The sequence below is a fragment of the Sylvia atricapilla genome, chromosome Z, assembly GCF_009819655.1.
Source record: "Sylvia atricapilla isolate bSylAtr1 chromosome Z, bSylAtr1.pri, whole genome shotgun sequence".
Classification (NCBI taxonomy): Eukaryota; Metazoa; Chordata; class Aves; order Passeriformes; family Sylviidae; genus Sylvia; species Sylvia atricapilla.
In genome coordinates this window covers 46,638,131-46,710,219 of record NC_089174.1, presented here as the reverse complement: position 1 = coordinate 46,710,219, position 72,089 = coordinate 46,638,131, and positions in this window count along the sequence as shown.

Genomic DNA, 72,089 nt, shown 5'->3' with positions numbered 1-72,089 from the left:
GTGCCTGAATTTTTTTATAAATTAGGTTAGGTTAAGTTAGGTTAGGTTAGGTTAGGTTAGGTTAAGTTAGGTTAGGTTAGGTTAGGATGTGTACTTGAACTTTATTACACAGGCAACATGAGTTTGCAGCAAGAAGAGGTCATGACACATCAAGACCTAAGCTTCTGTTTAGCATATAGTTCTGTCTGACATTTCCCTCTTCACACACTGGTCAGTTCTATATGGAAACTATAGTCTTAAAGCCCAGTTAGTTGATGTCTAAGTAACTAAAATCAACCAAAATGCTAAGTCACATCAAAGGCACTAGTGCCAATTTTTTTCAAGAAGATGTCATTCTGACCTGAAGCTGGTGAGTAGTTAACTTGACTTTTTTCCACTGGAATAAAGGTGTCAGCAGGTATCTGAAGTGTGACCTGGGCCTGGGGAAATTCCTAGAAGCTCCTGGATTATCTCTCTTCCATTTTCCTTGATCTATTCAAGGTTCATGCAAACACAGCCCCAAACTGGAGTCAGGGCAAAACACTGCTCATCAGTGATCTATAATCAGGAGAAAGGAGAACTCATCAGGGACATGGTTTGTTTGTTGAGGGGATGACTCATTTACCTCAATCTACTAGCACAGATGCTTTTAGCATACCTATCACCCCTTAGGTGATCCATCTACCTCAAGGCCTTAGCTGCCTGAAACTTCATTTCTGTGATTTGTGGTTTTCTTGAAAATACGCTTGGAAGAAAAACCACATTAAAAAGAAATATATAAAATGTCTGCATCCCCACAGAAGTAATTTCTCAAATATAGTGTTTTCATGGCCATTTATTATGAACAACCATGATAAAAGTACATGGACACTGGACACTAGCATATCAATAGCAAAGGAGGGGACGTGATATACATACGTGTTTTTTTAATTAAAGTTTCTTCTCATGTCAGTAATTATTTAAAGAAAGGTATTGCTAGCTGGTTTTCATTCCTTCAGCTCACAAAAGATTTTAAGTGTTTTATTATAGTGGACCATTAAATCTAACCACAAGTAGTGAAATGAAAGGTGTTGCGGTTGAGAGCGGCCCTTATACTAAAAGAAACATGGAAATGCTGTAGTTAGTATAATTTTTTTTCCTGATGTGGGTGAGAATGATACACCGTAATGTAGATAATGAAGCCTTTGTCAGACTGAAGGGGAAGCAACCTGATGTCATTGCAGAACTTGCCACAAGTCTCTAAAAACTTGGAAATGAGTGGCTCAAATGTTCAATAAATATTTATCCAATACTTTTGAGAATTCATGTGCTTGGATAAATGTGGACTTTCAAATTTTATTAATTTTAAGCAATCTTGACCAAATTAATTTACATCTCATTTTAAGATGGTGTTGAGGAAAACTGAGTATTTTATGAGATGTTTTGAAACCAAAAGTAAAACTTCAGTTGTTGTCAGGCTCAGTTAGAATTCAGAGGGAAGCAGCACAGGAAAGAATTCTTCTCCTGTAATACTGCTGGAGATTTCAGAATTCCTGTGGGAAAGCTCAGTAAAGACTTCAAGATTATTTTTGTTTGCAGGATTTTAAACCCTATCTATTTTGAGATTCATTCCTTTGCAGAAGAAAAAAGGCTTTGTGACTCCAAGGCCAAGGGCAGTGCTGCATGCAAACAGGCATATCAAACCTTTCATTCTAAAGCATATCAATACCTGCTTTTGGAAAAAATGTGCACAACTGTAAACTTATCAGATGCACATCCACATGAGTTAAAGCACTATGTAGAAATGGTTTGTTGCCATCCACATGAGTTAAAGCACTATGTAGAAATTCAAGTAAAGTATGTGAATCACTAATTTTTAATAGTCTGTTCAATCATCTTTCTGTTCAAAGGTGTCAAAGATTGCTTTACAGATATCAAAACTGGACTTCTGAGCATTGGACAGATAGAAAGAATCTGATCTTTTAGTAATTCCAAACTACTTCTTTTGGGATGACAAATGACTAATTTAGGATGCACTCTGTCAATTTCTTTTCTCCAGAAGTCGGACATAGCTTATTGAAGATCCTGATTCTGAGATATCAGAATTTCCAGTATAGAAGGTCTTGGAAAAATCAGTCAAGATTAGGATCTCTTGAACCAAGGTATTCTTCACCAGAGAAATACACGGTGATATTTTTAACAATCCTGCCAAAATATTAAATTTATTTGCTTGTTCATAGTGCAACGTATGTAGTTCAAGAAATGGAAACTTGTATAAAAGTACATAAATGCCACTTTAAGCAGTCCCAAGTGACGAGGCTTTGTATTTCAAAAATGAACATAAATTCCAGTTGTCCTAAGAAAAACTAGAATATTTTAAGCCATATTTTAATACCAACAAAATATGATGAAAAATATGTTCATTGACAGTAAAAACCTTGTCTTGTAGATCAAGTAGTTCACATTTTCCTTGAGCTTAAGGTATACAAGAAACCCAGAGATAAGACTTTTTTCTATTAAAAAAAGGTAGAAAGCTAAATATAAATGCCCATATGAAAAGAGATTAGTCTTTCCAAGAAGGCAGCATGGGCTATATTAGCATGAACAGACAAATAATTGGAAGCTCTCCAGAAGGCTTGCCAAACATAATAAGAAAATCATGACATCTTTCTCACTCCCAGTATTTCATTTGATGGAGGTCATGTTTATATGACCTTTCACTTCAGTCCAACATAAAACAATTCTTTATAAAGCATCATGGAATAAAAGCTCCAGTTTTTCCCCTCTACCGATTTTCATTACTCTTCCTTTTTTTTTTTTTTTTTTAACTATTTATTTCTATTAGGTACTTTCTATGTTAAAATGACAAATATTATTTGCAGATGCTATTTAACATATGCTCACATGGTAATTCTCAGTTGCAAAATTGTTTTTTGCAATATCTGCCTATGCATAATTTTTTTATTTTATCTATCTTAATTGACATTATATTGACCAAACCTATTTATATCAGGAAAGGAGAAAATAAATTTGAAACTATTCCCCAATGTAGGGAATAACCTTTCATGTTCCTGAGGTTTGGGAAGTTCACAATGCAATTAACTATGATAAAATATTTCTACTGACATTCTCAGCTGAAAATTAAACATTAGTTAGTTTCCTACATGCAAATAAACTGTGTTTTCTTCCATCCCTCTCTACAGGATTAATTAAAAACTTTTACAAAAAAATTGTATTCTCCACACTTAACATGTCTAACAGTCCTTCCAAAGTCTGACAGCATTTAAAATACTCTGGCCTTCAAAGAGCAAACACACAAATTTGAAGTGAATGGCTGGGGAAGTGAGCAGGCAGGAGCAGCAGACAGACAATGGCAGAGAGGAAGAGGGAAGGATTTGAAAGGAAATGTGGAAAACATTCTCTTTTATTGCCCAAGTAGGGGGATGAAAAAAACCACTGGTAGTGAATCAATGGTTCAAAACACAAACATATCAAGTGTCATACCTGTTTGAAGTAGATACTTAAAAGAGAAGGTCCTATTCTGCAGAATATAGAGAAAGAATTAAGCTGAGGCTAAGAAGAAGAAAACTTGCTCAATCACTACAAATACTAATGATGAGTCTTTATCTTGCTGAGCCAAAGTCTTCATACTGTTTCTTATGACTAGGATGTGTGTATTGAAACAGGATTTAGACATTTTTGACTAGGTGTAGAAGCACTTACTTGGGGTTTTAAGGCAATTTAACATGCCAGTTTGGATCAGCACAAAGTAACTTTGTTAAAAATCCCTTACAGTGACAACTTTTGCAAATCTAAACAAAGTATTCTATTTTCTATTTATAAGCTGAAATAAAAGTGTGTCTGGCACTTTGCTAAAACCAAAAAATCTTATATTAATCTTTTATGTGTTCACAACCAGGAAGTGTGTTCAATGCCCACTTGGGAATCTCCCCACTTCTTTGCAGTATAGACACATTGTTGGAACACCACTCATTTTTTAATGAGCTCACTGGCTTTGAAGCAATCTTCTCTGCTGCTGGAATTTAATTTATAACAAAGATCTCATCTGATAGAAGAAATTTTTAACTGAAGCCAGATAGCACAGTGAACCTACCTACAGGCAATGAAAAATGCAGACACACAGAAAGCCACACAAACAAACACTCCCATGCCAATATATACACCTATAGATTTCAGTCCTGAAATACATACCATAAGCAGGTTTATGCTTGGTTGAAATTCACAGTCTTGTGCCTTAGAGTGTAGTGATCTAAAATCTAAAGGGTGCTAGAATAATGCAGAGATCACTTACTTTTATTGTTAGTTTGTTTTCTTTAAAAACACCAACAAAGCAAAACAAAAAAATACCTACCAACGTATCAACAAAAAATCAAATTGCCAACCAACGTTTCAGTGTTGGAAGAACATGAAGAACATTAGGACATTTGGATAACATTGAGGAAGCCATTCACAATGAGCCTGAGAGAAGCAAACCAGTACCTTTGGAAGTTTTGCAGTATGTACTTCCAGACCAAATGCTCTACAGATTCAGAGCTCTAAGGCAGGATATATATAGGCCACATATAAAAAAGGCAACAATTAGCCAGAAGAAGATAATAGACAAACAGCATGGTCTAGGATACAGAAGGATTGAAAAAAAAATAACAATAGTGTAATTTTAAAGCTACCTATTTTAGGACTATCTTTACAGCACTATTCAAAACTATTTATACAACTATCTGTGCTTAGAAAAAGAAAAAAAATAAGTAAAGGAGTATCTGCACTATTACATGTCTTTAACTGCAATTAGTGAACTTTGATAAAAATTTATTGCTTTTATTTCCCTCTCAGTATTCTTCTTCTCAATCGCTGCACAAGAAATCCTCCACTACTTTTAGTTTCTTAGTTTCTTTGCACTCAGATAACAAAGGAGGGATTTACCAAGGATTTGGAGAATTTTCCTGGAAAAAAATAATGTGAAAACTGGGGCCCTAGCACTTATTAGTATTTTGGAATAAGGTTGATGCTACAAACAACCCAAGCAAAAGTTTCCTGAAGATGAAACAGAGGGAAAAATAGTAACTGCTGGTACCATCCTGTGATTGTTTTATATCCTGGCAGAAAGGCAAGAACTGACTCATAAAAAAAGTGATTGCAAATTAAGTGCCTTTGCAGAAAGGGCTGGTGACATGGGCACTAAGGGATTCCTCACAATGAAGAGCTGTTTGTTTTTGCAGGTCTTCTTAGTGGTAGAGAAGGATTTGTATACTCAGACATGTTCACTGAAAAAAGAGTCCTTAGCTTACATTTGTCAGCTCTATGCAGCATTCTTCAGAGAGAGATTAAAGTCTGCTGACCTAAGCACCATGAATGATTACTCTGTTCCAAAATACATGAATGTAGACATCAAAACAGAATCATCAGGAGAAGATGATGTACCACCATCTGCAGGGAAATCTGAAAGGCAATCAGAACAACATAAGTAAAAAGAGATAAAGTTGGATTGGGAATAGCTATATACTGAGAAGTCTAAAAAATGAAGCAGAGTGATACAAAATAGATATAAAATAGAAGCTCAATATGTTGCTTCAACATTAAAGGATAATTTATTTTTGCTACAGGACAGTATAAAATTTACAGATTACTTGTTTTATACATAGATATAAAACTGGAACACTTCTCCATTTTTTCCCTTTGTTGCTCCCCAGTTTGAATCACAGAATCAGAGATTTAGAGATTAATTTATGTGGAATAGGACCTCTGGGCTTCTACTCTGAGTCATTACTATGGTAACTACAATCATATCAGATGTTTCAGGGCCTTCCTGAGTTGATTCTTGGTTGTCACTAGGGTAGGAGACTCCACAGCCACTCTGTTTGGCCAGTCTCATTGAAAAAAAGCCTTTTCCCTATATTTTATTGGAAATTCCCATGTCATAACCTGAGTCCATTGTTTTTACCTTATCATTATGCCTCTCATTGGAGTGAAATAACCATGTGCCTTTTTAGATGAGGAGACTACACCATCAGAACAAAGTCTCTGTAGGGACTCTGTTGCTGACCCTGTTTTACTGTAGAAAGTAAAAGGGTTTTTTGTTTTACTTTGCTTTTTTTTTTTTTTTTTTTTTTTTTTTTTTTTTTTTTTTTTTTTAACCCCAAACACGGAAGGATGGCATTAAAAGGAGGGCATGAATTTTCTAGATTAGATGCATTTCTTCTTTGAACTTTGAGTCCTATGTGACTGCCGGAAGATGTCTTCAGTGGTTGTCTCTACTTCTATACATCTATGAATTGGTGTATAAGGAAAACCGCTTATTGCTAATCTTGATAATGATACTACAAGGATTTCACTAAGACCATGGAGCTTATGATTCAACAGTGATACCAGTTTAAAAATTCTGATTTGATTAAAATACAGGAAAATGCCATATGAAAGGATGTGTGTACTTTTTGTTCCTAACAGGTTCTCTACAGCAGACATGTTGACTGGCAATTTAATCCTGATAAATATGTTTACACAGCAAACCACTACAGCTTAAACACCTCATTTTACAGACTGTGTTTGGAATCATGTAGGATGCATATAAGTGGTTTTAATAAAATTACAAAACCAAAAAATAAACTGTCAACACAAATGCAATTTCAGAGGAGCAGTTTATCTCCTGGATTTGTGTTTTTCCACATGCAAAGCAAAAGAGATAAAGCTTGCTGATATTGATTTCAAGGCCTGATCATAAAAAATTAAAAGTAATCTGTCAGAAAAGAAAAAAATGTTTTCCATTTTGCTTAGAGAGCTCTTGAGTGCTTGTGTGAATTCAATTTACAGCATTAATAAAATCCTCTTGCAAATATTATTTTATTTTTATTGTATTTCTTTCTTCTGATTAAATAAAACACTCTGTAGTGCTTGGTTGACTTTTTTGCCCTTAGTTGGTCTGGATTATCTTACCTTAAGTTTGCATATGTGTGTCACTAAGTCCAGGACACCAGTATCCCAACAGGTTTGAGGCTATAAGAAAGTAGACTCCATCGAAGTTTTACCTTTTCTTCACAGGCTATTGAATCAGGTGAAAGGGGAAATAACTCTCCATAAGTGTGGTGACTGGGACCAGGGCAGGTGTCTGAGGAGGCAACTGAGGTTAAAAGGATTTACTTATCTGAGGTTTTTTTTAACATTTCAGTTTGAGAAATGTCCATTTTAAAGAAAGGTTTCTTTGCATATGGTGAAGACAGCTGCCCAGAAGATGATGCTGTTTCCAAGGAAAACAGGGAAATATTCCTTGATTTTCAGGAGGTTTATCCCTGTACTTTATGTCATATGATCCATGATAACCAACTCAGAACCCACTGACACTGAAGTCAGAAAAAAACTTTAACAAATTAATGATTGTAAAATAGTCTTTTTTAGGACTGCAGGGAGGTTTCAAATACCTTCAGGGAAGGTTCACAAGAAGCTCTCACTTCCATACACAGTATAGATAAACACATCACTTACAAAAGGCATACAAACAGACCAAGAAGGTAGATCAATACTTTGTGAAAGAAAGAATTCTGATACTACATTGACAGATATGTAAACACAGCTTACAAGGTGTGCAAATATGAGCTCCTTGGGAAACTCTCATCCCTCAAAAGCCTACTCTGACCTCAAATATCTACCCTTCTTTTCAGTGTCATTCAAGGGTGGTACAGTGTATATCCTCTTCGAGGGTAATTTGAAAAGCAGAGCTTTTAAAATTGCTCTGCTTCTTTTGCTTCCCATTCTGGGCTTACATGACAACAACTTTCTCTCCTGTGCATTCTGTTATTTCCTCCCTCTCCAGTAAAATATTTCCAAGGTAGCTTAAAAAGTCAATGTCTCTCAATGTTCCGTGAGATATTGTCACATATATTTAATAAGGATCAGTTGTCTCTCTGCCTCTGCAATAGAACTGCCTCCAGAAATTTTACTCTAATGGCAATACTACCCATCCCTCTGAATCTAGAAACTGTTCGTAATCCTTGTTGGTGATGTTTTATTTCAGAAATATGATTTAAATTTTTATTTATTCATCAGAGTACTGAAATTTATTGCTAATCTCTAGAAAATTTTGTAACTGTAAATGTTCACATTGCTGAAGGGGTGATGTGCAGACCATGTAAAAGTAAGTCAGATCTACAGCTGTAGGTAGAAGTTGAAAATTGGTTATAGGTAGAGATTGGAAGCCTTTGAGAGAAATAGAAAAGTGTCTGCAGTGTAGAACTGATGGCTGGATGAGAATGTATGTCAGACATTGGTGTAAATGCATTTCTACACCTGACACATCACACAACCAACACATAATTACAATTGCAGCACAGGGAATGGACCCTGCAAATATTGGGGAGCCTGTTAGACACTGTAATTTGCTCTAATGAGCTTTAAAAACTGCCTGAGAGTTCCTACTCTGACTCAGGGAGTGCTCGTGCCACCACGAGCATTAACGAGTCATGTTGGCTGTGCTGAGTTGTTCAGACCAGTTGTTCAGACCAGCCTGTTGCAGATGCAAAGCAGCCTTACTGCTATGCTCATGTAGTGTCTCAGTGACCATGCTCTAACTTCTCCAGGCAGGGTAATTTGTTCCAGGTAGTTTTGCTTTTTCAGACTCCCAAAATTATCTTATTTTTTTAAATTCAATAAAACATAGCTTTGCTAAGTGATAAATTTGTGAAATACTTCCTTTGGCTGCCAATATATAGCAGACGGTGTAGAAATCCAGCTGATTTAAGCTTTCTGGGGAGACAGCTTTTTTAAAGTAGGTTACAATGCCATTGTGATCTCCAACATTGATTAAAATTTGACCTATGGTGTGATAGGCTCAAATAATCAGCTGATGTAAACTTGTTGGGGAGTTCTTGATATGCAATCTGATGAATGACAGGTGAATATTGTAGACCAAATAATCAAACATGATGGCATAGCCTGGATGTTATTTCAATGCATTTAAGACAACGCCATTTAGGCCTAAGAGCCTTTTACTTACTTTGCATCTACGTAATAATTTACATTACAATTTTTGTTGTCTTTTCACAGTTTACGTAATGGTTCACCTGTTTTGGGGTTTTTTATTAAATAATTTATTAAAGCAAAAAGGGTAGTATATTAAAAACCTAGATATGTATTACTGCTTTAGAAATTTATCACCGAAGTCTTATTACAGAATACACATATAAACCACTGCACAGTTCAAGATGAAGTTCTAAAAACCCACAAACTGGCATCTCAGTTGGTTGGCAATTTTCAGCTAACCTGATCCGCTCGTGACTGTTTGTGACAGTATCATCCATATTCTCCAGCGTGGTTATTTGAACAAGATCTAGTCTAATTTGTCAGACATTCACAACTATTTAGCAAAGCCACAGAAAAGCTGTAAAAAGTGGTCTAAGTCAGCATTCAGATTCACCAGCTTGGGGCACAAAGAAGATTGTAATCACAGAAGCTATTAGATCATTGTTGCAATTTTGTTTTTGCAAAGAACCAAATATAGCTCCGTGGCCACTACTTAGGAACAGTGTTGATGATCCATGTTTGTATTTTATGTGTACAGGTACAGAGTTTTATTGTTATGGTAAAATACTTTCATAAATTCAGCACCACAGAAACTTGAAAGAAAGCTCACACAATGTGCTTAAAACTAGTAGAACACCAACTTTTATTGTATTTAAAGTCTGGACATCTGTATTATGTACATAAACATTGAGACAGATTGCTTTACGGGAAAAAGGACTATTCAGTCATTCCGTGGAAATTGAATACAGCTCAGAGATTTACTTTGAATGGAGGAATTTTGGTGGCTGTTCATGACATCCTCATGAGACTTGTAGTGGCAGTGGGTGGGACACATGTGCTACCCTGGAAACCAGAGGCCCATGCAGTTTGTTCCAAGAATATCCCCAGAATAGCTGTGCTTCATTAGCTGAAAGCTACCACCATGAAGTCCCCATGTCTTTGTCACCTTAACCTCCTGTAGTAACTTCTGGACTACTGGCAAACTTTTGACACTGGGGATCAGCCATAATATGCTCCACTAAAAAAGCGAAATTTGTTTTGCTAACTTCTCTTTCCATGCTAGCATTGTAGTTAACCAGCTTCCCTTGAAACTGTGCCAAGCTAGTGTCTTCAAAATGCTATAAACATAGACCTTTAATATCCAGTAGGCATCCAGCCAGACTAATTTGAATTTCAGATGGATTATTAACTGAGAGCCACAGTAAATCAATTCTTATTTTTTCTCTTATGATACACTCATCCTGAGTCCATATGACTTGATGCAATATCTGTTTGGGTTTCCTGTGTTTTCTCTTGTATCCCATTGTTGGGAAAGATGGGACAGGAAGGGCTTATTGATTGTCTGGTAAGAAATACTGGAGATATAAAATCTATGAGTGAAATAGAAATGAAGGCCAGCTTTGAGATGTAAGCATGGCAGTAGGAAGACAGTGATTAGCTGGAGATAAGTTGAAGGACAGAAAACAAATGGACCCAAGAATGCAGCCCCTCTCCACCCTGCCAAGGCATCAAGGATAAAGTAGATAAGAAGTCTTTAGAGTTTAGAATATAAGATGATATGGTAATTTAGTAGTTCTCATAGGCTGCATGCAAAGTTTGTAGGTTTTGTATCTTGCACCAGTTGGTCACTGTAATTTAGAATATTCAACACAAAAGGAGATATATTGTGTTGGAACAAGGTCCTCACTGTCTTACCTCTTTCCTCTTAGCTCTTATCTTCTCCTCTTACCTCTTGCTCCTTCCCCTCTCACCGCTCTCTTTTTCCCTGCTCTTCTCCCTGAGCTCTTACCTCCTACTCTCTTACCTGTTACCGCTTACGTCTTCGCCTCTTCTTGCCCCTTTTTCCTCTCTTGCCCGCTCTCTCCCTCTGCTTCTTCTACCTCACTCTCTCCTCCCGCCCTGACCTCAGCACTCTTCTTACCTCCCTTACCTCATACTCCCTCTCTCTTCGGGGCTGGTGGCTGAAAGCAGCCCTCTTTACCCACGACCCTTGCAATAAAACCACATGTTTCTAGAATATCTCAGGTCTGCAGAGTTCCTTCTCCCTGCCATCCATGGATGCCCTTACACCCCATTGCTACCTGGAAAAAACTGTCCGCTTGGAGCAGTCTTGATGTGTTTTTGGTGGTAACTGTGGAAAAATAAGAAAGAATTTCAGTGACAAAATAATTCATTCTTTTGCTTGCTCCTTGTTACAAAACTTATGTGCTCAAGGGCACCCTTAGGCTATTTGTCTACTGGGGCTTGTTTAAGAACCAGCAAGATCAGAGTTTTTACCCTGACTGCTCAGCTCACACTCTCACTCAAGTTTCTGCCTCAAATATGCAAATACACACAAAAATCTGCTTCCAGTCAGCATTCACTACTTAACATTTTTTATTTGTTGTAGTTGTTTTGCCTAGAACAGTTGATTTTGTTTGCATCACAGTGGCTTTTGCTTGCATCATGCAGTAAACTTTATAAATCCCATTCAGAGTAGGGTAGGACAGCTCTTAATGGTGTCTTATTCTTTCCCCTCAAGAATGTGGGATGTAAATGCACATATTAGAGGGCTGGGAAAAAAAGAGTATCTGAGGAAGAGATTTACTGGGATGTGCTTGAACTGACATACAATGTATGTGTTTAACAGGAACTTAAAACCATTTCTCATTTCAACAACTGGTTTACCTACAAGCAGCTTATCTGCTGTGTTCCTACACTCACAGTGAAGCTCACATTATATATGAATGCCTTTTCAATTGCCACCTAAATTCCTGAGGCCCACAAATAGGATCATATGTATAAAAATTACTACCATGATAGACATTGAGTAATTTGCCTTTCAAATTGTTTCTGCTGTGTTTCTTCTTGTCAGGTGAAGAAGTATCACAGTTTAAACCACAGTTACAGTCAAAATTTCCCAGTTCAAAACATTGTATTAGACTCTCAGAAAAGTAATGGGAGTTGACTAAGTTAGAATGTTCCCCAAATTTAGCTATTCCCCATCATCAGCAGTAGTCACTCCTGAATGCTAGTAGTTTGGAAAAGACTTTGCAGAATGTAGAGCATACAGGGACATAGCATAGACTTACAGTTAAAATTAATACAAAGAATTTTTCTCCCCTGTATTTCAAGTTTCCTGAGTAACCTCAGGCAAGTCAAAAATTTTAGGTAGTTGACTTTTTAGCATATGCAACTGAAAGAAAAAATATATGCCTACAAACTTCTTGTCTAAAAGCATCGATACGCATGCAAAATAATCATCCACAAATTCACTCAGCAATACAGCTGCCTGGTCTGGACAAAACTGGTTGCATCTTTGGTTTAATGACTCCCAAGACGACTGTATTTTAATAGAAAGGGTTCTTTTGAGAAAAGCCCACAGTGTCTCAACATTTGTAAGTCTTTCCCGGCCTCTTAAACTCACTTGGAGATCACATGTCCCTCCTTGTTACACAGCTAAGTAGAACCCACATGTCCTATAGCATATGAAAAGCACTAATTTTCAGAGTCTGTTTTGAGGGGCTCATTTTCTGACAGTGACAGCAAAGCCAAATAACACAGAGACTGTGTAAAAAGGATCTCTCAAATGGCCTGCTCACACTTTACTATGAAGTAAAAATGAGAGTAACTATGCAAAATGTGATTTTTTCCTTCTGTATAGTACATTTTTTCTGCCATACCTATGAAGTCTCCTTGTAACAGACAGATTACCTATGCGAAACAAACAAATTACTTGAGTCCTAGAGACCTCTGTCTTAACCTGAGAGATATTTGGGGCCAGGAAGCTGATTATACTGCAGTGACAGGAGTATTTTTCATCTGTCAGACCACAGGCTGTAGAGAAAAATGACATCAGTACCTTGTACACGACTAACATGTTTCCCCACAGAGTCATGGTTAGGATAGTTTGGTTAAAGACTGTCTGCTTACTGAGAAGGACTAGCTCTCCTGATTATCACATGTAGCATATGTCCCAGTACCCAAAACATCCCAACACTTTATCAAATTTAATATAATTATTTCACAATTACAATGATCTGGAGAATTCAAATCTTGAATGGAGAAGGTAAGTTCAGTCTGCAGAGTTCGTTTGAATATTAGGTTCCAGGCAAGTGCCCAGTACATCAGCTGCTCATTGCAAAAAGAGCTGCAGCTTCCAAGCTTCTTTTACAAATAGTCATGACCATTTTACAGAATAGACAGTTGAGTAAAATATATCTTCCTTCAAAGAGGTCTACCAGTTCAGGTCTCTTTTTAACTTCTTTCACAAAGACATACATTGGCTTTTTTTTCATCCTACTGGTTGGAAAGATGTCAATCTATTTCATTTACAAAATCTTGCTCTCTATTTCTGTGTCAATTTTTTTAGGATGCAATAACAGTACAGAATAATTAAGTTTCTGACAATGTCCATATTTTCCATTGGATTGTAAATACCAATTGCCATTAGGATAAAATTTTACTGCGGTATTCCTATAGCATTTGGATGACAATCCGGATTTCCAAACCCATTTGTCAGAAACTGTCTTGGTCACTGCTCACATAGAAACTGTAGAGGAGAAGTACAAATTTTACATTTCTTGTCTTTCCTGTTTTCTGTACAGGATTTAAATAATTATTTTTTTTTCTACACAGCAAGTTCTGAATAACAATCTACCAATTAATAACCTTTGTAGAATTACAAGACATAGGCTAAAAAAGATATTATAACAATTTTGGTTGCAGCATATCTCTCAAGTCCTGCAATGAATGACTGTTACGGAAGTGTATGGTGAATACATTTTACATTGTGTTCCATTGCATTAGACGAAATTATCTTTCACTATAGTATAAAAATAAAAGCTGGCATACATACTTTCTCCAGGTTTGGAAAAGACTTTTCCACAGTGTCTGTGTGGCCCGGCTCGGCCAGCCCTGGCACCACGACAGCACTGGTGGTTCTTGGCTGACCAAGAGCAGGGACGTGGCGAAGGCAGGAGATAAAAGGCGGGACTCTTCAGAGACAGGGCTACAGAGTTTATTGGATCAGGGGGATCCTCACTCCAGGGCTCTGTGTCAGAAGAGACACTGAGAATGTGAGGGGAGGGAAACTTATAAAGGGGGGTAGGTCTCAGGGATGGGTACAGCAACAAACCAGTAACAGAAAAGTAAGGAGTGACTCTTGGGATGACATACAGGTGTGATATCAAATCATAACGAAATGAGAGGGGACCCCCTTGATTCTGCCTAATCACTTGACGCCTCTCTTGGAATTTTCTGGATGCAGGGAGAGGCCCCAGAGTGACTGACAGGACCAGAGGGTTATGTAAATAATGATTGACACTTAACGAATATCTGACCAACAACTTGGGGATGAACAAAGGGAGAGGAACAGGAGGGGGGTACAAAGAACAAACCATTTTACATTAAACTTTCTGGAAAAAACTCCTATAACAGAACAAGCAAAGTAAAATCCAAAATATGCATCACCACAGGACTTAAAGTAAAAACAGAACTTTTAAAACTGCATGTTTTAAAAATACTACATTGAGTCTTGGACTAGTCTGTTAAAGACTTAAAACTAGTCTTACCAAAATGGAATAAACTCTTACTTACACAAGACAATACAAAATCTAGCTTCCTTATGATGAACTATAAAATACATTTTCTGCCTGGACATTGACACTTTTATCTTGTCAACATGATTTGAATGAAAAGAAGTGTAATAACAGACGCTTCTATTATGCAACATCACTTTAGCACAGAATCAAAACAAATCTGGGTTTGAAGAAATTGCAACACTTCTTAATGTAACATGATGCATCAAAACTAAGAAAGGAATGGTGGTTGAGCTGAGGATGATAATAAATGCTTGAAATCTGGGATGCTCCATTGATCAGATAGTTCATCCATGTGTTTGAAAGAGCTAGACAGAAGTTTGGGGGTTCACACATGTGGATACACAATGTTTGTTGTGTGATGGTGCTCTGCATTCACTACAGAACTGCTCTATTAAGACTATGAGTCTTTGTAACAGAAGAGGAAAAAAAAATGAGAAATACCTTCCTAATTTTCCTAGAAGAGCGTAATTTGACTATAAATAGTAAATTAGACTAGTGCAACTTAGTGATAAACACATAAAGGAAAACCTAAGTGTCAGGTGGCATAATGCTCAAGAAATCCCAAAGGTAAAGATGTGAAAGAACAGAGTTGAGTGGAGAGCATTTTGGCTCAGTAGAAGGAACAAAGGGAAAAAAGTGGAAAAAATGCCATGGGCAGGCCTGAAGCAGTTTTGCATGAATTGTATCTGAAAAGTATTTCTTTGAGAAAGACTTTTAAAGTGTGAAGTCCAGGTTTTCAGTTATAATAATGTCTCTCTAGGCCATTTCACCCTGTTTTAAATTCCCTTGAGGTAAGAGATTGAGCTAGTGTAAGATAAAATTTGCCCTCTAGGACCTGGGGAGCAAAGGTCAGAACCTAGGAATGCAGAAGTCAGTCAAGGGATCATTTTAACCTTGAAGTGTTATTCTCCAACTCTTTACCCTACCAGCACATCAACACAGTTTTCCTTCAGCAGGTCAGTGAAGAGTTTGGACCAGTCTTTAATGAATAGTGTTAATTCTTCTTCAAAACTGTCCTTGGAAAATTTAGTCTGCAAGGATTAAACGGAACACAAAAAAAAGTTTCAGGAACTATATGACATATGAACCTTTTTTAAACTGACACAAAGTTTAATTTGAAAATTGTAATGGAGATAGTATAGGAGAGTTCATAGAATTATAGAAAGGTTTGATTTGGAAGAGACCATAAACACAGACTTACAGAATCATAGAAAATTACGTATTTGAAAGGATCTTATAGATCATCCAACTCCAACCTTCCTGCCAACGGCAGAGACACCTTCTACTACATCAAAGTCCTCAGAGCTCCATCCAACCTGGCCTTGAACACCTCCAGGGATGGGACATCCACAGGTTCTCTGGGCACTCTGTGCTAGGGCCTTACCAGTCTCACAGTAAAGAAATTCTTCGTAATATCTAATCTAAACCTACTGTCTTTCAGTTCTAAGTCATTCTCGCTTGCCCAGTCACTATCTGCCCTTTTAAAAAATTCATCTCCATCTTTCTTGTAGGTTCCCTTCAAGTACTGGAAGGCCTCAAACAGATCACCCTCAAGCCTTCTTTAGTGCTTCCTAAACATGAGTGAATCCACCCAGCAGCTGGACTTAGATATGTTTATCCTGTAGCAACCCCCTGACCTTAGTCTTGATAGATCTCAGGCCCAAATAATGGAGCTGAAACTGGTTGACACCCAGAAAATCTACTCTCTCCTCTTAGTTCATATTTTGTGTTACTGGTAGCTGTTATGCTCCACCGTAGGTGTGCAAAAAGCTTTTATCACATAATCTAATAAGTGTGCCATATTCAAAATGATGTATCATTCACGTCTAAAATAAGTGAAAATTTGGTTCGGGTTTGGTTTTTTTGTCTCCCCAACAAGAAACACAGGCAGCAGTTTCAGAATGAAGCCATAGAAACTGCAGTTTGTTTTCTGTTGTTGCTGAATTGCTCCATTTTGATTAAACCTTTGGGTTGGCTTGCAAAATTAGCTATGTGCTATCTAGTGATTGGGAATGCATTTTTAAAGTGAATAAGGTGAGATGGATTGCAAAAGCTTAGTTGTCCAGAGAGTGATTATAATCTCTTGTGCAACAAGTGCTACTCCAAAGCTATTCCAGAATGATAACGGCTGATAGCAAGTCAATCAAAGCCCTCTGTGATAAAAAAATGGAAGTCTCACTCTGTTTCTTGGCAGAAATCTACCTCAGCAGTTGCCCAGCACTAGCAGAGCTTGCTGGCACCTGTGTGGCTCACAGACGTGATCAGCCTCTTGTTTCTGCAGACAGAGGAGTCTCTGTGGGTGTTCACAAGCCTTGAAAAGAAGCAGTCTTGCTATAAATGACTGGAGCTCTCCAGGCTGTCATTACTGTGCCCAGCACATTCACACTCGTAAAAACTGAAAATGCAGCAGAGTAAAAGCAGCAGCACAAGTGCACTATTTGCTAAGCTCTGAAAGCATACTTGTGGCTTGGTAGATAAAACAGCAAAAGGAGCTGACTGTTCATGTATTTGTGGAAAAAAACAAGGATGAAATTCTACGCAAATGAAGTTCTGGGAATGAAAGGAGAGTGATGTCACTGTACTGGGGACTGAATAATGGAAATAATGAATTCTTTGATTGTTCAAATATCTGAATTGTCAGAAAATACTTTCTGAATTACAAAATTATACAAAATTAGACTGCAAAAGCCACCTTTCATCATGGCACAACATAGGTAGGTGTTGTTGTGCATTCTCAGGCTGATCTTCCCTAACTTAAGAAAAAGTGTAGTAGTTTGGAACATTCAAACTTTTGCATGTGTCTCTTAACCAATAGTGCCATAATTGTACTCAGTTATCAAAACAGCTGAGAAAAACCTGACCTGTGCATAATAGCATGAAAGATTCTTTGGGCATATTTTTTCAGTTTATCATTTTTAGGGTAACTGTAAAGCAGATGTCATTTAGCAGTAACTAATTCAAATAGCTGGTAGCTACCAGGGGGAATCAGCCTTTGAATTAGTCATTCTAATGGATTTAGCACAAAGGAACATAAATTGGAATTTTCTTCATCAGCCAGCTGTTCAGGTGAGCTTTCAGAAAAAATATTTTTATTATCATTTTTCTGGTTTGGGCTGAAGAACATTTAATTTCTCCTATAGCTACTATAGAGCTATGTTTGAATTTGGACTAAGAAAGGTGAGGATAATATAGAGATGTTTATGTTACTGCTGAGCTGCACATAATGGACATCAAGGTCTTTGCTGTTTATCCTGCTGCCCTGCCAGTGGGGAGGCTGGAGCTACACCAGGAGCTGGGCAGAGACCAAGCTGGAGCTCATCTAAGGGACATCCCACACAGCACAGCATCATGCTCAGAACATAAATCTGGGAGGATAAGAAGGAATGCTGGACATTTGGAGTGATGGCGTTTGTCTTCCCAAGTCACCATTATGTGTGATGGAAACCTACTCTTCTGGAGATTGAGACAGGTTGAATACCTGCTTGCCCACTGGCAGCAGTGAATTAATTCTTTGTTGTCCTTTGCTTGTGTGTGAGGTGTTTACCCATTAAACTGTCTTTATCTCAGCCTATGAGATTTTTCACTTTTACTTTTCAAGTTTCCCCCCAGTGCTGCTGGTGGGGACAGGAGCAAGTGGCTGTGGGGTGCTCCATTGCCAGCTGGTATTAAACTACATCACAGATAATAGCAGCTTTGAACTGCTTACCACATCTCCTCGTGCAATTAAAGCAACATTGGTAAAAAAATTTTGTTCCAAACAAACCAGGGAAGGACATACAGTTTCTGTGTAGTTATGCAAGTTCAAAAGAAGGTGAAATTATCAAGATACTGCTTTGGGGTGTCAGGAGCTTGGCCACCTGCACCAGTTGCTTCAGCTGCTCCAGCCTAGGTGTCCACTGACCAGATGTTGAAGTCCAGCCCAGTGCTCTAGGGACATGGGCTGCTGCTTTCTTGGTTGTAGGCTCAAATGGCAGCAAAGATGCATAGTAGATTGTCAGGTTGCCAGACTAGCAAGCACACACGTCCCCTGTCTGTGTCTCTATATATTTTGTCTCCATCTTCCTCCTTCTTATTGACCATTGTTGCATTTAAAATGAGGTTTGCCCAGATAACCTTTAAGGAATAGGAATTGTCCTCCCACATGCTTCTCCTCCCTCCAGCTTCGTCCTAAAAGGGGAAAAAGTAAAGATGTACTTCGTTTTCTGGAGAATTTTTTTCACTATGTGAAAAATCACTTTATTTTGCTTCTGTAATTCTTCAAAGTATATCCTTAGCACTGATAATGCCCCCTTTTCTCTGTCAGCTCTAGCCTTTACCTATCAAAAACCAGCAAACCCATGTGACAGAACTTCTTTTAAGCTAAATAACCATGAAAACTATCAGTTATTACAGCCTGAAATGTGAAGGCAGAATAGACATAAAAAGTCTACCTTTGTTTGGAGACTGGGGATAAGGGGCAGGCAAGGTAGTCTTCCAACATGGTCTTTGCAATTATATAAATGACCACTTTACAGGTTGTAACTGCAGATGGGTATTTGGTTTTAACTACTACTCTTTTTGCTCAAGTAAGCATGTCCTTTCTTTCTGTTTTTTTCCTTGCTGACACAGAGTATTGTTTTGGTTTGTTTCCATCACTTGAAGGTACGATGGCAAATAAAGTAAAATCAAAAAATAAAAAGAGGAGCTTTATGCTAATCAAATCTGATGCTTTTTTAGCTGGAGTTGTCATCATGCTGTGTCTTGCTTTGGCAAGACAGGTATCTGCCAGGGAAAGCTGGCGTTTCCCTTGGAATGGAGAATGTAACCCCTCCCTTTCCAAATTACTGTAATTTTGCAAATAAAGGTTTTTCAGGCAGAGATTTGGGAATAGGAATAACAGTTCCTTTACTAGAAATATTAAGAACACAAATGTAGTAGTACAAAAAAAAAGCAAACAAAACTAATAGCAAATCCTAGAAACTCTGACAGTCAGAAATACAGCCCAACACCTTGTTGGTCAGGGTGTTGGAAACATAGAATCACAGAATCACAGAATGGGTAGGTTGGAAGAGACCTTCAAGACCATCAAGTCCAACCCCGCCCTAACACCTCTATATGGCACTGAGTGTCACATCCAGTCTCTTTTTAAATACATCCAAGGATGGTGACTCCACCACCTCCCGAGGTAGACTAGACTATTCAATATTTAATCACTCTTTCAGTGAAAAATTTCTTCCTGATATCCAGCCTATATTTCCCTTGATGCAGCCTGAGATTGTGTCCTCTCGTTCTGTCAGTTGCTGCCTGGAGAAAGAGACCAACTCCCCAGTAGTCTACAGCCACATTTCAGGAAGTTGTAGAGAGTGATAAGGTCACCTCTGAGTCTCCTTTTCTCTGGGCTAAACAGCCCCAGATCCTTCAGTCGTTCTCCATATGGCTTGTTTTTCAAGCCCTTCACCAGCTTTGTGGCCTCCTCTGGACACGCTCAAGCATCTCAATGTCCTTCCTAAACTGAGGGGCCCAGAACTGGACACAGCACTCGAGTTCAAAGTAAGGCCTCCTGGAGTCGCAGATGCGGTCCTGTTGGTGTAGAGATGGTTTGTAGAAAAAAGGGTCCAGTGATGGTCCAGTCTTCTTTCAGGAATCCAGTGGAAAACCAGATGCTTGGTGTCCCTAGGTCTCATTTTTTATCTGAGGAACGTGTAGGAACGGTTTGGCTCGCTGCCCTGGGTGGAGCATCTCCCAAGGGGGTGATGTGTCATCTCACTGGTGAGCCTTAATGGCCCATTACTAGAAGATATTCCCTTGGAGGGTGGAAAGAGATAAGGAAAAATGCCTCACCCAGTTCTAACACCTGGCCCGTTATCAGAAGGCAGCTGTCCTCCTCCTCCCTGGAGTTTCAAGAGATAGGAAGAGATACTTCCCCTGCAGTTATACCTCCCCAACCAATTTCAACAAAAGGAATAGAATAAACATTTTTGGGTTACATAACCCTAAGACATGCTGCCACACAAGTATAGTTTTCTCCCAGTCTTAGTGATCTAACACCAGGTGGAGAACTTCTGTCTTCTCCCTTACATTATCCAAAAAACATCTGCAGAACTACACATAAAAGTTCACACATGGAGTCGAAAAATTTATAAAGTTGTGAAATAATGAAAATAAGGTTTCTCCCCGTCACACAAAGTAAATATTTTCATTATGGAGCAAGTCTAGTGTTTTTTATTTCTAGTTTTGCAAGTCTACCCACTGGATCAGGGCAGAAATATTAAGAGAGGTTGCTTATTTCTGGAATAAAGAGATGGGGGGAATAACAAAAACATACTTTAACATAGTTAACATAGTTAACTTACTGTTACATAGTTAACATAGTTAAACTAGTTAACATACTTTAACATAGTTAACATACTGATGTAATTTCCATAAATTACCTACTACACCTTCATCTCTCTCCAATTAGCAAACTGAGAGTGAAAATACGTGAAGATCACATCTGCTTCCATTAAAAAAAAAAAAAAAAAAAAAAAAGACTTTGTCCCAGCTAAAGCTTAGAAGCTTATTGACAACTACAAAAGTCAAAATTTTCATGGAAATAATTAAATTAATGTGCTCTATGATATTTCTTTCATTCAGAAGTACTTGCTACTACATAGCAAATAGCTATATTCAAAAAATCAAATTTAAAAGAGTTTTAGATTCAAGTCAGTAAGTCCTTTATCACATCTGGCAGGAATAAGTCTTAAATCCTTGGGTTTTTTAACACAACACATAGATGCAGAACAACACAAACTGCCTCAGAAGTCAAAACAAACTTGGTATAATCCTGTCCTAGCATGGTAGTTGCACCTAAAATATTCTAGACAATATGAAAGAGAGTTTGTCAAGAGAAATAATAAACCAATTTCAATAGCTGATGAATTAATTAATAATTAACTAGTGATCTCTAAGAATAGGATCTTTTAAGGAGTAATTGACCATATAGCTGCATAAGGCAGAGAGAAGCAGTTCTGCTGGTAGATGAACCTTAACTACAGCAAGGCATTTACATCCCAAAGTATCCCCTCTATGGGAACCAGCTGTGATACTTAAAAATTCATATCCTAGCTTATGTCTCACAAACACACCCATGCAGATAAGCCCTGAGGTTACTTTAACAAATGCGAAGTAAATTCTCTGTTTAGAAAATGGCCTAAAGCCTACAAAAGACCAGATTTTTAAGTATCCAGCTGCTCTTGTTATAAAAACACAAATGCTGTTTTTTTAAATCCAGCCAATGACAATTTCTAAGACTCACAATTACTTTGTGTTCTCTAAGCAGCATCTGGTGTCATCTGATCCACATTAATCTCAACAAATACATCCTTTTTACTTGCCTGTAAAGCATGTAGTTACAATTTATGTAAAATGTCCACCGGCCATGTATGTATGAAAACTGAATGGTAGTAATCATATTAAGGAAAAATACATCTTTTTGTAATAAAAATGTAGGAAATACAAATAGTCTTGAACATTAAACAGAAAATACTTCATTTTTAATGCATCTACTTAACCTAGCAGATTACAGCTATGATGGTTATATTTGACATTGTAGAAGACAGCTGCTTAGAGCAGATTGAAATACTGGGAATGAAAATCGGAGATTAGAAAATCATCCTGTGATGGGGTTTTTTTCAAAGTTTGTTCATGTTTTTGCTATCAATAGAACCTCAGAAAAAATATCAAAAGCCTTATAAAAAAGTACCTACGTCTATTTGCACTCCCACAAAAAATAGAAGTGCAGTGCAAAAAGATGGATAGAGGAAACTTGGTGGAAAACTTTTAAGAAAATTCTCATGAATGAAAGAAGTGCTTAGTTTCCAGGAATAAATAGTAACCTTACACAGTGAAAAATGGCTCTGATTTTCTCTAAATAGGAGACTGAAAAAGTCAGAGCAGATGTCAATGGCCTTGGTTGTTTGAAACTGTCTAACAAGAACCTTATAACAGCAAATGTTTCATTGCTCCCAAAATGAGAAATTTTGATACAATATTTTTGCTTCAGATATCAAGTTTCAGCTCATCTATCTAGTAGAACATTTATTCAAGGCAATGTGCATGTGCTTGAGGTCACTAATGCCCTGAGTAGCCACAGATTTACCTGTCCATAAGCACTTCTCTCAGTCAGATCATCTCTGGCCTTTGACTGATAAAGTCATTTCTGGCTTCCCTATTCTTACTGCTTCAGTAGAAGTGAACCCACAGATCTTGCTGTGTGCTTCAAAACCCTTAACTTTATTTCATCACTTGAGTCATAATTTAATCCCATTCTACTTGATATTTTTGTTACATATATGATTGAATATTAATTATAACAATCTAACATCTCAAGTCTAAAAAAAATCCAACTGCTAGAGAACGTTAAATCTCTAATAGTAAGGTTACCAAGCAAATAAAAAGCAAGCACAGCACATGAATTAAAGGAGTTATTTAAATTGTGGTTCTTTGTGTGTAATTATCTGCAGAGAAATTGAAGTGCAGGACAAGAGAATTCAATTATTTCAAAACAAATGTGGTTTCTAGTACAACTCTAATGTCACCCCATGACACCATTGCTTCTTGACAGCACATTCTGACAGCATCATATACTCACCACTTCATGCTAATGAAGAAGTGTTTACAGACAATGTCCTATGGAAGTGTTCTTATTAAGTGCAATGTCTAATAGAAAATTAAGATTTCACTGAACAAAAGAGAATTTAATGAAGATATCTATTTGTCCTGAAGTAGACACCAGAGCAAACTATTCTAATGTTATCTATTTTATTCTAGTCTAGGGCAAATTATAAACAATTATATTCTAAACAGTGTGGAGATTCTGACATCTTTTTCTCTTTTTTTAGGGGGGTGGGGACAAGGTTGGAGGGGTTTTTTTAAGAAATTAAGAAGTCTAGAGTTTCTGATACTGATAAAATAATGCGCTCTTCAGTACTTTACTTCTGAAATGCAAACTAGTGAACATTAATGGAATAGTTCCAGAAAAATTTTCTTCTTGCATGATATAAGTCCGAAAAGGAGCCGCAGAAGAAAGAATTTCAGAACATTGTATTACCAGTACTTCAAATCTTTCTAGTACTTGTACCATGTAACACTGCAATATATTGACTGTTTATATAATCTGCAACAATAACATATTTTAGATAGTTTTACATTTGCTCTTTTATGACTATAAATTGTCACCATATAAATGAAAAAGCAGGACTTAAACTTTAATCCCAAACTAAATAATTTTGTCTTTCTAAATTGCAGCACTCCACCCTACACCACTGTTTCCAAAAACTGATTGTGTTGGGAAAACCCATTTTTCTCCGTAATCACATAAACTGCCACTGCACAGAGAATATACTTTTCCTCATTAAAAACATGATCTTCCTTTATGATATTTACTGCTGCAGAATGACAAGATTGAAGGCATAATTTAAAGGTGATCTAGCCTATCTCTTTCCATAGGGCAAAATCAAAAATACTGATTTGATTCCTAAGTGATGTTTGTCCAAGTTACAGTTAGAAGAAACTCCATGTCATCCTCAGACAATGTATTTGAGTGCTTTGTTATCAGCCACTAGGAACACGTAATTTAAATGCATAATTTAAAGCTGTCTGTTTTTTCCTATGGCTGATAAATTTTCATTTGTCCCCTAAGTGTATAGAAGACAAACCATTTGGTTTTCTACTTGAGGTGATTTTTCTGGCACTGAAATATCTGTGTTTCCACAGTTCTTTAGATACAAAGCAAAATGTTCAGATTCTCATAGGTCATATTTACTGTACTTCTGAAAATTATTCTTATTTTCTAATTTGGTTTACTTCTGTCTTGGAGAACAATGCCTACAACTGAGTGCTTTTTATCATACAGCAGTTTGCTAGTTCAGCTGCTTTTGGAGTAAGTATTGGACCCTAAGGAATGAATACTCTAGAAAAGGAAAAATTTAGTGGTAGTCAAAAAGTCTCACTGTGAGTGGAAGCACTTATATTCTGAAGAATGATATTGCACAACAATACTGCCCACTAGGTTCAAAGAAAATCAGAGAAAAATTTCTATTTGCCTTATAGTTTTCTGCCTGTAATTTTGCTAAGAGTATCCATGGTTGGGGTGAAAGGAGCGGGAATGTGTAGAGGATTCCATTATTGCACTTAAAATAACAGTTACAGGGAAAGTGCCAAATGTTTCAAATAATCTCCTAATCTTCTCAACATCAAGCAGTAACTCATATGAACATAATTTGTTTCATTTTCTTTGCCTACAGAAAAAATGCTCATTTTAATACATGTATTGCAAAATGGACTGTTTTATTTTGACATCTAAAATACATTATACTAAAATATTTTTAAATAATTCAGGCTATAAAATAGGTATTCATTGACATTTTACTTTGTTCTTTAGCTGTTTAAAGGAAATTTAGAAAATAGTAAAATAAAAAAAGATAAGACAAAATTAAAATTCCTACTCAGTTTTTCCCCACCAGTATCAGGAAGCTCAGCTGAGGTTAGAATAATAAAAAAAGAATGCAGTGGGAGATCCTAGACATTGTTTTCTTGTCATTAATAGAGAGCTCACATGAAATATACTGACTGTTAGCTGTTTAAAAACTGAGAGGCTTGCCCACAGAAATCAAGAGTGATGGCTAGTGAGTGATGGAAGAGTATTTATTTAAATTTTTTCAGCATTGCAAGGTTCATATAGAGGTAATAGAACTGGAAGATCCTCAGTCCTGATATTAATAGAACTCATGCTCAACAGGGCATTTTGGGTTCTTTTACTCAAATATGAATTTGGAATAAATCAGAAAATTATGAATCCTGACAGAAAGCATCTTCTATACTTATCTATTTATTTTCTATTATTTCTTAGACCATGAAGGCATTTAAGATTCTATTCAGGGATTTCTCTGTATTTATTTTTTGCTACTTTAGCATACAGAGGCACTGATACTAGAATTAAGAATGCTTCAGAAAATCATTTCTGCACTCCATCTGACAAGAAACATCAATTAATTATTTTTTCACTTGTCTGAATGCAAACACACATACAAACCCATATTTCAATAAAGCACAGTGATACTTCACATAGAGATTTTTGAGTCAGCTGTCCTGTAGCAGGTGATGTTGATGTAGAGAAGTCTGTGGTGGATGCCTTCCTAGTAGCAGAAGCATCTAAGGATGAGTGGACAGTACAATTCTGTTTTGTCACTATTAAAAGGACATCCTCAAAATAGTCTCTAATCCTCATCATCGCCCAATAACTTGACCATTATTAACTTAAAGCTGCCTAATAGTTGTTCACAGTGTGCTTTGTATCTGCTGTCGCTGTTTTTGTGCTTCTGCAGTGGGATTTGTAAGGCTTGGGGGAAGAAATTAAACCCTTTCAGCAGCAGTCAAGAAGTGATCATCATCTGCTGTCCCCAGTCAACAGCAGAAAGCACTCTTGCATGTGATGATGAGAAAATGCCTATCAAGGAGATAATTTCTCACAGATACATTATCCAGTGCTAACATGTATAATTCATGCATGTAAATCAGATGCTTTTTAAAATTTAGACATGAAAACCAACCTAAAGATGCCTAAGTTTTTTCCACTTTGGTAGGACATGGAAGAGTTTAGCTCCATACACAATTTTAAGCACTTGCTTGTACAGGATGTCAATAATGTATTTAAGACTGTCTAGCTTTTGCAGTCGTTAGCTGCACAACCAGACATGAAAATGGGGATAGCTTTATGCTTTCTAAACGGAAAGCACCATATATATTAACTTAATTGAGTTTAGTCTCTGATGTGCTTGCAAGGGAAAGAGAGAAAGAGAAATAACACTCTAGTTGATGGCTAACTTAGCCATCCAAATAGAAAATTAAGGAAACATTGAATTTGTTTATGTTTAAGTCCATCTGTGTAGTGCTCAATTAATTTTCCTAAGTAAAAGTAAGACTTGACAGTCCCTGGCATCATTGCAATGGATGGCCACTATAGAATTGTTCTGAATTCTTCTCCGATATTAGTTCCAGGTCTCTTATTTAAAAAAAAAAAAAAAATCACAGTGTCTCAGACAAAATTCAAAGGAATAATTCCATATAATTCTATTTCCAGGCATAATTTTGGTCAATATGACCTTCAAGAGTTAAAATATTAGGCAAATTTGGAACAAGCACACAAAATAACTTTATATAACCTATGGCTTTCTCCTCTCTACTCTCACTCTTTTCTGCTAATCACAGGAGCTGCTCTGCTAAGCAACAGTACAGTAAAGCATTACCTTTAGATGTCAAATGCACCTCTGAGAAATTATTCAACCCCACTGTTCATGCATTCTTCAGGAAATAGTTCAGTGAATCACAGCAAAACTGTGATTTCATTAAACAAACTCTGCTATTATGATATGGTGTAAATCAGTTTGTTAAAATTCTGCCACACTCTCTCCCTATCGTAAAATAGCTTCTTAGCTTTATCAGTAAAATCAAATGTATTTTTAAATCATTATAATAATTTTATTAATTTTGGAATTAATATTATTTAAATAATAGTTATTAATTTATTCCCTCTAATTTAAGATTTTTGAAAATCTGAAGTACAAATGTTACAAAACTGAAATGACTTTCTTATCAGCTAAAACCCTACCAATATCACTGAAAGCCCAATGACATCAAGACACTTCTACACATTTAACGGAATACCAGAATTAGAACATGTTAGGCATCTGAATTAGAGGGGAAAGTGACAAAAGTTAGCAAAAGAGCAAAACAGTAACAGGGTAATGTACTGAAAGAAAGAACTTAGGCACAAAAACCGTACAGCACTCTTGGTGTTTTTAAAAAGAGTTGAGCTCTTGAAGTATTCTTCTGATAGGCAGCCTAGAATGTGCCTGCAGAGATAGCCTACAAGGGAAATGGAATTATAGCTCAGATCTCAAAAGCTTACTGTCGTATGCTTTTACATGGGTATTTCTTAGTCTTAATGGAATACAGCCAATTAAACTTTATTGTCTCATAAACCTCCAAGCCTATCTACTTTTTATGAGTTCCTTATACTGCTTTCACAGCTATTGCAAGTAATTTATAGTGACCTATGACAAGGAAATTCAAACAGAGTATTGCCTTATGTAGCTAAGCAATTACTCAATTATTGATTAATCAGCTAATTTTACTAGGAAAAATCCTTCTTTTTTTTATAAGAGATTTAGCCCGATGGTGCTATTTAGCCCGTTCACTGAGGAAATATGCAGGTTATACCTACATGTTTTAATTACTTCCTTCCAATCCTGATGCCACCTGAGAGTAAATATTTAATTCTAGGAATATTTACCAAGATAAAACTGTCTTTATTTCCATTAGTTAGTAAGAAAAACAGTCCTTGTCACTTTACCTTCTTCTAGGTAATTTTTGCATTTTTGTTCTGCATGGAGCTTTATCTTGAAGAGCCCACTCAACTGATTTCAGTATTTCTCTTCATTTAAATTTTACACTATGACTTAGTATCAAATTGAGCAGTGTTGTCTAAAAAGCAAAATCTGGCCCACCATTATTTATTTCCTGATATCTCCAAAAGGTTTATTATATGTGGATATTTTGGGTTATCTGCATTTATTCAAGATACTCCAAGTACTTTTCCAACAAAGGCTCTCACAGATGCCCTACTCTACAGTTATTCTATTACATTTAGTGCAATTATTGAGTCTCCCCATGGGCAGGTGAGTCATTGCTTTTTCCTACCCTGCCTCACCAATACATGTCCATATTTCCACTTGAGTTATGGTTTAAGTTAATTATTCCAGCCAACAACATGTCGAAGATATGATGTTCCACCTGATCTGTACATAACTCTTGATGCCATCCAAAGCCTGTGATCGTTAGACACTTGGCTGCTAAGGCAATTAACTATTTAAATAGATGGAAGCTTTTAATGAGTCTGAAATAAAGATCAAGTTTGCAGCATTGAGCTTGAGCTAATGTTTTCATTTTTTTCACAAAAATTAACTTAGGAGATGTAATTTTATCTCTTCAAATACCTCATTTTTATGTTACATAAAATGTTGGAGGTTGGAATTCATTTATTTTGTAAAGATTAGCAGAACTGTAATTTTCATGTGCTTTTTATTATTCATGAAATTAACTATCAAACAGCTGTGTAAAGAAAGAACAATGCAATGCTTATAATTCTGAGAAAGTAACTGCTGCAAGTCACAGTTGCTAGAAAAAAACTACAGTTTTTTATGAGCGAGATAATCCAGATTCAGACCCAACACAAAATATTCTTAACTTCTGCTGTTGTCGAGAAACCAATGAACTCAAAAAACTCAATTGCTACAAAATTCCGGAGCTCTGTGTGCTGTACAATCATGCTTTTGTCCTTCAAAAGTAACAAAGTTCCAGATGCTGCCTGTAGCTATTGCAAACTAGAAAAATCTATTGCAACTAGAAAGCTTCGGTAAATCTTCTTAATAATTAGTGAGACGATTTCCTCTTTAGGATGCTGAGATATTTACAGAGTAAAGCCCAGATACATGGCATATATGGATTTTACAAGACAGTCCTGTAAATTCATTGTTTCGACAAAAAAAATGACGTATGCAAATATGGATAGATCTCAGGACTCAGAAAAATTCCAGTGATTGAAACATATTTTAAGAGATTATATGTCTTAGTTCACATACCACTGTTTAAAACATACCATTCTGAAACTGCCAATGCAGTTTCCCTTTCCATACTGCTTCAAAAGGGATGTGCTGTAATATCACAAGCATTTTGGCATTTTTACATAAATAAGCAAAATGCCTCAAAGCAGATTGCATCTGAAGTACCCCAGCAGAAAACTTATTTAGATGAAACAAGACAAATAGTCCTGAAGTTGGGCTGAATCCAATGACATGAAGTTGAACAAAACCAAGTGACAGGTCCTGCACTTTGATCACAACGACCCCCTGCAGCACTACAGGCTGGAGATGGTGTGGCTGGACAGTGTCCAGGCAGAAAGGAACCTGGGGGTTCTGGTGACAGCAGCTGAACATGAGCCAGTAGTGTGCCGAGGTGGCCAAGAGGGCCAATGGCATCCTGGCTGTATAAAGAATGTATCCAGGACCAGGAAAGCATCTTCTTCTGCTTGTATTTGGCTCTTAAGGCCACACTTCTCCCAGTTCTGGCCTGCTCAGTTTAGGATGAACATTGTACTGGACACTCAGTCCAGTCCACTAGTCTGGACAAGTACTCAGACTTGTCCAGAGGAGGGCAACAAGGATAGTGAATCATCCGGGACACATGTCTTATGAGGAGCAGCTGAGGGACCTGGGGTTGTTTAGCTCAGAAAAGAGAAGGCTCAGAGTTGATCTTACCAACCTCTAGAACTCCCTGAAAGGTGGTATAGCCCTGTGGGGGTCAGTCTCTTCTCCCAGGCAACTGGCAACAGAAGAGGACAGTCTTAAGCTGTACCAGGGGAGGTTGGGGCTGGACATTAAGAACATTCTTCCCAGGAAGGGTGATTTTGGGCATTGGAATAGGCTTCCCAGGGTGGTGGTGGAATCACATGGAGGCCTTTAAGCAAAGAGAGTACATGGCTCTTAATGCTGTGGTCTAGTTGACAAGGTGGTGCTCAGTCATAGGTTCGACTCAATGATCTCAAACGTCTTTTCCAGCCTAGTGAATTCTGTGATTCTGTGGAACTTCTTCTGTTGTCTCATGATTTAAACCTATTTTGTAGGCTGCAAATGAATAGCACACATTACGTCAATATATGACTTGGTGAAAATTAGAGCTTATATCAATATTGTAAGAATAAGTGTAGGTTTTGCCACAGATGATCAAAATAAAGACTACAAATACTTACACACAGGGAGAAATTTCAGGTTATATAAAGTCAACATTTCAGTGCTGTTTCAGTCTCAGACAGACTACTTTCATTCCAGTTAAAACAGAGCCAATAAGAAATTATTTCAAAACAGTATCTCATTGTGAGTGGAAGCAATTGTATTGCTAAGAATGATGTTGCACAACAATACTGTCCACTAGTTTCATGGAAAATCAGAGAAAATTTCCTATTATTTCAATGCCATATAGTTTTCTCCCTGAAATTTTCCTTAGGCATCAAATTTTGCTTAGTATCAAATTTACAGTCACAGTAAGCTATTGAGGCCAAAAAAAAATCACAAAAATTCAGTGTCTCTTTCAAGTGATTGACCTCAGGTTATATCCCACACAAGCAGTTCCAAAAGCATTGATGCCACTGAATTTTCCAACTTGTTGAAACTGGTTGGATCCACTTTAACGTCCTATCTGCTTCTGTATTCATGAGCAAGGTCCCAACCTAGGTGTTTTTTGAACACCTTTTTGGTGTTCTTTCCCCAGCAGCATGAGTGTTAGTTATAGTTATAGACTAGCTAATATTATCTCTCTTTTTGGCCCTCTCTTTACAGGACCAAATTAGTTTTATTACATTTGATCGAAGAAATGCATCTCACAGCACAAGAAATGATGTAGAAATAACCACTTTTTTCACATATCTCTCTCTTTTGTGAACAATCAACCTGTTTATAATCATTGCCCACAAAGTTTCACTACTGATCAAGCTGCCTTGAATTCAGGTTTTATGGGAAGTTTGGGTATATGTAACATCGAAGATCACTTTGATTGTGTGTCATTAGGACTGATCTGTGACATAACAAGTCTGCTGTACATTTGCAGTAAGTTTGGTAGGCAAGCCAGACTATTTTCATGTGACATGTTGACAGATATGAAAACTTTCACTTGTTGTCAGTTTATACGTGAATTGTCTCGATTATCTCAAAAGACAGGGCTTTTTTTGAGTTTGCATCTTGGTTTTTTGAAGGTTTCTAAAATGACAAGATGATGCAACAAGGAACAGAAAACCAATAGTCCCAGGTTGTATAAACAAACACATTTAGATCACACAAGCAGTACAGTTCTGCCATCTGTATCAACACAGTGTTTGTCAATTGCCAAAGGGTAAAACAGATTATGAAGACACTTATTCATGCTGGTGTAGTAGACATAAAGTTTCACAGTGCATTACAAATTCACACAATGTTGCTCTTGCATTTGGACTTCTGATTGATCTGAGCAGTATGAAAAGTCCATCAGCATTTAACCAAAGATATCCTGAGCAAATACAGAGCTACAGATGCTGAAGAACACTAATTATTCCATCTGAGACTGGCATTAAGCTATATTCAATCTTTTACTCCTCATTGACTCTTTTCCTCAAAGCAAAATATGCCAGAACTTTGTATATTTATTGGATTGCTAATGTCAGGTCTCAAAGCAGCTAAGAATCCTTGAATATAAATGCTTACCTACAAAAACCAGAAACTTGGCCCAAATATAGATGAGTGCATGGGGATCTTTGTATTAGCTTCAATCATCTATGAATCACACAAAATAGGTTCTCTGAACATCAGGATAGAGTAGAACAAAGATCTAAAATGTTTTAAAAAAGAACCAAAAAGAACTAAAAAAATAAATTCAAAAAACCCTAAACACCTATGTATGCAGGTATAATCTATAGCAAGTGAAAGTCCTGAGCCACTGCTCTATTTTTATTAGAAAAAATTTAAGAATCAAAAGGTTTTACTTCGTGGTCTTATTTCTTTTTACAGTGTTGACATAAAATTAGGTGCTTTATTTTATTACCTGTCTACAGACATTTGATAACCTATTTCTGCACAGCTGCTCTTAGAGTTTTGAGACAGGTGCTAGTCTTTCTCACCAAAATCAATAGTGATTTTAACATAAATAATTCTTAAGCTATGCAAAGTCGGAAGTGTTTTAAGACAATTTTATTATGCATTAAAATATCTCTTTCATCCTCAGCATCTTACAGTGACAGTGTAGTGATCATCTATCTTACCATTCTGTTTTAAGAACTGGAGTTCTAGGTTTTGATTACTTGAGCTTTTTAACACCTTTATTTTTATTCAAGTACTCAGAGAAATATGCCTTTCTGTAAATGCCCTGACCAGCTTCCACTGAGGCAAGCTGGAATCTGTTCAGTGAATTTGTTTACATTTGGAGCACATCCTGAGGACTTTTTAAAACATTTCACAAGACCTCTAACTTAGTGTATAATGAGCACAGCAGTTCTGTTTCTCAGTAGAGTTTACTAAGATTATAAAAAAAGAAACAAAATATAAATTATTCTTTAATATAGTTCTGAAGATTCTTCAGCCACAGATCCCTATTAAAATCTACAAGAAAACAAGCAAGTATGCATGTGGTAGAACTCACTTTTAAGATCATGTATTATCTACCTGTTTCTGTGCAGATAAATTATCCTATATTAATTTCACTGGAAAGCAAGATAAATAAGCATCTGATGTCCAGAGTATTATGGAAATAATTAAAATCATTAAGAACAGGCTTTGTATTTTAACATAAACCACAACCTGATATCAAATAGGTTATGGCTAGGTAAAAGAAGTTCCTCAAAAATTTCCACACACTTGCCACACACGTCACTAACAGTAACATGTAGCAGTGAAAAGGCAAGCTGAAGACAGTCCATGAGCAGTAATAGGAAAGAAAAAGCTAAGAAAAGAGGTCAAGAGACTCCTATAAAAAGATACATAGGTGACTGCTAAACCAGATATCTGTCACAATCAGAAGCAAAACACATCTCAAGGGATCTACTTCTAGATTAACCATGCCTCCTTATGCTTTGAGAGTAATCTTAAAAAAGATATTTCATAAATTAAGTCTACTGTTTTGTTTTTTCATTCAGCATAGAGACATTTCATTTTGCTTAGCAGAGTGGAATATATTATTGAAAAATCTCAATGTATCTTTCACATCTACTATTGCTTTTGTTAAGAAAGTTCCAAGAATCCTGCAGCTGTTCATGAATAAGAAAAATATTTGAATCATTGTTCAGGTGTTCTGGAAATTGTGTCTCATTTCTATTGTCACAGTAACATCCCTGCAGTGCAAAGGATTCTCTATGCCAAAAAAGTTAACATTTACCAGTATGAAAGATAGGTTTCACAAGTCAAGAAGAAAAAAAATCCAAGGGTTTTTTCATAGAAAGATCAAAGCAAAACAAACCCAACAACAAGGTTTTTAAAGCAAAAGAAATGCTAATAGTTCACAAATTATAATGCCGCATTTCCACAGAGATGGCAAATTAGCAGATGAACTTCTATTCAAAGATTCATTTTCACTTGCCAAAATTTGCATTGTGAAAACATTCTGAAACAGTCTCAGCCTATTAAATTTTTTTCAATGTGTTCATTTTTATGTACTTCTAGTAAAATTGAAGGAGAAAGAGAGTTTGATTCACTTCTCACAAAGAAGATACAGCAGTTTTTTAAAGGAATGTTTATTGAAACCTGAGGAGAGGTGGGTGCTGGTAAGCACTGCACCTCTCAGAATGTTCTCTGGATATGAGGTTATCATTATATTCGCCACAAAGCAATAGAACACTGAAATGAGAGATGAGAAGTGTGAAGGTCTGAATGTGGAGAAGACGACTTTTACGGCATGCAACCTGTAAGTGACGAGATGTAAATGGGCTCCAGGGATCTTGACTGAGAAAATTAAACTGCTTATTTCTTATCCTTGGGGAATGCTGGCAACTTTCATGATTCATTTTTCCAACCTTAAAACAAGAACATACTGCTTATGTTTTTATTATTTCCAAGAGAGTTAGTAATTTTTCTTTTTCTAGCCAAATATATTCAGAAGATTTGCAAATCCCTTCAGATGCTTTAGAAATGTTGATTCCTTTGATAAATAGAAAATTATTTCATAGGAGCAATAAAACGAACCCCCGCAGCCCCCCACGGCTAGCTCAGTTCCTTGGGAGGGTTTGGGGGAATATTTCAAGGACAAGACAGAAGATACAAAAGAGATTCTTACCCCTGGGCTGGTCCAAGATGTTTTATTCTTGAGTGATTCCAGGGGTGCAAGAGGGGGAAAGAGGGGAAAAGAGAAAGAAAAGGAAGAACAGGGCCTTATCTAGACTCCGGCTTGGGGGAGATAGCTGGAACTCAGTCAATTGGATCAAGAAAGGAAGAAAGGAAGGGTCAAACTACATAATTACAGGCTTCAGGGGTCCTGAGGAAAAACCATTCCCCAGAGAAACACAACAAAGCAGGAGGAGTTAGATAAGACAAATCCTTGTGTATTGTCTTACAGCTGCTCACTAGAAATATTTGAGCACATATTTAATGTGATTGATTCCATTTATGCCAACAGAATTATATGCTGTAGAAAGGTTGAGCACTGAGTGAATAAACATGGGACTAAACCCAAAAATTGCCAGAGAAAGTATTCTTCTGCAGTAGGAAACTTGGATGGCATTCCATAAAACATTGGGAGCAAAAGAGCAAGGAGAACTCAATTCATTTCTTAATCTTTGAAAACTTACCATTTTTGTGGGATTTTCCTCAAAAGTGTTCCTACTCACTCCAATCTGCATTGAGAAACCTCCAATCATTCTGTGGGGATGGATGAAGAAGTTTGTGGGTGAATTACATATCTCCTTAAAAAGCCATTTCTCATGTAAAGCCGTACAGGCACCTGACTAGCTTATTTGCCTCATGAGTGTGTAATTTTGAATCAATGGTGAATGGCAAATCTCCTCTAGCTGCAGGAGATATATTCATTCATCATAAGACTATAACTGAATTACATGTGTGCTGGTTACCTGGGTACTTTTAACAGCATTCATTTTCTTCCTCTAGCACTGGAAGTAGGTGGTACATTAAAAGGGTGTGACCTGATACCTGTAGTATCAGTGTAGAAGGACAGAAAAGAAAGTACCTAAAATAAACAATGATCTCATATTGACATCAACCCGTACCAGATATGGAAGCTACTAGATCACTCATTACATCTAGGGGTATTGAGGTAGCAGATACAAATATATGGTTTTCTGGATGTATACAACTAAGATCATGAACAAATTTCATGGAGTTGAAGAAAAAAAGCTGCAACCAAGAGATAAGGACCGTTTTAATGTGATATTACCTACCCACGCACTACAGTGTGGCAAAATTTTTATGAGATTATTAAAAACAATCAGTCATCAGCAATGGCTTCATATATACTCTGGTACCTTAAGAGGCACCCTTGCCAGATCCAGCTTATAAGGAGAAGAACAGGCCTTATTTTCTGTTGAAGCACTGTGAAGATAGGCAGATATAAAACAGAAGCATGTAAAAGGCAAAATATATCTCAGCTGGTTGAAGTACAGCTTTGGAACTGACACAGGGACTGACGCATTCCTGTTTACTCTCTCAATTCAGTCATCACTAGTCTTCTCCATTCTAAACCACAAAATCACTCAAATGTCGAAAGCTTTGTGATCTCTGATATTTTGCCATTTCCTAAAAAAGACAATTGCCATACTCAAACAAGAAACAAAGGACATCTTCCAGACTACTGAAGAAAAATAAGTACCTGGATTGCAAGTGTACATACTATCTGTGCCTCTATAGCTCCAAACATTGTCCAGAAATTTTAACAAGGAGCAATATTAGCATTGAATGAACAGTAGTTGGATTTACTTATTTAGGCCCCTTTTACAGTCCAGACAAGGCAAAAAGCATACAGAGGCAAAACATTATTACCAACATTGTGATACAGCTTAAACACTCAGGTTTTGGGGTTTGGCTTGACCGTTCCTATAGCAAAATCATTTAATCTAAAGAAAAAAGATATTCACACTCCCTCAATATGCCCCAATGTGCCACTCAGCATTACACTCCATATATTCTAAGGTGATTTTTTTTACAAGATTTGAATACTGTGCTTTTAAAATATTGCCTAAAATGCACAGTAATATGTGAAGAATACATTACAAAAGTTTTTGCTCTTAACCTGAATCTTTCAGAGGTAGTTATATAAAAAGCCTGTATTAAGAGAGTCTGTCATGAACTGAAGATGAAAGACAAACTTCAATACAAGGTCCAGGAAGGAGAAAATTACTTGGACAAGGACAGATTTGTCTGTAAAGAGTTAATAATTTCAGGTTGTACCTGAATGTTAAGCCTTTGATGATGGTGTCAAAATCAGTGCAAATTCATGTTGCCACATATCCTGTCGCAGCCGTTACACAATGGACAATAGTGATTTCTGAGATTACTGTCCATAATGCATTTATTTTTCCATTAATTTTCAAATACCTAGCCTGGCCTAGCCTGGGATAAAGCCAAAGCTATGGGCTTTGTCACAACATCAGCCCTGATTCAGCTAGTGGGTCTGATCCAAACCCAAGAATTTTCCAGGTAACAGCTGAACAATGAAGAAGCTGAATGACATATCTGCCAAGAAACTAAGGTCTGAATCAAGATTTCTTGGTACTCAGATGAAGTCTATTGAGTCTCTGAACAGCTGAGAGATTAAATACTCTGCATTTTTCTGCTCTTTAGGGGGAAATAATACAAATAAGGAGCCCTTATGACAACTTTGTTTTCTGGGTCTTTTTAAGCCATTTTTGATGCTGGCTGCATAGCAAGGCACACGTCTCCATGACAACCCATGGTAGCCCACACTGCAATCTTCCTCCCACTCCTCCCATGTATTTCTGGGTTCTTGGAACAGTATACAGAGTTCGTCTGTCTAAGAAGTAGTGTCCAACATCATGTAAAAACCTTTTATCTTGACCTGATTCAATTCAGGGTAAGTTCTTTTCTGTGGAGATCTTTCATCCTACTTTGCAGATAGGAGAACAAACTTCAAAAGTTGGAACCTGAATAAAGAACAAATCTGCATCTGCCTTCCTAAATTACTTTAGGCTGACCTCAGCACACATGAACTCAGAAAAGTCAATCATTCTGTTCCATTTTGTCTAAAATCTGACCTCTCCTATCCTCAGTGGCCAGAGTCCTGACAGTTCTTTCTATAGACTTCCACTGGGTATTTGTTACAGGGCAAAGAAGAGTGAAGGATGTGGTTCTGAAAAATGGCAAGATTCCCACAAAGGATGTAACATTTCTGTCTAATCTGACTGATGTAAACAGGACCTTAAGTTTCAGTCAGATTATTCACACTGACAACTTCAGCACTTAGAAGCAAAACCACTTCCTGTTACATCTATCCATAGGTTTATTACCACTGAAAGTCATCCAGTCATTAATTTTGACCAGTTGGAGTTTACGAAACACTGGAAACAAGCTTTGTTTCTCTTCTCATTGCTGAAGAACTGACCTAATGTTGAAGAGTCTCTCTGAAAAAGTTATGCATACCAGCCTCACTTAGGAGGAACTAAAAATTGCTGTCTGCTGGAAAGTGGAGTAAATTACTTAGGGCAAACATTTGCAAGCTATTTGCGGAATGTTGGGGCAGTTGTAACCGTAAATGGCAGCAATATGCACAGAGACAGATGGCAACGAGGGTGGCTTGGAAGGGAGGCAGTTAGAGTTTAGGTGTAAAAAATTAGGAAGTCATTGATAGAAAACCTCAAAAGTGGGTAAGGGATTAATGGTTGCTTTTATAAACCATATAAGGAAATCTTGAATATCAGCATGCAGAAAGTAGCATGAGAAATAAGTGTATATGAAGAGTCAGAAACAGAAAAATGTTAGCAAATAAAAAGCCAAAGCTTTTTTAAAAACCCTAGCATTACAGAAAAGCTGTCTGCATTGTACAGAAAAAAAAAAAGTGTTAAAATCACAGCAAGCTACAAAGAATCTCTATTTTATCCCCCTCCATGCATTTCTTATCATTCTCTATATTCTTCACAGGTGATGTGTTTCGGAAATAAAATAGTTTCATGGGTAGCTTGTTTTGAAATAACCAAAAGAAGTATTTGAATGTGACAGTAAATTTTTAAAATGGAGAGGGGGAAGATATTCATCATTTGGTACATAATATCATCTTTATTTTAGAGATGAAAACACAAAGGCATAGAGAAATAAAAATGAGTATCTGCAATCCCATATTGAGTCCATGTATAAATTGGAAAAATTATGATGTCTTAAATTTTTTGAAGGCACATGGGGTGGCTGAACAAAATTACCGAAGCTGACCAGAAGTAGATATGTTTTCAGATTTAGTATTGCTTAAGACATACAGTGTTAAATAGTTTCTCCATTAATTCATTTTCACACCCATTTGGAGTCACTTTCTGGAATAAAGGAACCTTAGCAACCAGAAGAGTCTGTCTGCTTTGTAAAAGCTTTTTCCAAGTTAAGAAACTAAGGCTTTGCATCTGGGTACTTACTTTAAAAGCTGACACTGAAAAGATAATTTAAGCCTGCCCAGTTCTCCCCTTTAAAAAGTTCTATTATTTGACACACATCAAATAGCATGTACATTTGAGGTTATAATGTCCTTAACCACAGCTTCCTGCAGTTTACACTGAACCATTATTCTGTACACAATGAGACATAACATTAAAAATGCATCACATACCTTGCCTAAATTATCTTATTTTTCTGCCATGACAAAAAACATGAAGCATGCATTTGGAGAGTAACTGTGTTCTTTCTGTTATAGGTAGCCTTAACTCCTTTGCAAACTAGTTTGTTTGAAGTAAGTGTATTTCTTCAGAAGAGCATAACAGTATTCTGGATGCACATAAAGAGTCTTTGTTGAGACTTGAACTCATTTTTTCTGTCCCTATAAGAAAATCCTTTGTTTTGCATCCCCATATTCTACTAGATATTTTAAACAAACAAACAAACAAACAAACAAAAAACTGAATATACCACCATAAATTATGGCCAGGTGATGAATTGCTTTTTGAATGTAGAGAATGGAGCTAGTATCCCAATCCTACTGAAAGTCAATGAGCACTGAGAGTCAAATTCGAGTCTGAGTACTTTCTCAAAATCACACACAGTTACCACTTCCTAGGCTTTTTTACAGGGCTGGAGTAAAATATCAGCATCATTTTTTCCCTCCCAAGATAGACTTGTTTGTGTTTTCCTAGAATCTCATTTAATCTTCCATTCAGATATCTTATGTTATTAGGTTGTCTTATTACTTCTTCATCCTTATAGACGTTCACATGTTTTCCCCATTTACCATGTCCTGTGGGTTTCATTAGCATGTAGTTTGCCCCAAGTGAGAAAATAAGCTTGTGTAAATGAATGGTATTTCTCTCCTTTTTTCAGCCCAGCTATGCTGATCCACACCAGTGGAGACTCTATCTGACTGTCCCTAGAAGATAGTTAACTGAAACCAGAAGTAAGAAATTGACTGCATTATCTGGTGGACAGAATCCCTACAATTATACCCTGATCATAATCTCTCAAATCCAGCTCCCAATCCCCATTAAAGGCTCATGCACTGTCTCCTGAGAATTATAGTGAATTAGTATTTTCTGCAAGAAATTCTTCTGGAATAAATTGATACAATTGTAATACATTTCAGTGAAGCTGTATCAGAAGCCAGTTCAGCTTGGTCAATCTATTCTAAACTGTATATATCAGTGAATCACATCAAAGGGATCATTTGTTTTAATACTATAAATCTTTTGATGTACAGCAGAATAGAATTGTAGGATAAAAATGAAGTTTATTTTGCACATTAAATAAATGCATAGCTGAATCTGGATTGAAAGTAATATTTGGTTCTTAAAACATTTTCCATCTAGGTCCTAAGTTATGTTCCCTTAAAATGTCAAAGAATTCAAAAAAAGGAAGAAAAAAAAGTAAAACTTCTGATCTTAATAGCGATTAAGACAAATATTCTTGTCTCTGGATCACAAAGGGTAAACAAGCTGTCATATGAACAGTTTTAGGTTCCACAGCTTGGAATTCACAAGATGAAACCCGTTTACTCCATCAAGTAGCCACAGTGAACAAAAAAGCTACAACAAAACAGAAGGCTTTTATTTCATTTCATATGAAATAAAACAAACAAACAATACCAACCATACTAAAAAAAACCTCTAGATGTTAAACCTACTTAGAGTGACTAAGATGCCGTAAGTCGAGCCAGCACATTTTCCGTTTCAGTAACTGCCATAAGGACTGCCAAAACTGCCCTCAGAATCACACCTTGTGAAGCATTCCATCTGATTCTTCAAAGCTTGTTTTATTTAGTTTCCTCACAATCAATAAGGTTACCCCCAGAAGCAAAACACTTGATGCCAAGTTCAAATACATATTTTACATATAGGAAGAAGACTGTGGGACATTAAAATCAACACTTTTCAGAGGGCAATCATCTGTCACAGGCATTTCTAGGCGAGGTTATCTATTCTTTAAAAGCAAATTAAACAACATGCAATGAGATAATAATGATAATTTTCAGATAGAGAAGAAATTGATGTGGAAGATCTCAAACAGCTTCAAAACAGCTACTTTTGAGACTGCAGTTTTCTCTCTGTCAAATCTAAGGAATCAAGTGGGTAGGAAGGCATATGGCAATCATGCCCTACAACAAAAAATGAGGAGTGCTTGAAAAAAGAAGATGATCACAAAGAAATGTTTTTTGTGAATGCTGGTTGGATCCCTTTTGTTTTTTCAGCCTTCAGAGAGCCTCATTGACTTCCTTGGTCTCAATGTATCAATCAATTCTTAAAATACTTCCAGACGGAAAAAAAAGAATTCTCTAGACTGCTGGTGTTGGAGTCACTTACTGCTGTGGGTTAGTTTTGGACAATGAAAGGTCTGAGCACCAAGATACATTAATGCGCCCAGTCTCAAGGAGCAGTAATCAGTAGGGATTGTATTTAGGGTTGTTCTGTCCCTGGTGCAGAATCCTGTACTTTTCCTTGTTAAACTTCATAGGGTTGGCAATTGTCCAGCTCTCTAGCTGGTTGAGGTCTCTCGGCAGGACCTTTCTGCCGTCAAGGGAGTAAACAGCTCCTCCCAGTTTTGTATCATGTGTGAACTTGCTCAGCATCCATTCTAGTCCTCTGTCCAAATTCATGAAGGTACTGAAGAGCACAGGGCTGAGGATGGAGCCTCACTAGGGTGTCAGTCTAATATCACTGTAACCCTTTGAGCCTAATCCATGAACCAGTGCATCATGCTCACCCATGACATGATGCATTTATCCAGGTGCAGGCTGGACATTTTGTGCAGATGGATTCTCTTAAGGATGTAGCAAGTTTCCTCTGTCTTGTTTGCTAGACATCTTTCAAGTCCAGAAAGAGCAATGCAAGCTCATGCGCATCTTCTTAATTTCCTTCATTGTTCGATAATTTTTCTATTCAATCAAGATTTTCTTCAACACAATCTTCTCAACTTTACAATTGCGATAACATTTTTTCAAAGCAACCAAAATAGATTTAAATATTATATTTGAAGTATGAGCAGAGAAGAATATCTTGCCTCACTTTGTCCGCACTGAGTCAACCCAAGTCCATATAACTATTGCTAACTTGACATTGGATCCCAGCTAAGCCTGTGAGTTACTTTGACACTTTGCACCACATAACTGTAAATACTCCAGCATATGAGAACTGTGAGTATACATCTTCCTGCAAAAGTGTAGACACACTCTGCCAAAGAAAAAGAAAAAAGAAAATTAAACTGCACTTGATCTCTCTTGGTGTGAAAAATCACAACTTCCCATGAGATTAATAAGTCCCAGTGCAAAGCTTTATTCCTAAAAGGAAGAAAGAATGTAAAATAAAAAAAGGAAAGATATTTTTTGGGAAGGACGTGTGGTCAAAGGGCGGAAAGAAGAATAAAATTAAGTTATGACACTTGAGAAACATGGTGTCCTGAGAGCCTGAGGGAAAAAAAGGAGCAAAGAGGGAAACTCTTTGTGCAGAACTATTCTACTAGGGGAAGGCCAGAAGTGCTCAGAGGCTGGGGAACAGATTAGCTTTTCTTGGTCTATTGTTTCTGCTGATAAATAATTACTGTGCTTACGAAATTGGTCAAGAAAAAACAGCAGGGTTCATGTTTGCTATTCTCAGCATGAAGATTAGGAATATCATTGTCACTTGCCAAGGTCAGGTTTATGTCTTCCTCCTTCAGTCCTCATGAAGGGTAGCTGTCTTCCCTTGTGCTTCCCCTCAGTATTTTGGGAGTTTGGTTGAATACACCAGGCTGCAGCAAGATGCAGACAGTAAAAGAGAAAAGGGTCATCCCCCAATGACACCAACATTTATTTCAGTTCTTAGCAACAATGGGAATAGGGATCTGGCATTTGTCAAGGTTTTGTTTCTCTATTAATCTATTTTAAACCGTAACTTCTGCTGTGGCCTAACCAGAAGTTGCTAGTTCTTACTTCATACAGATTTTTACTTCATCATCTGTGCTTTACCATATTTGCTCTTCTGGCCAAAGGATGAATCCAAGGACAAATGCAAATCATCAAGAAACCCTGCTGTTTATGTAGGAATTATGGAGATATGCAGAGACTGTGGGTCCTTTTTCCACACAAAGTTTTTTAAATTCCTTTGAAGTAAATAACAGTACACACAAATGAATGAATAAAAACTTATTTTTTATTAGTGCCTTTTTCACAGATTAAATCCTACAGTTTGAAAAACAGGTGTCTGCCAGGAAAAGCTGGAGCTTCCTCTGGAATGGAGAATGTACACCTGCTCCCTCCAAATTATTATAATTCTGAGTCTAAGGGGCTTTCAGGCAAAGATATGGGAATAGGAATAACAGTTCTTTACTAAGAATATTACAAATAAATATGCAGTAGTACAAAAAAGCAAACAAATAGAAAAGAAAATACTGACAGAGTCAAAATAGAACCTGACACCGTGTCGGTCAGGGTGTTGATAGCAGTCCAATTGAATCCTCCTGGAGTGACAGATGTGGTTCTGTTGGAGCAGATATGAAGGGTGTAGTTTTCTCTGAAGGTCCAGTGCTGGTGAGATTGGTCTGGTCCTGGAAACAGGCTCTCCTGGTATTCTGAATCTGAAGTTATATCCAGGCTGGGATGCTTGGCTGGGTGGAGCATCTCACAATGGGATGATACAATTTTATCAGTCATGCAGTGAGCCTTCATAGCCCACTAATAGCAGATATCCCCCTGAGGGGAGGATGGGTGGTGGAAGAGATAAGGAACACTGCCCCACCTGGTTTAAACAGCTGGCCCATTAACACTAGACACTCGCCCTCTCCCCCCAGAGTTATGAGGAATGGGTCATGGAAGAGATAAAGAAAAACACCTCCCCAGCTGGTTTAAATAGATGGCAATACTTCTTGGTTACAATACTAACCAATACTTCTTGGTTACATCTTGCACTGCAACCCAAGAAATACATGTATAAAAATGGTGGGATTTCTTTCCCTCATATGATTCCCTAGACTAGCAGAGTTTTATACTTATGCATGAATACATAATGAAGTACAGCACTAATATGGGCTACAGGAAAAAGAAGCTGAGGAACAGCAAAGATTTTCATTTAGGTAAATACAACAGACTACTATATAACCTGTGTGTAATATAATAAGATGTAGAGATATACAAAAAATAGTATGAAGCTCTTTAGGATTCAGAGACCATGAAAGACCAACATTATTACAGACACTTATTTTTATCAGCTGAGATTAACCTCTAGATATATGTGGGTATAGGGAAAAATTCGTTCCAAGAGAAACTTTTAGTAATAATCATATTTTGAAACAATTGGTATTTTCTTTTGTTTTTAATTAACACATCAGATTTCCATTGTAGCTGATCATGCATCTGAAGTAGAGGAAAAAATATATATATATGTATGTATTTGTATTAGATATATTTCCCTAACAGTAAAATAGTTCATGTTAGAGATGTGATAATTATGAATGTAGAAGTAGTAGGTTTTTGAGTATTCTTGCTGTTAAAATTTACCAATATTATTGGTGACTGAAATATGAAATATTTTACATTCATTTAGGACAAAACAACATAGGAAAAAAAATTAAGTAAGTGAATCCATTTTCCAGTAGTCTTTACTAAAATAAACATGAAAAAAGATATATTTCTTTACAGCTCTGAAGTACTGGCATGAATAAATTTGTTGTTTGAAAACAAGTCACTTTTTCACAGCTAAATTTGAGTTTTATTTAGAAGGGACTTACTAGCTTTCAAATACAGAGGAGAAAATTCTTTTCATCAGGGATTTCCATAATACACATAGGATGAGTATGTTTACAAATGGAATTTTGCAATGCAGTGTAGAAACTGTGGCAAAGGGTTAGCCTGTATAGGCCAAGGAACAGCCCTTTCTGCTTTCTCCACTTGAAAGAACCTTAATTTCTTCTGATCAAAAACTATTTCCATTTTGCACATAATCCTACCAAAGTTTATGTCACCATGCAGTGGGGAAATAGAAATTAAAACATCAGTTTTACAAGTAGGAGTGCATTTTTTGAGATACAAGCCCATCCACAAAAGTTCTGTCTAGTTTACCCTGCATCCACAATAAAGTCAACTAAATTTCTCAGCTAAACAGTAGCCACTCTTCCCAACAGGAAATTTATTGTGGAGCCTGGACATTGTTACAAAAAAATAAGTATTTCCACATATAAATATAGCAGGTATGGCAATTTGTGGTACAATATGAATAAAAGCTGAAATAGAAGAAAGCTGACAAATTATAACCCAAGTATTATATGGAGCTAAACCCCACTTCTCAGAAAGATTAAATTGCCATTCATTTTAGGAAGAGTTGTGGTGGTTCACAGTCCTTGTTACAAAAATTACAAAGCTAAATCTGTTGGATTTTCCAACTGAATTAAGGGCTCTGAATTTAGTCTTATTTAATGACAATTATTTTTGTGAGATGATTTGAAGTGTGAAGTTAGTGAAGAGATCAAGTGAGAGCTTCCTAACTGAAATGGCAGAACTAAACAGATGAACTTAAACCAAACCTCACCTAATGAAGTCAGCTCAGAAAAGATTTTCTGACTTAGTAAGTTATAGCACTAGGGTTGCCACTGTCAATAAGATATAATGGTAATGCTTTGTTAGGAAATGCACAAAGCTGTATCAAAATTTCAGTACCATCTCTTTGTCAATATCCTGACCAAAAAGCTTTATAGTGGCTTGTCCATTGCAGCTGTGTCATTGCAAATTACAGCATGAGATAGTGCTCAGTTACTGATCAGCCAGCTGAAAAGCACTAGTGTTTTACTGTCTGTCAGCAGATTAGAAGGATTCAGTTACTTAGGCAGCTTTTTAAGCAATACAGTTCTCAAATAACTCATCTGGTTTTATTCCCTTGCAGTATTGTGCTGAATTAATTTGCCTTCTAGTTTTTGCTCAACATGTTTGCAGTATTATAGCACGCACATCATACAGTATTCGGGCCACTGCCTGTGAGGCAATGCTTTTGGATATAAAAGACAAAATTCAGAACCAAGTGAAGCAGCGCTTTTGCAGTAAAACTGTCACTAATTAAGTTATAGATCTCAGTAGCAATCATATTGTCTAACCATCTCTCTCATAGTGTAAGACAGAGAAATTTACTGTTAACAGTTACACAATTACTGCTGGGTCTGCATATGCAGATGTAAGCGACTGGTGAGAGTTCACAATGAGATGGAAAAATTAGGATTTTTATATAAAGAGAGAAGCAAAATTTAAGTAGAGACAGACTGAAAAAACAAATCATGTGAAAGGCTGAGTTGTGCAATGAAAGTTTTCAAATTATCATGGGTTTGTCAGTGCTTTTCAGGCAAGAATAAGCCATCTGACTAAAATTACCGATGGTTGCTCCTACGCTTTGGGCAACCAAGAGAGAGAGAATTTCAACAGCAGAAAACATAATAAAAAAGAAAAAAAGAAAAACCCAAACAAAACAAAATAAAACAAGACAAAACAAAAGGACCCAAAGAAACAAAACTCAAAAACTCAAAAACAAAACAAAACAAAACAAAAGAATAAGAAATAATTTTTTTAAAAAATCAACCTGAATAAACAACCAAACCAACCAGGCAAACACCAGATTTTTATAGCTTCTTTCAGCTTCACTGAACACAAGTAGCTAACACTGCAAGAAAGTGTAAGGCTCCTAAATATACATAGAAGAAGCACTTAAGTAGTGTACAAATAAGGTCTGCATGTGCTTCCTTTTATAATGCCCTTTTACAATATATCAAAAAGTTCTCTGAAGTATATGTTCTCTAATTTTACTGAATTAGTATAAAATTCAAGTGTTATGAGACTTTACAACTTTCTCTAAACATGATTGCATCACTGCTGTAGGCCTTGATTTTGAATTAAATGGAAACCAATGAAATAATTTGTCTAGGGATTAGTGAATATACTTTCTATATGAGAGCAAACAAGCATCAAGAAAACGCAATCTTCCTTTAATAGAAAAGGACACAGGAAATCATTCCCACAGGACTATGTCACTTTGTGACTGCTAGACTAATTGCCATCTATACAAGCCAATCAGTCATTTATACAAGCATCTTAATCCCTTCCAAAGTAGAAGGTATTTTATTTAGTAGATACAGCCGTTTATGTTCTTGTCTTCTTGCTGAATCTCTCTCCAGTCATCACCCTTTTTCCTTAGATTCCAAAAAATCAAGACTTGCTTTCTTGAGAATTCAGTAATGGCACCTTAAGTCTATAAGAGATCACTAAAGTCACTTTCTAAATTTAACCCATAGTTGTTATGGGTTCAAGTCCTTTACATGGACTTCATAGTCCATCTTGCACATTGATTCCTCTCTTATCTGAAACACTGGAATGTGAGAAGCTTAAGAAAATGGACATCAAATCCAGCAGAGCATAGATTTGGGAAAAACAGATTCTTATTTCCTTCAGTCTCCAAAATGTGACATTCCTAAAGTCAAATTTGACCATATATTGGTTTTTGTACTGTATCCTCCAAAAGCTGTCATGGAAGATGTGTCATTAGCTCATTGTTATAGTAAAATACATAATTAAAAATAGGAAAAAGAAAGAATTGGAGAATGAACCACAACTCCTAAACCCAAATCTTCAACCTTGTGAATCACAAGTAGTTACCTGAAGAACAGCACTCCTTGTCTTATTTAAATTATGCTCTCATTAAAGAAATTTTCTGAATCAAATCCCTAACACAAACCAATATGTCATCTTGAAACTAGAAACAAAAATCAAAGTAACTGTTTTTCAGTCTTTTTTCATACTCTCTTAAGGTACTGAAAAAATTATGTTGCAAAATATGATTGTAATGCAATCTTGCATGGTGCTACAGAAGTTTTGTAACACTGACTTTTTTAACAGTTTGAAATATTCAGAGAAAACTTTTGATACTTTTGTCTTAGTTGTCATCCTAAGTTTAGGAGTTAACATTCTCAAATTAACTGGCAGCAATGATCATCAAACACAAACCACAGAGCAACTGCCTGAAGCATTATCTGGGACTTAGACTCACCTGTTCCTTTATCCCAAAGTTATTCATTGTTTCCCCTCATCTGTCATGTATCAGAGAAATCTTTGCTTTTTTTGAACAAAACAGTAAAAATTATTTCCAGGTACCTGGAAAGTACAGGGTTTTCTGTTTGACTTGTAATAATTAACCAATACATTTTCTTCAGCTTTTAATAACATCCATTGATTTCAAATTTTAAAATCTGAATTGAGAGATGTAGAAAAACAGATTAACTTTTGTGACAGGGGTCTTTGATAACTTTTGTGCTGGGTGTTTGATTCATGTCAAAGGGAGACTCAGGTGGGGGTGAGTCTTTCCTGCCTGAATGTTAGTCCCTGGTGGAAGGGAGGCTGTGGTTGTCAAGCAAGACAAGAGCTGAGAAGTCAATCCTAGGACAGCACAAGGTACACCTTTCTTGGATAGCTTATAATGTCCTAAAACAGCTGAACTCCTACAATTCAAGACAGTCAAGATGCAGTCAGTCTATGATGGGATCCTGAAAACGAGACTGTTTAACCTTACATAAGATTACTTTTTTAAGGGACAGAGGCAGTTATTTGGATAGTTACGTAAGCTGAAGTAATATAAGATAATGTCCACTATGCCTTTCACTTGTGCCATAGTTGGCTCAGAGCAAAGTCAATATTATCGCTGAAAATCCCACTATTCTTAGCTAAGGCAAACACAGGTAAAAAAATCTTCCTGTTAGAATGAAATGACCAAGACAGCAAAGACAGAGGCAGAATGCCTTTGGTCAGATTGCTCTTAGAGAAATTTGGATGTAGGAAATTCAAGCTACAGAAAAAGTGCAGCTCACAGTGGTCATGCCATGCAATCTAGTAGGAAGAAAAGAGAAGCATTACCACTAGTATCCCAAGGACATCTCCAGTACTGTGGAGATACTTCAAGAAGCACTTGACACAGAAATGACAACTCCTCTCCTACAGCAACAGTCCTTTGCTGTCATTAATACTGACTAATTCTCAAACTAGAAATGGGTTCAGTACAAAACAAAAAGTCAGGGCAGCATTTAGCCTACTGTCAGGCCTGTATTTTATCAGGCACTGTAAATTAATCTGAAAGTGGCACTGAAGTTCAAAAGGAATAGTTAATCTGAAATAATTTGTCTGTAATGACCCACCCCTACCAAAAAGCTCTTATATTTAGGCAGCCAAGTGATGAATCACCAGAAACTGAGAGACTTATTCCCTTGATTATTTTTTCTTTTCTTTACTTAATACTTTAAAATGTTATGAGCTAGTGCCAGCTTTCAGCGCAGTGATTTTTTACCATAGATTACATTATTTTGTTTAATTAATTTAGAAACTATAATTGTTACATGTTCAGAAAGAGGTTAGAGCAGTCGATTTAACTAAAGGTTCAAAAAAAAGAAAAAAGTCCTGGATAAATATAAAGTTAAGAAGATATGAAAGGCACAAATTCTGTTTATTAGCAGAATAAAGTCATCACTATTTTAGCAACAAATGGTTTTTGCCTAATCAAAATATATAATCTCAGAATAATTAAACAAATAATGCTTAACATGTCTTACATTCACATAGTTAAGGTAAAATAAATGATTTGGCTTACAAAGTGTAGCTTCATTTATTGCTTAAGTAATGTTCTGTCATACATAATAATCTTAGCCTGTGTAGTATATTCAGTTCTTTGTGATCTTTCTATATTTTATTTCAATGTGTTAGTAAATATAAGATTTTCAGTTCTTCTGTTTGATACTGGATCTGATCAGAAGAGAACACTGAAAGGCCAGATGATGTAATAATTATGAACAAAATCAGAAGTAAATAATTATATCAATTTTAAAAGGGTGGTCTGGTTGCAAATAAAGTGGCTCCATGTGTTCTGCCCTCTAAACAATACAAAAGTAGCATGAATAAATATTATGAGCTACCTAGATAATAAATACAAACTGCCTTCTACTCTACTGTATGTCACTTTACTCTGATAAAGCTCAAGGGTTTGCACACAAATTTCTCATCCACCTGACAAACATAAGGAAAAACAAACAAATAAACAAACAAACAAAATACCAGAAACCCAAATCTTTTGATAAATGTCATTGGAGAATGTGAGGCTATGTCACCAAATATTAAATCTGGAGTAGCAATGATCATGCAAAAATATTGTGAACATCCAAGACAAGAAGCTATGCTGTTCCTGGGTCTTGTAGGAGGCCATAAAAGTCAAAACTTCAGCTTCTTTTTCCTACTTTCTTTTAATTTAATAAGGTGAGTAATAGAAGCTGTGAATTGTCCCCAAATATCCATCACTCACAGCTCTGACTCAAATAGAAAGATCAAATAATGGTAATAAATATAAACAAAATAGTAATGTAATATTCACAGTCAGGTCCACCAATATCTGGTTTACTGTTTACATAGAGTAATGCAGACTCACCTGCAATGGTATTTGAAACTGCAGCAGTAGTTTGCAGGTGTTAATGATGTATACAGGTATCTCTAGGCTGGAGAGGCAGGCTTTTCCACATGGATTTGATAGCCACAGATGGAGAAAAGGGCTTTTGCTGCTTACCTTTGTATTTGGTTTCCTACTTCAAGCCAATATATTTCTTAGGATAACAGGTCATATAAATTATTTCAGCTTGGACATCCATATCAGGTGTATTTGACACAAATCTACAGTTTTCTCAATCCATTTTGAAAGTATCATTCCAGTCACTTTTTACAAAGAGACAATATCTTTTAGAAAGGATAATATAGTACATGGATTTTCTTATGCCATGTAGACATCTAATATCTGTTTCTTGCATTCTTGAGTCAAAATCCTTTATTTACTAAGATTTATGCTGCTGAGAATAATAATTTCTTGTAATTATGTATTTTTTCTTTTGATCTTCTGAAGAGAGTTGAAATATATATGCATTGCTCTGTATATGTATGTCAAAGAATTAGAAAGGGAAAGGCAGAATATTTTGCAGTCCCCATGTTAAAGTGATGAATGAAAAGCTTTCTTTATTTTTGCTTAAAGCATTATTTTGACATCTGCACTAATTATATCTCAATCCTTTTTAAAAACAACCTTTTCTAAAAAAAAGTAAATAGGCTGTCTTTCTGATATACATTGATTTCAAACTTATTGCTATTGCATTGCTAGGTTTCTGCAAGGAAAAATTATGACAGATAAAAATAGTTTCAAGTACTCATGGCTAGAAGAAAAAAAATCTGATTGTTCTGTTGTAATATCATTTCTATTTGAAAGGAAAATATTTGTTTTGAGGAGGCAAGTTTCTTTCATTTTTAGCTTCTCACAACTCTTATTTTCTTTGGGTCTACTTTCTTTCCAACCTACATACAGGATACTATTTCATATAGAAACTTTGTTGACATACACTCCTTGCTATTTATCCACCTGGAATCTGGAATGTCCAAGACAACGATTGTCAGGAACTAATATGAAAATTAACTGAATGCCATCAGTGACAATCTTTGTAATGCAGCCTTTCCAGTACATTGTATGGGTCTCTTTATGTTTCTGAACAAAATTTACCGGTTTCTCTTAAATTGTATCAGCTAAGCAACACCATGTCATGGTTCTGCATTCTAGGAACAGAAATAAGCCAATCTGATGGATCTTGAAGGAAATAGTTACTTAAAGGTACACATCAAAACCCAAAATTTAAACCTTATTGGTAGATTTTGCATAAAAATTTTGCATGTCAGAAAAGGAGCATGAGCTAGACAGAAGAGTGGTGAGTGAGTGGGTAAAACTTGCATCATCTCTATCTCCTTTTTGTTTTACTGCCTTAGGGTAAGTTACACTGTACAATTCGGTTTTGAAGAAGATCTTGTAATGTTAAACATTTCTGGTGGTGGGATTGTGGTAACTCCAAAACAATAGCTGATTTTTGACAATTAAGAACAAAATCAGGTTTTATTGTAATGCCTGAGGGGAACAGCAGTTCTTGTCAGCAGTATAAGTCGCCCAATTGAGCCACATAAAAACTGCATTTGTAAACACATGTAGGAGTTTGCAACTATTGCCTCTATCAAAAACTAATTACCATGTGCATCACACTAAAAATAAGAAAAAAAATACTGTTTTCTTTTCATTTTAGATGTAATTCCTAAGCTGTTGTTAAAATGACAGGTCTGTGTTCCCTTGTTAAATCACCCACTAGGTAAACAACTGTTAAATCCTGCACCTGGGGAGGCACAAACCCACGCACCAGCATATGGAGTAGGGGCCACTCAGCTGTAAAGCAGCTTTGTAAAAGAGATGGGGTTCCTGATGCACAGAAATTAAAATATGAGCCAGCAACGTGTCCCTGTTGCAAAGACAGTTAACATTATTCTGGGATGTATCAGGAGGCATGCATCGTGATATGCAGCCAGCAGCTTGAGGCAGGTGACCTTTCTCCTCTGCCAAGTCCTGGTGAGGCCACACCTGGAGTGATGGGTCTAGTTCTGATCTCCTCAGCTCAACAGAGACATGAACATCCTGGTCCAGTGAAGCTCTACAAAGATGCTGAAGGGACTAGAGCCTCTCTCACAGGAGGAGAGGCTGAGAGAGATGGGACTGTTCACCTAGAGAACAGAAAGTTCAGGATTATCTAGTCCACTGGTATAAATACCTGATGAGATAATGCAAAGAACATGAAATCACACTTTCTTCTCAATGATGTGCCCATTGATAGGACAGAAAGCAATGGCCATGAATGGGAAAATGGTAAATTCTTTTAAAGGCAAGAAAACCAGAGTTTTTTTACTTTCTGACCAAACTCTGAAGCAGACAGCCCTACAAGACTGGGGAGTCTACAGCCTCCATAACCTGATAGGACATTGTCCCAAGCACAAGATTTGGATGATAATATTTTTGAAAACCACATGAATTTACCAGGAAAGAGTACAAGTTTCAGACTGCTCTGCCAAGCACTTAGCAGTCTAAGAACCCAGGCTGTAGCCAAGAATCCTTAAATAAGGTTTTAAAATAAAGTTCTTAAAATTATGCAAAAACCACCCTATTCTGAGGTGGCAGTCTGCTTTGTGGCTTCTACAGAGTGAACAAATGTGTTTTACCAAGCACAGACGCATTATAAGAGGGGCAATATGCCCTTATACCGCCTTCTTCCAGCCTGGTTTGCAGAGCTGTACAACTATTGTGAGCTTCTTCTACCCTGGTAAAAGTAAACCTTCAGACTCCAAAGGAAACATGGTGTACTTCCTACTAATTTTACTTTACGCTGCCAGAAAACCTTATTTGATATATGTTTGCGACATGATGTATATAGCACTACTAATCTCTCTGGTCCCTGGGTGTAAATGGAAACATTAAAGCATTGCTTTACATAAATATATATGAAGTCGCAACTCTTTTCTACATTCAAAACATGCACTTTTTTCTATAAAAATATCTAGTTTATTCTATGTAAAGGCACTAAGAGGATATTTTCTATGTTAGATTGCATTAGACTAACACATAGTGACAGAAAATATATAAAGTCCGTTGATGTGAAGTACATATTGAAGGCATTTTTGTCACTCAGTAACACAGAAAAGTTGGGAAAAGTTGTGCTAAAAAAAGTTCGCATTTTATGAATAGTTTGTTATTAGCTTCCAAAACAAGACATCAGTTCTCGTGAAAGAGACTAAAACATCATTTGTTTCACTATGCCTCAGGTAAAAGTAGATGTAATCTGCCACATGCCTTGCAGGCTTGTGATACAGACAAAGACATTTTGTTTTGTTGGGGGTAATTTTTCTGGTTTGGAGTTGCTTTTTTTCCCAGAGAAAAAATGAGGCAAAGCACAGCTAATGGAAATTTTCAGCTATAGATTTAGAAATTGATAGAGCTAGATTTCATAGACACCAAGTGAAAACTTGCGTATCTTGGTCAGGTTTTCACAAAGCATAAAGGGACATACATTACTATGGATTATAGGTAAAGATTTTGCAACCCAGCTGCTAAGAGCCAGCTCCTAGTCCAGTTCAGACTTACAGAGGTTTCAAGTAGCAGCTCTCGTTTTCTGCATGGCCAATGCATTTTTAAAACAGATTTGGGGTTTTATCCCCTGCATAAGTATCTGACAATCTCACTTTAAGGGCTGAAGAAGGTGAGATTAGGACAATTTTTCTTTTCCCCTCACAGAGAGGAAATAAAATTTCACGTAGGTGAGGAAAAATTGGTCTGTTGGAACAGGATTACCCTCTATTGGTATTTTGGCCATGGATTTTCATGTGATTCTCTGAAGTTTCTCAACTATAGCTGGAATATCTAGGAATGTTTTGTTGCTCCAAATTTGTCAAACTACAAATATTTGTAGAGGTGGACTCATACTATCCCAGAATAGTTGGAAGTTATTTTAAAAGGTCATCTTATCAAACACCCTAACAGGGTTGTGTACAGTTACTTGCCTAGATTAACTTCCAGTTGGTTTTTGAGTACTTCCAAGGATGGACAATCCACAACACCTCTGGACAACCTGACACGTTGAAAGTATTTTATAATGAGCTTGCAGATCAATGGTGTCTGAAAGTAGAAGAAATTCTAAGTATATCATACATAGTGTCTTTTCATCCACTACAATGGGTGTTGGACTAAAATGTTGTTCAGTTATGAAGTCTAAATGAAGAAATATAGTCAGTCTGTCAGCTGTCATTGAACAGGGAAAATTGTCAACTATTAAAAATGTTCTCCCTGCACCCTCTATGACTCTCTGCCACTAGAAGCTGAAAGTTCTGCAAAACCAGATTTTTTCAAGGATGGATACCCTGGAGAAGATGCATGAAAACTGTTCCTCAAAGAATTTTGTAAGCTGCTTTTTATACACACTTGACCATAGTATGTCAAATACACTACATATAACTAAATTCCTTTAGATTCTTGAGGTGGTCTCTAATTCCTTTTTTTTTTTTCTCTCATAAAGAGAAACATCTAAAAAATCATGCTATAGATTTATTATTATAATTTTCCTGTCTTCGTTTCCACTGATTAAATAAAGTATTAACTGTACAACCAAGACATCTCAAATAGAAAAAAATCTGTCATCGCTCCAGAGGGTAACCTTTGTGTACAACCTAAACATCAGTTGAGCTCTATGAAATCCTTTCAGTGATGACTATGTGGACAAAATCATGTTTGGGTATTTTTTGTGAGAAAAACAATCAAATAGCCAAGAAACATTTGGGTTCTTTGAAAATATTCTTCCCTTTCTTGGGAGAAAGAAAAAATATTTGCTTCATTTTTTTCTTTCAATTCTTCTTTTTTCTTTGAATTCTGAGGCCAGACTTTTGCTTAGAAATATTCTTCACTGTAGTTCTAGAGGTGAGAGGCGTAAGTTTCACCAGTGCAAGAAATGGTTTGACTTAGAAGATAATTTAGGCTACACTTTCATATCCTGTCTCGTTACTCATGGTTTGTTTTTCCTGGGAGGCTGCATCATGTTAGGGAATGGTTTCTTTGAGAATGGTTTCTGATTTTATCATAGACAAATTCTCATTGAAGAGAAGTGATTGCAAATCCATCCTCTCTTTCTTGTTCAACTGGCTGATGCTTAACTCAAGTAGTTTTTCTGAAGGTAAGCAAAATTTATGAAGCAGCAAACATAGAAGTCCACTTTGCCTGCAAAGCTTTTATTCATAGTAGGGAAATACATGTCAAGAACATGTTTCTGGTCAGTCTCCCAAAATCAGAAGATATTTTAATGACCAAAATCATAAGGATATCTTTAATATCCTTAGATAAGAAATTAATATCTCTTCAGAAGTCTTGCATACCCCAAACCACACAACCTCACATTTTGTGCAAAAGGTGTAGGGACTTCCTCCTTAACTGTGGTTTACTTCAGAGGAACTAAAAGTCTAGCAGAAAGTATATTAACCAATTTAATGTATTACCCCTCTAAAATATATGTTTCTTCAGGTTGAAGAGCTACATTATTCTTCGCTTAAGAAAATGACATATCTGCAATATCAAAACTTTGATATATTTTGGATTCTGTCTTTAGGTGTCAGCAACAAAAGAAAACAATTATAAAATCAGTAAAGAATAAGCAGATTTTCCCCTCATAGGACTTCACATTCATCAAGGTCTACCAGGACAGCAAAGTAATTGCTGCAGTTTTCTACCACTCCTTCATCAGCAGTGGGGCCTTTAGAACTATCCAGCTTACACTGCAGGTTGAAGTTTTCAGGTATTTTAGTGTGTGATGGGATGGGTGTTTTTAAAACAAAAATTAAAATATGAGCCTACAATCTCAGAAGAAACTGCAGGTTAAAAAGAGGTCCTTACACTCTGTACAGTTGGGTTTGGATGGCTGTTCACAGCTAACCGATTCCAATCACTCAGCAAAACTAGAGGACTCAAGGGAAAGATGTCTTTACGGTAGAAAAGCATCAGGTAATATGCCATGGTAGTAGATGAGAAACAATTACTGAAACTGTTGTTAAGTATGATTTTTGTGCTGAAACCACGAGGAAAGCAGATGTCAATGGTTTTTTCTGTTTTTTTCTTTTCTTTGGGTTTTGGTTTCTCAGGGTTTTTTGGTGGCTTGTTGGGTTTTGTGTTGTTTTTCGGTTTTTTGGGTTTTTTTTTTTTCCTTGTCCAACCATCTCCATACCTGTGTGAAATACAAAATGCAACCTGTGCCTTTTTGAAATGAGCAATTGTTATCAGGAATGTATAATCATACAAGATTACAAAGTTCTAGTTACTGTACACTGGTTTGGATTTCAATAGGTTCTTCACTGCTGATCATGGCGAGCCCCTGTAAACTTAAAAAATGCTGATAACTCTGCCCACTGCAGCATAGCTTCTCATATAAGTCTGAGTTTAGCACCCCAGAGCAAAACAGAACCTTCATATATTTTAGAATGCAAGATACTCTTGGCAGGAATCTCAGAGGGAAGCAACCGAATCAGTTATGCTTTCCAGTGCTTCACTGGATCTCCAGCGTCACACTAGATTAATCTGAATTATATAACATTTATATCTCAATACATTACAGCCATTTTCCATTTATGATCATGTAGTGAAATTTTATTACTGCTGATTTTACTATAGGAAGGCTGAACTGAGTTCAGATTAATGCTCCTATTTATCTGCAAAAATATGAGTGTCCTACAATTATTACCAATAAGAAATACTGAAGATTCAAAATGAAATTCAAATTCCTATGTAAGAAGCCTCTCTTCTTCATACAAAACATCCAAAAAAATAGTGGGTTTTGCTTTGATAGCTGACACTTACAAATGATGGAACAGGAGATAATGAAATGTAGTTCACCTAAAAAAGTGTCATAACTCTTCCTGCTTCATGATGCTTTGGCAGATATGAAGCTTGTCTCTTTTATTGTGTATAAAGTAAAGAAAGGAATATTGCACAATCTTTCCTTATGTTAAAATCTTAATGAATTCAGTATACTCAGTGAACAGCTTCTGGGCACTGTATTTACTTTTATAGTAGATAGGATTTGTTTTGTCTGTTCTGTTGTCCAGACATAAGCTAGCTTGGCTTAAAAAGGCCTGACTTTTTTTAATACAGCTTCCTTTTCAAAAAGAGAAAAAGAAACCTAAAACAACCTTAAAATGCTAGATTCCTAGTTTTCTTCTTGTATCAATTTTACTTCATAGTCAGCTGTCTGATTTAAAATACCCTCTTGTAAAGTAAAAGTAAATTCACACTTGAATTAAATGTAAATCAACTCTATCTCTGCTCTTAAAAATGAAGGACCAGTATAGTTTTTTCTACATGGAAAACCTCTTTAAACCAGGAGACTGAAAAATGAATTCTCGTGAAGTCATTTGATACATAGCACTCTCCAGACTCCTTTTTCCATTCCTAAAAATGGGAGCTGTACATTTTAGCACATGCACAACTCCATCAGCAGCTCCTGCAAATGCTACAAAGTCTTAACAGCAGGCAAAAAACAAGTCTTGGAAAACTATTTGATAAAGAGATTGTTTGCTGCCCATCCAAAGATGAGAATTATCATGATCCTCTTAGTCACCAAGGGTAAAACATCAGATGGAGCTGAATTAGGTAAGAGCTCAATTGGGCTCCAAATTCAAATTCTCTTGTTACCTTTTTTCTAAAAGTCAAACATTCAGGATGATTTCAGATCAATTTGTTGCAGATACATCATTTCTGTTAGCTCAATTATAATTCCTTTGGTAGATGTAGATTTTTGCAAACACTTCACCTTCCTCTCCCACATTTTCATATTGCTGACCTTAACAGTCCATTGTAAAATTTCAGTTATGGGTTAGCTTTATAAACCTCTTTCTTCTGTCACATTGCAGTTCAAAACATTCAGCTCAGAGTGCCTTTCTGTATGCTGGGTTGTTTATGAGAAGTATTGCTTTCTCTATGGAAAACAAAATGGATAGGTGGATACTCTTTTGCTGGGTCTCTTTTTTTTAGAAGATCACCTGTCTTCTCTTAAGCAGGTCAGTTCAGAAATATGTACACAAATTCTCTCATTCTTTGTCTTTGCAGCTCAGTATTTGAAGATCAAATGGAATCTGTGAGCAGCAATCTTTTAGATGACAAAGCCCTGATGCTACAGTATTGCTTCCTTTCTCTAAACAAACTACTTCCAAAATCCAGGAAAAATGCTACAACTCAACAAAAGAGGGCAAGTGTTTCCTGTCCTTCTCATGAGGTGTTCTTATAAACACAGGCACAGAGAGAAACTTTCTTACTAAATTATTTTTCCAAAGTCAGTTGTTGCCACTTAGAAAATTTCACATGGAAAAGTCAGTAATTTTTATTTCTTGAAAGTATTTCTTAATAAGATGAAATATCCAAGTGAAATTAAAGGTAATTTGGGGAAAAAATAACATTATTTTAAAAGGAAGGGTGTAATTTGAAAAAGCCATGAACAAATGTCTTTGACGTGTTAATTTTTTAATTGATTTTCCCCTCAATCTGTCTTTCAGGGAAATGAGCTCAAATTTGGACTCTGATTACAGTGCAGTAGAACACACAACCCCTAAACTTTTTCTAAGTAATTATCCAAAATTACTAATAATATTTTCAGATCACTCTGCATAACAGCAGGTGATGAGGAATTTTCTTTCCAGCTAAACTTGACATATTTTCTCTGCTTTAGGCACAGATCAAAGAGAGAAACAAAAGGAATTACAAATAATGCTAGTCATGCTGGATAGGAAACATATTACCTTTTCATAAGTCAGTCACTGTAAGTAATGGCTATCTCACACAACAGAGTGAAAAGTATATCTTACAATTTGCAAATTTGGGAACTGAATATCAAGGAAGTCTCAGAGGAAATTTAATTAGCTGGACATCTCCCACACCCTAGGAAACTACAGCTCCATTAATAATTGCCATATACCTCATTACACTGTTTGTACCTCTCCTGACTCTTTTGTGTAAAACATTAGTGTAAAGCAGAGGAATGAAGGATTTACCCCTAAAACTCCTGGCAATGTGGAATGTGTTTACATACTCAGTTCGGGAAAGGCTTGTGCAGGACATGACACTGAAAACCAGCAGCTCCACACTTTGAAAGTTCACTAGATGTCCATCTTATATTTTAAACAGAACTAACAAGGCACTCATTGTAAGAGAGAATGAAGGCAAATATGCAAAATAAAACAGGAAAAAAAGTCAGACCATGTTTGGAGGGGAAACTGCCCTGCCTGTGAATATCTATAAAGCAAAAGGACTGATCAATATTACAAAGTATGTAACAAACAACAGCTGATTCCTCTTTTTACAACTGAAGATTTGCATGACTGGTCCTCACGTATGCCCCTTAACCTACAAAGATGCTCAGATTTTCCTATTTTTGTCATTCCCCTCCACAGAGTAAGTGGTTATACAGGTTTGCAGAGCTAGAACAGGATTTTTCAGGGTGAAAAATATAGTGATTTCCTACACTATTATTTCTGGTTATGAATCTCAGCTTTGTTTTCTTTCCATAGGACAAAAACAACATAAAGTTTTGAGGGGCAAACAATTAAAAATGTGTTGTTTATTAAAAAATTCAATAAAGAAGGCTGTAGACCCTGGACCACTAAAAGAAATGTTGCAGGAGAGCTTTGACGGAATATTTTACAAGTGTTTGGGTTTTTGGACAAAAAAGCCTAAGGTCTGGGGAACAGATTTATTAGATGACTTAAAAAGATTTCCTAACTCCTGTAAAACCAAAATCCATTTTAAACCAGAATTACATGTAAAAGGTCTTTGTGCCCTAATATGCCCTAATGCTACATCAGGAACAGATCATACTCATGCCTTGACTATTTCATTTATTTAATTTAACTTTGGAAGTCTCTGCTTTTTTATTTAACCTTTCCTATACACAAGGCAGCAAGGTCAAAGCTGTAGACCTCTGGCTGTTTTTAAACTACACACCTTTGTGTCAGAGACCTCAGCCACTGTGGCGGGCTAATCAGTGATTACTGCCTGCAGACTTCTGCTCCCTGAAATCTTCCTGCAAACTGTACAATGTGGGATTGTGGCTTGCATGGGAAGAAGTGGTCTAGGTCATCTGAGTAGAATGCTGATCCTCCCCAGACTTAACTGAAGCTCTGCAAACCAGATCTAGAAGAAAAGCATGATGCAAGCTCCCTTCTCTGATGTTCATTTAGTACAAAGGCAGATTATCACATCTGCATGCTTCCCCACCAGGAATGGAAATTCCACCACAAACTGAGCTAGTTGTCTCCTCAGGTCAGATAAAGATGAGGATAATGTTTGGAGCAAAGTCATTCCAAGGAACATGCAGGAGTGCGCGAACTGAGAACTTTGAATGCTTGGCAGCTTGGCTGTCCCCACTCTACCTTCAGCCCAGGGGCAGCACACCAAGAGCTGCAGCCCCTGAGGAAAGTTTGATGGCACAAAACCTGTAGGAGAATAGGAATCGGGCTGCAGGCAGCCTCAGCCTTGTTAAGTGTCCTGGTTTGGAGTAAATTAGGGAAGAACCTCCAGAAGGAGTCCCCTAAACCAAACCTCCACCACCCCTTCCCCCCCCAGCCCTGGGTTCTGGAAGGAAAATACCTCGGAGGAAAGTGGAAAAACCGGTTTATTGACAAAAATACACTCCCCAACACCGAATAGTGGGAAAAGACGGGTTACTGTGATGATGAGGAGGGTGCTGACGCGTCTCTGTCTGGCCCGGGTCTTCTCCAACTTCTCAGGTCAGGTCAGGTCCGGAGCTGGTTCAAACCTTGGGGGGGGGGGGGGGGGGGGGCGGGGGGGGGGGTGGCGGGGGGGGGGGAGAAGGAAGGAGGGAAAAAAAAACCAAACAGAAGCAGCGGCGGGGGGGGGGAGAAAAAACGGCAGCAGGGGCAGCCGGAGAGCAAAGCGAAGCAAAGCGAAGCGAAGAAGGCAAAAGCAGCCGAGCCAGCTGAAGCAAGAGCCGAAAACAGCCAAGAAAGAAAAAGAAGGAAGGAACTGCAGGCTCCCGCCCAAGAGGGCGGGATTCAGCTGCGAGACATAACAACATATCCAAGATATGGGATGGATATATGGGATAGGAGGCAGCTCAACCCAGAACATTAAGTTACAGCTATGTCCTTGAATAAGACAGGTAAAACAGCTTTGAGGGAGAAGCAGCATGGAATGTGGATGTGAGTTGACTTTTAAAACAAAAAGCAGAGGAATTTATGACCAATTACAAAAGGGTAGAAGGCACATGCACATGGTTTGTTAGCCAATTATAATGTGAATGGAATGCATGTTACATGTGTGATATAGAGAAAAAGTATAGAGTTGAACTCTAATAAACTGCTGATGCTTGCCACATCAGTCTTTTGTCCACTGTCAAGCACCCAGCTGTGGTGATGTGGCTTGGTTATGACAGTGCCCAGACACCCTAACCATGTGTGACCCCACTTACTTGGAGTCAGACAGTCTGTTTTTAATCCTGACATTAACACACAGCTGGCCATATTCTCCAGGAAGAAATCTCAAAAATTTCAAACCACTCCTGATGGAACATGGCCTTTACCTGCTTTTGGTTGAAAAAGACTTTGAAACATCATGTATTTATCATACAGCACTGATTAAATCCCTTTAGCATTAATGACTAGTTTGACAGAAAAGGCCTTGTCCTGTGAGACAAATATTGTGTAAAGTTCCTTATCAGTTGGTGGATTCTGAGTCCTAAATACATAATTTTAAAATCTAAATTTTTTTTTCTCTTCTCCGTGGGAATCAAGAGAGACTAATTTAAAAAAACAGTGGGAGTGTCAATAAGGAACCATCCCAGCCCTAAAAAAGAGGTATTTTCTCCCTGAATTCTATCAAATCACTTTATCTCTCAAAGAAGTGATCGATTCTGTTAATTAAATACTCTGCAGGTTATCAGCAGTCTTGTTCTACATTATCTTTTCTGCTTCTGTTTTAAAAGCAGTTTTTCCTCCTCCAAATTCTACATGGTTATGCTGTAGATGGTTATGATGGCTATGATGCAATTATGTGGGAAAACTCAGGTGTGGGTAGTAATGTCACACCAACAAACACAAAGAGCTTTGCAGCAATGGAAAATTATCAATAACAGAAATAGTTGGTGATGTTCTTTTTTATATAGAACAAATAAAAGTGAGCATCCAGCACAAACAGCAGGATGTGTAAGCTTCAGAATGGAAGGTTTAGTAATGAGAGTAATTTATTTAGCTATTTCTGATATCTTAATTAGAGTTTTATATCAGCACTGACAACGCATTTACTTTCCCAGTATCTCCCTTCATAATGAGACTGTTTCCCAGAGGAGAAGCCAAAGTTTCTTGGACACTGAGGACTCTAGAAGAAAGCAATCTTTGCTTCAAATCCTCTAGACTTCCAGACTTATCATTGAAAATAATGAAAGGACAATCAGGACAATTTTTTTTTTCTCTATCACTCATTCACTGGATTCCATCCTTTAAAAGCACTTCGACAAATGTCCCAAAGTCAGGGTGTTTGAGGTTAGGAAGTAATAACTGTTGAATTCTCCCAGTGGTTCTCCCTGTACCAGGAGAGTTGCCCTTCTCCCTCCCATTCTGGGCAATGACTGCATGGGAGGAGCCCATGGTTTCTGTTCCACCTGGCACTTGCTATTTGTGAGAATCTCGACAGTAGATGTGACCCCCAGAGAATAATGTTAACTGAGTTAACATGCCAGGAGGATGTTTGCTCTCCCTGCCTCAATCTCCTACTGTAACAATAACAAATAACAATATTTATCTTCTCCTTTCTTCTGTTTTTCTGTAAACCTGAAGACAATAAACTTCTCAGGACCAGGCTGTCTCTTCACAGGCATGTGCTCTGTTCCTAATACCACAAACATGGTCTCCTGAAGACTTCCTAAAAAGCAAATACAGATAATCTGGCTATTTACAAGCAGGCTGGACAACCTAAAGATATTCGTTCAATTCTGTGAGTTTTAACATAATCTCTGAAGCCTGGCAAGGGATAAGTTATTGCTATCCTTAAATGTTTCCTAAGTAAACAATAGTTTACAGCTATTTTGTCTTTCAAGCCGGTCATCTGTAATATTTATCCAGACAGACACATCTGACATGTTATGAAAGCTCTTCTATAGAGGTTTTATTGGATAACTTAAAAATATTTCCTGAATGTTAGTTTCCATATCAAAAAGAATTAAAAAGTAAATTATTAATCATAAAAAATTATTATAGGCAGCCTGTGACAGGTACCAGCATTACTCTAGGGTATTTAATAGCAGTTTCTCTCTTTAAACTGACATAAAATAACAAAAGTGTGAGTTCCGAGGCTGGCCCTGAAAGAAAAGCAGTTATGAGACAAAAGCAGAGCAGTATTTGCAGCTATAATAAAAAAAAAAAAATAGAGTAAATAAAGGTTCTTTCTCCTGACACTTGCCACTGATAAGAGAGACAGCAGATGCTATCCTAAGAGGGAAAAAAGAAAAAAAAAAAAAAAAAAAAAGAAAAAAAAAAAAAAAAAAGAGCGGGAGGTGGGGGGGAGAAGAATAAAAAGAGAAAAAAATAAAAGAAAATAAGAATAGAAACGTATTTTTCTCTCGCTGGAGAGCACATTGGCTCCTCTTGTTTCTCAGGTGAGTTGGAAACACATGGACACATGGAATCCATATTTTTTTTAATGAGACACCACTTTCACTCTACAATAAGGTAGAGTGAGATAGAGTGAGGTAAAGGAGAGCTGCATTTCCCTTGGGCACATTGGCACTGACACAAATTTTTAGTGTTTTAGCAGGAAAGACCACAGTACTGTTCAGAGATGGAAAGCAGACCTCAGAGACTGCCTTGACAAGTGCTGGGTTCTTGCAGAATTGTCACTATCTTTTAGACATGTTTTAATTTAAAAATAATCAGTAAAATTGATGTTGATGGTAAATAGCCTGATTTAAATTCTCCAAGAATCAGCAGTCCTTTCGGGCAATGAAGAAATTTTTTCAGCCCAGCTACATCTACAGCAGATGGAAATGGATTTTAAAGTCAAACAAAGCCCATGAACAATTTGAAAGCTTTGCAGTGACCCCTGCCTGGTCTGTTTTCAATAGATGCACCTCATTAAAGGCCCAGATGACAGGCTTAGGTAGTAAAGTCAATACCTTCAGAGTTGCCCTCAAAATCTTTCTAAGACTTTAAACTACCACCATTAGCAAAGTGTCTGAGATTCTTCCCTAAGAAATCAATAGCAGAATGACCAACAGGGTCCTGTGGCCTACAGTATTTTCTGGCGTCTTTGTCTGAAGGTATGTTTAATCAGCCTGTTATGGGTGTGCAATTTTATCCCAAGTAGAAGAGCAGCTTTCCTAGTTACTGCTAATGGTATGACTTGTCAGTAACAGGTTCCTCAAATGGAATATGTATGTACACACTTAGGTAATATGCTCGAATCTCAATAGTACCAATACATGAAGTAAATTACTCAGATGCCTGCTTTCCTGAAACATGGGAAAACATCCTCAAAATATCAAAACAAACTACAAAACAAATAAAGTTGTTCGTTTGGTTTTTTTAATAAAAAAATAAATTAAATAAAATCCCTGGCCATATCCATGAGGTTGACATGTACACAGTGAACATGGAAAATATTTATGAATCTTTCCATTTAATGGTTTCTCTGGATGAATTATTCTAGTTTTAAAAAAATTAAGTAAATAACTTTCTTTCAAGCTTTCACATGCAATTCTCAATTCTGACTTCTTCCTCCATCATGCCCAAGTTACTAATATTTTCTCTGTCCTTTTTTTAAGTAAAGTCCTTGCTTAATTTACTGGGTTAACTCTCACCTACCAGGCTTTAGGCAACTCCAAGCTATTTTCTTAAATAACTTGTTTATGCTTGATCACATTTTCTTTTGACCCTGAGAGTTCTTGGCTTGGCGCAAGCCACAGTTTCCAGAAGAACTATTGCAGTCTTTGCATTTTAAACCAACACAGGCCCACTAATGCCTTTTAACTCAGGAAATGGCAAAACACTGTTCGAAGTCTTGTTCAAGAACATTGTCAATACTGCTGTTGCTATGCTTATGAAATGCCCTGGGTTAACGGGATATAATAAAAACATAGGTCAAGTTGCAAAAACTGTGGTATCTTCTCCTCAACCAGAGTGCATTTTTTCCCATACTAAACAATAGTACTCTCTTTGGTGGTAATGAAGCAGATTTTTTTATTTTGCTGGTACAGAAGGCAGGAAAAACATCACAGAAGAAATGGCAGAGTCTTCAGGAGTGAATGGTTTTTTTTCTAATCTGGGCTTAGAAATACCAAATATGTGACTAGAATAGCCTATCTCTTGATTTATTTTTTTTTTTCACAATCATATTTACCACTTACCTGAGTAATTCCGGTCTCAGCAGGTGTCCTTCAAGACAACTGTCAAATATCTCCAACATCCTCTTAAGTCTTGATCCCTGCAGCTGTGCAACTGACTGTTAAGGGTTCCTAGTGCTAAGGTTACAATTGCCTCAATAAGGCACAAGCTTGAAGAGTAGCTGCTGAGTAATACTGGGAGAAGTTCAGACACACAAAGAACCTTCAAAACAGAGAAACACAGAATAAGGACCTTCATGGAAAAGATTCTAATACAGAAAAGCCTAGCCAATGTGCTGCACTGCTGGAATTTCAATGTTGGTTTCAATTGCACAACTTTTTTTTTTTTTTTTCATGTAATATATTGGTGTTGGAGCTTTTTTCATTCATCAGTTAAGTCTTGTTCAAGAACATTCAATTAGAGATCTGAAAAACTATAATGCTCCTGGAAAGCAAAGTATCCTCTACTTGACTTCTAGATGGGCTCCTGCAGCAAACGTACAATCTCTTGTATTTATAAAATCTGATTTTATTACCTGATGTACAGACAGCTGTACTGATTTTCAGAGTCAGAATACATATATATTCACCTTGCTTATGTGCCTCCTTGCAATGGTCATGTTCATCAGCACTGTGTAGAAGACAGAATTTTAAATGAATAATTAACAATATACTCTTGCTTCTTTTACCCAGTCCATGAGGGAGCTGTAACCTCTTAAAGAGTGCCAAAAGCCCTTGGCATGTTCTTGAATTCTCTCAGTAAAGGTAAAAGTTTCATCTGAGTAAAGATATTCAGTAATATCTGACTGGAATATCTTCCAAAGATATTCCATATAAGGATTCTGGTAACACTACTTGTAAATTTCTTATGCTTTAGAAAAATGCTGGCAGTAGTAAAGTTTTCAGTGAGAAGACTGAATGTCTGAGATGTCCTCAATGACATTTATTTGTGAAGACATTGCTCCAGTCAAAGAAAATTTAGTTTGCAATCAAAGCAAATGAAAGAATCTGCTAGAAAAGAAAGAACTTGAAAAAAAGATAATTTCTTTGAGTGAATGAGGGAAATTAGGATTGCATATTACAAGTCCATATAGAATGTATGAAAAATAGGAAATTGCTACTAGAGGAAATGGAAGTTGGGTTGAGCCCACTGAGGTCAAGTGTGAGGAGAAAACAAAGCTTCAACATTCTTCTCCCTATCTCCTGAATATGTCCCAAGTCTGCAGGACACATGCTGTAGTGCAGAGATGAAAATAAGGCAAAGGATGAAGTGGGCTAAACTAAACTAGCAAATTTAGTAACAAGCAGGGTTTCCTTCTGGGAAATCTCTAGCCATTTCATAAATTACCATATGAAACTGCAAACTGGCAATGTGATATAGACCGTCCAGGGAGCAGCAGAAGATTGGAGATGAGAGTGGTATAGACGCCCAAAAGATATGGGGCTAATGTGTAAGTCTCTAATACCAACAGCCAGCTGTCGAACCAGCTGAGGACTGTTGGCAAAAACAGCTAGAGACTGATGGTAATAACAAGCTGTGAGAAAGAACAGGATGTGTAGGAACAGGGCCATAAATAGGCAGGGCAGCACCTTCCTGGGATAAACACCTTTGTGCAGGCTGGACAGCTCATCAGTTGTAAATTAGACTGGAAGCAGGAAAGTTGTCTCTTTTTCTCTCTTTCTTATTTTTCTTTCTCCCCTTCTTTAATTCCTCACCCTCTCTCTCTTCCTCTCTTACTTCTCACCCTGGTCTTTGATCTAAAACCCACTGCTGGGTGATTATATTAGGATCAGGGACTAACATGACAATTTCCACGCTAAGTGTGCTATTTACTAATGAAACTGCAATCTTCTGCAGAACCTCTGATTCTTAATTTCAGCCCTGAGCGTCTGTGAATCTTGAGTGCTTGCTGCCCCTCAAGGGTGGGGACACAACAGGTGTGGATGCAGCTTGTCATCTCATCTACATAAAAATGGCCAGCCAGGATTATTTCTTCCTCTCTTTTCATTTAGTTGTTTAGCACCTAATTCTTATTACAGGATTATTTTTCTAATCCTCAGTAAATCACATATGGAAAAATAACAGCATGCTCTCCAACTGACAGCACCTTCGCAAACTTTGAAATCCCCTTGACTTGCTTGTTTATAAACTTCCTACTTCAAATTACATTTCTCTTTCCCACTTTTTGTAGGCCCATATCTGTGTGTTTATATGCATGTGCATGTACACATACATGCTTAAGCACATGGGTGCTTATATATATTTACACATATATTTATACATCCACTCCAGGGGCCTGTGTCATCCATTCATAATGTAAGGTGAGGCTATTCTGACTGTTAAAAAAGTCACCACTTCAGTTTAATGAGAAAGAAAATAAATAAGCCTTTTAAATAAAACTGTTTGCCAGTTTCTTTCCTCTGCTGGAAAGTATATGGTACCTTGTAGAGGATTAATTATCTCATGGGCATGACTATCAGAAAATTAGGTTTGACTCCTTAAGCAATAAACATTGTTGCACTGTACTGGTAAGCTCAGAAAGCACAAAGCAGCTCTTATGCTTATTTGCTTGCATTATGGTCCCAGAAAAGTGCAACCAAAACAAGCTTTCTGGATGATGCAAAAAATTCAGGTAACCAGGAAACCAGGCTGATATAACCAAAGCAAAATACCCTCTGAAATATTTAGCAACAGAGCCATAGTAATACTCTGATATTCCCCTCTCTCCTGTCCTCTCCTTCAAGGAAATACTAGAGTTAACTTAGCTTTAGGGTCGTGTGGTTTTTTCACATTTGTTTTGGTGAAAGAGAGGGGGGATAGTCAATGTATTAATGGATCCAAAAAATATCAGATTTTAAGAATATTTAGCTCTCCAACTGAAAACCACTGAAAACCACTTCTTATCATCACTAAAATGACCTTGAAAAAATACCCTTGTTTGTTAAGAAAACGTACAATGAACAGCATTTTTATGTGAATATTTATACCTTGGAGTCCTTCCAAAAGGATTGTTGATTTCATATGTTGTAAGCAATCTTTGCTGCCATCTGAATGACCTTAGCTACTCTGTGGTGACGTGAGGAGGCTTGTTGCCTCTCACATTTCATCACAAGCCCTTTGTTACAGTTAAAGAACATAAATTATGTGAAGGCTTCATCTGTGTACTTGCAAAAACAAAAATCAGTACATCAGCAGAACAAAGTGTCACTGTCACTTATGTCAGAGTAATGGAGTTGTTAAAAACCATCAAACCCAGATGAGCACAAAGTGCAGCCTAGATTTCCAAAGTAATGTATGGAGAAAACAAGTTGCACTTGATGAAGTGTCTCAGTTTCCAACATGTGCTGCTATGAACTTGTTGCATGCGGGGACTGCGGCATCCCTGAATCATGAGCTGCACAAGTTGTCTACTTACTGTTGGCAGTACATCTGCCTTTACAATTCAACACAAAGCTATTATTAAGAGATTTAATTTTAGCCTCTTGCAAATAAGTGCCTTATTTTCACACCTTACTCTGCTAGAAACCATGTATTCAGAACAGGAGTGCAGACAAGATACAGACACTCAGGAGTAAAAGTAATAAAACAAAAAAAAGTTTTTTAAAAAAAAAAAAGTAAAAAAAGAAATCTCAACATTTCATTCTTCTTTTTGAATCTTTCAAGAAATTTGCTTTTTTCCTATTATATTTGAAGCAGTTTATTTGTGCAACAATAAAGGAATGTGCAAACTAACAGGCCCTATCTCTCCATTGTAGAGGTAAACAATTGTCTTTCCACATTGCTCTCTTGCTAGGACACTTGATGGTTTTAAAAAAGCAAAGAAGAAAAAAAAATTAAAAATAAAATTTCCTCCTGAGACCTTTTAATTTCCTCACAATTTATAGGACTTTACTAAGAAAATCTGTAAGATCACCCAGCATCTCATTCAGTACATCTCTTTGTGAAAAATGCTGGGATATGAGGCATATGGAAAAGAGCCTGCATTTGAGGTTTGGAAAGTCTTCAGCCCTTGTGACAAGCCCACAGAATTCTCAGCTGTGCACAGCACTACAGCAACAGTCTGGTAACACGAGCCACACTCACATATCAGCTCTGTGATGACATGATTTTGTCTGCAATACATCCTACTTATCCTGTCATTTCCCAGCAGCCTACAGATGTATGTACAAAATATTTAAACACATTAAAAAGCAAGCAAACAAGAAAACAAAAAAAAAGGGTTTTTTTTATATATAAATGGGGTTGACAGTCTAACTCTTGTATGTTTGCTTGTATTTAGCTTTATTGTAAGAACTAAAACAATCTTACACATTGTGTCCAGTCCAACAAAACATGTCATTGCTTCATAACAACTTGAAAAAATTCTGCAAAAAATAACAGGCTGCGAAATGGAAACATATAGGATACCTCAATTTAATATATTATATTTCCTTTTTTTTTTTTTTTTTTAATAGAACATTCATATTCCTGTTGCTAGGAGAAGGGAGAGCAGATCAAAGGATGCACAGTCTGGATATAGATTCTATATTAGTTTTTCCCAATGCACTGAGAGGCACAGCCAGAGTAGCTGGAGAATGAGGCCACAAATTATGGTGAGTCTGCTCACCAAAACTTACATGCAAAGAGTACAATATTTTTTTAATTCAAAGGCTTTGTCATATGTAATAGCCAGTCCATTTCTGGGAAGCTGAAAGATGTGTATGTTACAAGCCACATAATATTGATCCACCAAACCTTTCTTATTTTGACTGGATTTGCTAAACCCTTCTAATGAGTATATGTTATTTCCTTAAGCAGCAATATGTCAATAATCTATATTTAATGAAGTGTCTGAATACAGCATTTTGAAATTCCATGCAGAATCTCATTGATACATCTGTAAAAGAGGCAGAGCAAAATATCAAGACGTGGAAGTGTGGGAAGTAAATGTGAAGATGTTTTCATGAATTCTTAATAAATCAGTGAAGAAAATAATCTGGGAAGTGTTCATATCCCAGAAATTCCAAGAATAAGTTTCTGGATATGTTCATCAACACCTTCTTGCGTTTCTTACACATACCTTCATTCACTTGCAAGAATGCATACCTTCAGAAATAGTAATCCTGTTTAGTGATTTCAAAGAAAAAGAAAGAAGAAATATGGAGTTTAGCTTAGAAATGGATTTAGAAAGCATAACTTTTTGTTTAAACCAACAGTTGTCAGAGTACTGAAATCATGCCAATATTCTGATTAGGCATCAGAAACAAAATGTAGTTATGGTCATTACAACTATGTGATTGGTTAAATTATGGTTTAAAATTGGTTAAATGCATAAACTACATATGAGACAGAGCATTTTTTTTCTGAATTCTGAGCCTTTATCTTCTGTAAGGTTAGGTCAAGGGAGAGGATTGCCCTGTCCTGCCTCTACACTGGGGCAGCCTCTCTTCAAGACCTGGAGGCAGTTTTGGGTGACACAGTATAAGGAAGACATTGAGATCTCAGAGAGTGTCCAAAGGAGGGTCATGAAGATGACGAAGGGCCATGAGGGGAAGCTGTGTGAAGAGTGGCTGAGGTCACTTGGTCTGTTCAGCCTGGAGGAGACTGAGGAGAGACCTCACTCCAGTTACAGCATCCTTGCGAGTGGAAGTAGAGCAGCAGACACTGATCTCTGTGGTGACAGTGACACCACAGGAATTGGCCTGAAGTTGTTTTAGGAGACATTTGGGTTAAATATCAGGAAAAGGTTTTTTCACCTAGAGGGTGGGTGGACACTGGAACAGCCTCCCCATGCAAGTGCTCACAGCACCAAGCTGATGCAGTTCAAAAAGTGCTTGGACAACACTCTCAGGCACATGGTGTGATTCTTGGGGCTGTCCTGTGCAGGGCCAGGATTTGGCTCAATAATCCTTGTGAGGTTCTTCCAATTCAGCTTAATCTTTGATTCTGTATGATGTTTGAGAGAAAATTTCATCACTAATCTGTTCTAACATTGCTTTCTGATCCAACAAAGCCTTTCCCCACATTCACACAGAGCCTTTTCTCAGGCAGAAACTGCTGTAAAACAGGAGAAACAGGAAATTGAGTTCCAGAAAGGCTGTAAATTTGGTTATGATTAGTGCAGACAAGAGAATAGGAAATCTGTTAATGAAAAATAAGTTCTGTCTGTTAACTATGTAAAGCATTAAGGCAAGCTGACTTTCAGAGTTCATTCTTGCTCTTATGTCAGCTGTTTAAGACAATGATCCATGTAGTCAATAGATCTGTTATCAAAGAGAACCTAAGGGAGTGATTTGGCTTAGATTGGCAGAAAGGACAAGCATAAATAAGATATTATAGACCACAATTTAGTGATAAACGGAAAAACTGTTTTAATAAAATCTAGTCTGTGTTTTAAAATATGACTGAAATGTAAACTCTTCTATGAAGAACTTCTATTTATGTGTAAGTGTGGACAATGAAACACCTAAATGAAAAGTTTCCACTGAACTCAATTGAGATTATATGCAATTATAAATTAAAAATAAAAACAGTAACCACACAAATTAAAAAAAAAAAATAAACCCA